This window comes from Nicotiana tabacum, chromosome 1 (genome assembly GCF_000715075.1).
Source record: "Nicotiana tabacum cultivar K326 chromosome 1, ASM71507v2, whole genome shotgun sequence".
Lineage (NCBI taxonomy): Eukaryota > Viridiplantae > Streptophyta > Magnoliopsida > Solanales > Solanaceae > Nicotiana > Nicotiana tabacum.
The window spans coordinates 105,365,564-105,437,652 of record NC_134080.1 but is presented as its reverse complement, the minus strand read 5'-3'; the positions used below and the strand labels follow the sequence as shown (position 1 = coordinate 105,437,652).

General features: G+C 35.4%; 1 protein-coding gene and 1 pseudogene across 5 annotated transcripts; both read right to left on the bottom strand.

Moving 5' to 3' along the window:
* Positions 1-16,437: 16,437 nt before the first annotated feature.
* LOC107815760 (myb family transcription factor PHL11-like) lies at positions 16,438-41,925 on the bottom strand (annotated as a pseudogene).
* Positions 41,926-57,035: 15,110 nt separating this feature from the next.
* Positions 57,036-69,299, bottom strand: LOC107808501 (uncharacterized). Of its 5 annotated transcripts, none has more exons than XM_075252637.1 (10): positions 68,891-69,298; positions 68,326-68,391; positions 67,327-67,507; positions 66,158-66,354; positions 65,944-65,994; positions 65,349-65,440; positions 65,180-65,241; positions 64,838-64,929; positions 64,410-64,538; positions 57,036-57,229 (listed from the first exon to the last, which is right to left on the bottom strand). In XM_075252637.1, exons 1-10 carry the CDS (start codon positions 69,161-69,163, stop codon positions 57,200-57,202), a joined length of 1,173 nt encoding a protein of 390 aa, XP_075108738.1. In that variant the 5' UTR covers positions 69,164-69,298; the 3' UTR covers positions 57,036-57,199. The 5 variants fall into 5 exon arrangements, with proteins under 5 accessions (XP_075108738.1, XP_075108739.1, XP_075108741.1 ...); XM_075252638.1 differs by having other exon boundaries at positions 64,434-64,538; XM_075252640.1 differs by lacking the exon at positions 57,036-57,229 and adding an exon at positions 57,404-58,270.
* Positions 69,300-72,089: the final 2,790 nt, after the last annotated feature.

Below are 72,089 nucleotides of genomic sequence, written 5' to 3'. Positions count from 1 at the left end.
TGTTTTACTGTTGCCCTTGGCTTGTGAGATTCTGACTGAGTAAGGTCGAGGGCTAGTGCTGTGAGGATACTATGGGATCGGGTTACGTGCCGCAGCAGTGTTATACTGACTCATGATCATGAGACCGAGGGCCTGAGTTGTTACGCCACAAGGTGGCTTGATATGAGGCCGAGAGCCTGTTTGATTATGCCACCAGATGACTTGTTATTGCGCTTGGGTCGTAAGGGGCCCCTCCCGAAGTCTGTACACCCCCAATGAGCGCGAGTACCCAGTATGAGATGTGAAATAGCCCGAGGGGCTGATGTTGTTCCATGTTATTGCCTGAAGGGCTGATACGAGTAATTGTGAGATAGCCCGTGGGGCTAGTTCTGTTGGTATTTTGCCCGAGGGGCCGATTTATGTTTTCTATCTTTTTTCCCTATTTTCATTCACTCGTTGAACTGCTAAAAGATGTTTTAAAAAGGTTTTTACTGAACTAAGGTGTTTCTAGGAAATTTTACTGTCTTATTGCATTATTTTGATTTTATACTGCCTCGTTGTAGAATTTTGCTGTGTTTTACATGTTTTCTTATCACTCAGCTGTATTTATTTTATTACTTACTGAGTTGGCATACTCACATTACTCCTTGCACCATGTGTGTAGATTCAGGAGTCTCGGATCACATTAGCGAGGGGTGATTTGCTTCCATCGCAAGCTTATTTAGAGTTGACTAGGTAGTTGCTCGGTGTTCGCAGCCCAGCGCTTCTCCCTCCTACCTTTACTTTCCTTTGTACTAGCTCTGCAATAGATTGTGTAGTCCTTTTTCATACTCTTAGACGGGTGTTTAGATGCTCATGACTGGTGACGCCCAATGTCGGGCTGTGTTGTTTCCGCAATTGTTCTATTTCACTTTTTATTTTGGGATTTATAGCATATTAATGACTTAAATTAAATTACTATAACTATTTAATTGATATTGGGGCTTTGTGTCGGATGGCCTTATTTCATGATAGGCGCCATCATGACAGGGTTCGGTTTAGGGTCGTGACACAAAATAAATGAGCAAACATTATAGCAAGCAGTAGAATAATTAGAAACCCTAGGGCATAAAGATATAGGGATGAAAATCAGTCGAAAAGTAAAGAAAGAAAACTAGAGTTAAACACTTAAACGTTTTAAAACATTTTTGCAGAAACTTCTTTAAAAAATAGAAACCCTAGCTTTGAGGGAAAAAACAAAAATCGGTTAACAATAATAGGGAAAACAGCAGAATCTTAAAGGAAAAGTAACAAACAAACTCAAATAGTTTCAGATCTAAAGAGATCTGAACGAATTTAGCCAGAAATGGTTAGGTTATAACAATACACAGAGGTGAGAAAAATCTGGTTTGAACCACAGATTTGAAGCCATAAACACGAAAATATTAGTACCCACAAACATAGGAATGAACACAGATGGATTCATCGAGAACATGAGGAATTTGAACCAAATCTGGTTCGAATCTCTTTGAGATTCTATCAAACAATACGAAAATCATAACACCAGTAGAGATAGGAGGCCAGATAAGGCCTAGAATCGAAAAAGAAACCAATGGATTGAAGCAATTTTGGTGACGGCGGGCTATGGTTAGGAAACGGGTGAGAGAGAAGAGAGGAGGAAGGGTTTCAGTGATGGTGGATCTAAAAAATGAATAGGGTTTGGGGGTTGTTTGGTTAATTAAAATGGAAGGTAAATCCTGGACCATTGATCTTTTGAGATCGACGGACAAGATTGAACCTAGGTTGGAGCGGGTATGGATCAGGGTTATGGGTTGATGGGCTAATTTAATTGGGCTGGGGTGGAAATTAGGCTAAGGTCCGAAAATCAAATTAAAAGAGGCTATATGTTAAATACACAATTAATTTGATAAAATAATTTATAACAATAGCTAATAAATGATAAAAATATCATTTGTGCATGAAAATACTTTAAAATAATTACTTAATATTATAACAATATAAAAAATCATTTTCCATGTAAATAATGTAATTATGCAAATATGGGCTATTATTCCAAAGTTATTGCAATTATAGCCTAAAGATACAAATATAATTATGCATAAAATGATTAAAGCTTAACATAAATATAAATGATAAAAATCAAGTAATAAATCATTATAAAATTATTTATGATGCAATTAGTAATAATTTAGATAATAAAATATTGGAATAAATTAACTAAAATCCTTTTAAAAATTATAGAAAATTATGGAAAAATACTGGTTGATGTTTATGCACTATTTTGAAAGTATATATGCATTTAAAAAATATATGAGGGAAAAATTGGGTATCAACAGAGGATATGAAAATAGAGTCATCCGAGCCAACTGAGGGGTCAAGGAATGAGGAACAAGGTGGCTACAGTCTGGAATTCTTCTTGCCAGAAAGTCAGGATTACACACCTCGTGTCAAGGCCAAGAAGTGTAGAATACTACATTATTTCCTTGGGCCAGTTAGATTTGTTCCACCACTTTTGGAGCATAGTAGAAAACTTGAAGCAAAATTGGGGGTCCAATTCATAAGCTCGAGGTGGAGGCAAAAAGTGATTCATATCATGATGCGACGTTAAATTAGGTGCTTGTTGGGAGGCAACCCAACTTTACTGCTTTTTTTTTTATTTTTAGTTTTTTTTTTTATATTTTTTATTTGTATTATTTTTGTAGTGTCATTTTTTTAATTTTGTAGGAGCATGGAAAGCAAAGCCATTGGTAGGAAGCAAAATCAAGCGAGATGGTTAGAACTAAGTGTGGGGTGTCCGCACAAAGAACCAAGTCTGGGAGAAGTCTGAGTACCCCATGAGCTGCCAATGCTTCAACTTTTGGCCTACCAGGGAATTTTTTTACGCTCTTGTATTTATGGGTGTGCATTGAGGACAATGCACGATTTTAAGTATGGGGTGAATAGATTGTTTGGGTGATTTCTTATGCTATTTTAGTTGTATTATTTTATGTGTGTTGAAAAACAAATCAAAAATTAAGAAAAAATTAGGTAGAAATAATCCCTCTTGTTTTTCTTATAGCCACAGTACTTTTCCAAGGGATGACTCTTTGAACCGCGCAGTAATTATTTTTTGTAAGTAAAATTTTCAAAATTTTTGGACTTTCCCTGACGATGAATTTCCTAGACAGTTTTCTTGAGGGATAAAAGTTTAAAGAAAAAATACAAAAAGATTTCTTTTTCTTTTTTTTCAACTGATAATGGAATGGGGAGAACTTGAGTATCTATGTTTTTTGACATGTTTTATATCGGGGCTTAGAGATGGAGCATTTGTACTGAGTACTTTCTTTTTGATTATTGTGACTATATTCCTTGAGAATATATGTGACTTTCTTTTGACGCTTGGGCTCGTCTATTGACCTCTGTTGTTACTTCTTATTATTTGAATTTTATGATGACTGTGCTAGTTGCTTTAACTTGAGAGTCGGGTCTGAGCCATCCTGAGTAACTCACGTGAATTGCGTGAGGTGAGATTTTGGTTGTACTCTATACCATCCCTTGTTAGTCTAGAACTTGCCCCATGTGTGAGTCGAAGCGAAATGATTAAGTTTTGTGAGTCTAGAACATTATATAGGCATTTCTTTGATTGACCATTAAGCCTATTTACCTATTAGTGATAACATTATACGTAGTCAGCCCTTTTGAGTGTCGACCTTTTTCTTTTGCACCCACATTATGAGCCAACCCCTATTTTGTTCTAAATCGTATCTTGTTCACCCTTTACCTCCGAAAGCACTTAAGCCGCTGAAAGAGTAAAGAAAGAGATTGGGTAACTTTTGAGTTAAACCATAAAAAGGCCGTCAAGGTGCATTTGTGGGCAAAAGTCTTACTAGCCGGAAATACCAAATTAAGGAGAGTGTGAAAAACAAAACACAAAAGAAAAATAATGATGAATTGACACCTCCCACATCTTTGTATGGGCTAGTGAATATCTATATTTTGATGTGCTTAATGAAGAAGGGCTTAATTGTGTATGGTTTCATGGTAAAATAATGAATTGGTCATGACAAGAATGTGCTTGAAAGCGTAGTGCATTAAAGTGCTTAGGAGGGTTAGTCACTATTTTCCTCTATAAATATATATATATATATATATATATATATATATAACGTTACTGCCTATAACGTCCTACTTGATCCTAGAGTTTGCAAGCTTAAATTAGTCGAGTCTTACATTACGGGCAAACTTATAGTACGAACTTGGGAGACATAAGAGTTTCTTTGTGAGAGTGAGTGAATTCTTTCAATATTTGAGTCTTTAATGATACTTGAACTTATATTTGAATGTGTGTACTATTTTCTCTATATGGTTTGTTGGCGAAGGCACATGATTTATGAAGGATAGGTAAAGTCCTTGATTTTCGAGTTGACACAGGGAGTGAGTCATAGTTGGAATGCATTGGAGTCAATTTTTGGGGCGAGGATGTTAGAAAGAGTCACACGAATATTTTAAATAATCTTGGCATGAGGTGAAAACTTGAGGAAAAGTATGAAGAGTACATATGTTGGGTTCTAAGCATTGATATAAACCATTGTCATTGCTATGATGCTTGAGTATGTTTTGGAATTGTGTTACTTGCCGATGTGCTTAATTTTAAGCTGCTCAAGGACGAGCAAGATTTTAAGTGTGGGGTAGTGATAAATGATGAAAATTGCATATTTTTGAGTATGTTTGTATATTGTTTCTTATGTGAGTTGCGGGAGATTACATGTTTATAAACATATAATATGCTCATTACATATTTATTGTATGTAGGAATGAATTAAGATGGAATTTGGCAAGAATTGGACGATTTGATGCAAAAAGAGTAGAGATGCAAGACTTGGGAGCGTGCCACAATTGGTGCATTGCATGAAGGTAGGCGCAAAATGGCCTAGGAGATGAACAAAAAAACATCAAAGTTTGGAGGTTGGCGCGGGACCTGGCACGCAAAAGAACAAAGAAGAAGAAAAATAACTGCGAGCGTGCTAGAAGCCGCGCGTTGCACCAACTCTAGCACGCGACTCAGCGTGTCCTTTTCGAATTAGGAGAGATTAAGGACGCCCCCACATCAACCCTAATTGATATAAATACATCATAAAATGTCCTTTTGAAGGGAGAGACACTACTTTTGGGTAAGACAACACCCAAGAAGGCAAGAATATACTGGGAGCAAGGAGGATGCTTCAACCACGAGTATTTCCTTTCTTCTCCCTATTTTTTAATATTGGTTATGACTTTTAGTATTGTAGTTTTATATACTATTATGAGCAGCTAATTTATTATCCAGAGTTTTATGGAACCTCTTGGAGGATGAATTCATGTTTTGTTTTAATATAATTTAACCTTTGAATTTATCTACTTGTTCAACTACGTGCTTATTTCAGTTGATTGAATGGCCATCGATTGATTGCGCCTATTTAGTATGTGTTGCTTGAAAAAGAATATATATTTAGGTGGTTATTGAACAACGTCACTCCTAAAATATATGAGAGATCAATACGGCAGGTTTAAAAGCGGGACTAGAGATAACGGGGCTTTGACGTGGTTATAGTGAGCGGTTAGAAAAGTGCGAGCTAGCGTAGTTTGAGAGAATATGACTAATACATTATTGTAGTTGATCGAGAGAGAATTACGATAAGTCGAGTGCTCATGATCAGTAGAGAATAATTAGGCAAAATTATAGAAGACATAGCGGGAAGGATTCCGACAATAGGAGAAATCATAACTCTAGGCCTCCTTAATTTAGTCTCCAACCCTTAGTATCTTTAGTTGTTAATTTACTATTTTAATATGTAGTTAATTAGTTAGATATAAAAATGTTAATATTTATAACTTAGGAATTGTTTGAGCTTGCCTTATTGGTGATATTGAATAGTTATAGCGAAACCTTAGTTCTCCGTAGGATTCGACGCCGGACTTTTAGACCGAATTATATTTGTAGCGACCGCTTAACTTTTTTAGTACTAGAGTTGGGCATGATCAATTATATTAACATATCACTAAAAGCTCTCTAATTTGGGTACTTCACTATCCACATTATTGCATTAATTTCTTCTCAAGAAGGGACTCCCGTAATTGTAATCTTTTTATTTGTCAGACGCTCACTAATTTCAAATAGCAGCAAATCAATTACAACTGTTTGGATTTTAAAAATTGTAAATAATTTTCTCTGGATTTCTTGCTAGAACATTGTTTGATTGCTTGGGAAGTGAAGAAGAAGAGCTTGTATGGGCTAAAAATTATTGTAATTATATGTGGGCCAAGTCAACATTAAGAAAGCCTTCGAAGGCTTGTTACATACGGCACTTTTATACGTTGGATTTGTCGTAAAATAATTGACATAAATTCAAAGACAAGATTTTTTTTTGAGGTTATAAGTATTATGCTATTTCAAACAAGTGATAAGTAAGTGTCATGAAGGTCAAGGGGTAAACGAATTGAAGAAAATGAGTTTCATCGAAGTTTGACATTTTGGGATGAAATACGGTTCAAGCTATAGTACCACGTATTTATGGATTAGTGCTATACAACATACCACATGACCATGATAGTAAAGTATATTATAGTAAGGTATATGAAGTATAGTAGTATTTAAGTGAAATGAGACTTAGAAATTATTATTTGGCTAATTGGTTAAATATTGGATTTTAGTGGAAGATTAATAGATTAATTAGTAGAGAACTATTGTGTGGGCATCAATCCACGTGTAAGTGGCTAGAATGACTAAGCATTATAAGTTAGTAGGTGACCTCTTAGGTGTTAAAGTGCTTTATTAGGTGTATTCATGTTAGGGGGCCCACATTTTATTATGTGGAATCTAAACTCATTATCTTACTAACGTTAGTTATTCATATGTTAAAAAGAACTAGTGTTCATCAGCAAGACATGCATATTTGAGGAGTGATATATTCCACATTTGGGGACTGGGAGGAAATTTATCTTTAATGTATCACAAAGGTCTAGGATGGAGGCAAATGGAGGCAACAACGTGACTTTCACTTTTGTGTGTAGTAATCCATGATTTAATTGTGTAAAACAAAAATCTCTCCTCCATTTTTAAGGAGATTCCTTCTCAACAAAATGGGTACTAAGTTGTATGATTGAGGCAAACATGGAAAACGACATAGATGTTATACACATATCGGTTTCCTCCGGATAATAGCAAATTGGAGATTTCTTTGTAGTGAAGTAAGGTGGAAGAAGACTAGTTTTGGCATATAATATTGAGGCGTGGAGGAGATTGTTCATGGATACAAGTAGAAAGTTGGCATTAAAGGTATGTTAAGGTTATCCCTTCTTTCCTTTTGGCATGATCTATACGATACAACGAAACGAGCAAGCACGCAACTTTTACAGATGACTCTATTCTTAAAAGTACTAGGGTTGCCCATGTTCTTGATTCCCCATGTGTCCTCTTATTATATCATCTGTTCATGGGTCTCAGAAAATACGTAAGTTGATAAAGTTTATTTCATGATATTAATCGAAGGCATAATGATCTTATGTTATTTCGAGAGATCTTATTGACTTACTTCAGTATGCATTGCATTCATTTATATATGTACATTGACCCTTGACCAGATGGTGTTATATACTTATGTACTTATATGTATATGGGATATGGGAAAAGGTTACAATGTTATATATGCACCACTACCTGATCAGCTGGTACATGTTGATGATTTTGTCCATAGTGGACGAGATGATATGATGGGATGCCCTCAGAGGCTTGGTGATGTTATGAACGGATATACCTATGCATGGTATGATATTTATACACATATGCAAGACATTATAAATTTTTCATGATTCACAGAGCTATTCAGACTTACAAGTCGAGTTCTTTACTCCATGTTTCTTCCATGTCCTTTATATACTGATTTACATGCCTTACATACTCGGTACATTATTCATACTGACATTCTTTTTGCTGGGGATGCTGTATTCATGCCTGCAGTTATAGATAATCAGCTTGACGAGCCCTCATAGTATATGAGGTTAGCGTTCAGCGAAGGATCGGTAAGACCCTACTTCATTCGGAGTGCAGCCGAATCTATAAATCATCGTGTCAGAGTTTTGCTACAGACTTATGGGTAGGCCGGTACCAGGTCCCATTTGATGTCAAATACTCTTAGAGGCTTTATAGACACACAGGTTCATTATGTACAGCATGTCAGATGCCTTGATGGCCAATATGTATTCATGTTTTAAGTACGATGGTTTGCTAATACAGTGTTTGCCCACTTACAGTTATATATTATGAGTTGTGGCCATATTGGCCCATGATAGTTACAAAAGGAATGAGTTCAGTCAACTAGACCTATGTATGTTCTAGTTTTGGTCTAACGATCATGAGTTACAAAGTGGTTTGCTCGGGCCAGCACGGCACCGGGTGCCAACCACGCCTCCGCAGGTTTGGGGCATGACAAAGTGGTATCAGAGCAGGTCGTGTCCTAGAGAGTTTACAAAGTCGTGCCTAGTAGAGTCTCACTTATGGGTGCCACACTTATAATTGAGAGGCTATAGGGCATATAGGAAATATTACCCTTCTTTTGTTTCCAGATCGTGCCATAGAGTTGAGTTATAAGAAGTCGGTATCAAGTTTCCGTCAGATTTTGTATGTACCAGAGGTACAAGCATCATAGTAGAGCTTTAAGGTATGTATGTTATTCCCACCTATGTGGAAGGGAGGTTATGAAAGTGACAGAAGGTACGATGCGAGATTGAGAGGCAAGTAAGGTAAAGGTAAAGAAGATACGAGATACTCAAGTATAAAAGGTTATGAATAGTCGAGACTTCATATATAGTTTGGATTTTAGTTTAGTTTACAGAGGAGACCCTAGTGAAAATTTCGTAAATCTCTAAGAGTTAACATTCGAGGACGAATGTTTCTAAAAAGGTAAGTATGTTACATCCCGCACTTTTATACGTTGGATTTGTCGTAAAATAATTGACATAACTTCAAGGACAATTTTTTTTGAGGTTATAAGTATTATGCTATTTAAAACAAGTGATAAGTACGTGTCATGAAGGTCAGGGGGTAAACGAATTGAAGGAAATGAGTTTCGTCGAAGTTTAACATTTTAGTATGAAATACAGTTCAAGCTATAATACCCCATATTTATGGATTAGTGATATACAACATACCACATGACCATGATAATAAAGTATATTATAGTAAGGTATATGAAGTATACTAGTATTTAAGTGAAATGAGGCCTAGAAATTATTATGTGGCTAATTGGTTAAATATTGAATTTTAGTGGAAGATTAATAGATTAATTAGTAGATAATTATAGTGTGGGCATCGATCCACGTGTAAGTAGCTAGAATGACTAAGCATTATAAGTTAGTAGGTAGCATCTTAGGAGTTAAAGTGCTTTATTAGGTGTATTCATGTTAGGGGGCCCACACTTTATTATGTGGAGTCCAAATTCATTATCTTACTAAAGTTAGTTATTCATGTGTTAAAAAGAACTAGTGTTCATCACCAAGACATGCATATTTGAGGAGTGATATATTCCATATTTGGGGAGTGGGAGGAAATTTATCATTAATGTATCACAAAGGTCTAGGATGGAGGCAAATGGAGGCAACAACGTGACTTTCACTTTTGTGTGTAGTAATCCATGATTTAATTGTGTAAAACAAAAATCCCTCCTCCATTTTTAAGGAGATTCCTTCTCAACAAAATGGGTATATGATTGAGGCAAACATGGAAAACGACATAGATGTTATACACACATCGGTTTCCTCCGGATAATAGCAAATTGGAGATTTCTTCGTAATGAAGTAAGGTGGAATAAGACTAGTTTTTTGCATATAAGATTGAGGCGTGGAGGATATTGTTCATGGATACAAGTAGAAAGTTGGCATTAAAGGTATGTTAAGGCTATCCTTTTTTTCCTTTTGGCATGATCCATATGATACAACGAAACGAGCAAGCACGCAACATTTATAGATGACTCTATTCTTAGAAGTACTAGGGCTGTCTATGTTCTTGATTCCCCATGTGTCCTTTTATTATATTATCTGTTCATGGCTTTTAGAAAATACGTAAGTTGATAAAGTTTATTTCATGATATTAATCGAAGGCATAATGATCTTATGATATTCCGAGAGATCTTATTGACTTACTTCAGTATGCATTGCATTCATTTATATATATACATTGACCCTTAACCAGATGGAATTATATACACGCATATTAGATGTATATGGGGTATGGGAAAAGGTTATGGCGTTATATACGCACCACCATCTGATCAGCTAGTATACGTTGATGATTTTGCCCACAGTGGCCGAAATGATATGATGGGATGCCCTCAGAGGCTTAATGATATTATGAACGCATATACCTATGCATGGTATGACATTTATATACATATGCAAGACATTATAAATTTTCCATGATTCACAAAGCTATTCAGACTTACAGGTCGAGTTCTTTAATCTATGCTTCTTCCATGTCCTTTATATACTAATTTACATGCCTGACATACTCGGTACATTATTCGTACTAACGTCCTTTTTTTGGGGACGATGTATTCATGCTTACAGGTATAGATAATCAGCTTGATGAGCCCTCATAGTATATGAGGTTAGCGTTCAGCGAAGGATCGGTAAGACCCTACCTCATTCGGAGTGCGACCGAATCTATAAATCATCGTGTCAGAGTTTTGCTATAGACTTATGGGTAGGCCGGTACCCGGTCCCATTTGATGTCAAATACTCTTAGAGGCTTTGTAGACACACAGGTTCATTATGTACAGCATGTCAGAGGCCTTGATGGCCAATATGTATTCATGTTTTAAGTACGATGGTTCGCTAATACAGTGTTTGCCCACTAAGAGTTATACATTATGAGTTGTGGCCATGTTGGCCCATGATAGTGACAACAGGAATGAGTTCAGTCAACGAGACCTATGTATATTCTAGTTTTGGTCTAACGATCATGAGTTACAGAGTGGTTTGCTCGGGCCAGCACGGCCCCGGGTGCCAACCACGCCTCTGCAAGTTTGGGGCGAGACAAGGCTTCCAAGTGACATCAATTTGGTTTCAACAGAGGACGAAGGCGGCATCGAGTAGACTCGACAGAGGATAAGGACGAGGATGAGTACTCCCTTTAGTAGAGCAGTAACGGCTAGTTTTAGAAATACGATCTTACAAAGAATATTCTAGAGAATATTCCTCCCATCTATATTATTTGGATTTTTTGGCCCATGTGCCTTTATAAATAGAAAGAGAGAGGATTGTAGAATGGATTAGACACTCATTGTAAAAAATAACACATTGACATTCTCTGAAGATTCTTGCTTTATCTTTGACATACAAAATATATCTTTTCTTGAGATCCTTATCTATCTTTTCTCCCACGATCCAAGAAGGATCTGAATATTTTAAGTCTTATATCATCCATCTTTGTCGTAGGGAGTATCAAAGAATCTCATCATTTTCGGGTGACTCCTATACATTTATTTACATAAATATCATTTATTATTATTTATTACTATTTAATGCTATCATCTTTGTTCTTGGGTCATTGAATGTTGCTTTATTGTCACCATTTATTGCTACTCAAATTGTACCTGTAACATCTTACTACCAACTAGGTTAATCAATCTTATGGATATTAATATTGGTTAAGATTAACTCTATTCTATTATAAAATCTAATTGTTTAAACCTAGATCTAAATTTGGGGTCAAACAAAACTAAAACTCCATTGAAAGTCATTGAAGCTCGTTTAAGCTAGAAGTTAAAAATTCAAATTTTCAAAATTAGAATTTATTTCGAGTGAGTGTTGTTAGAATAAATTGGGTACATCTCAAGGTGTTTGAATCTCAATTTTAAAAAAAATTAGTGGAGATTTAAGGTAGTTTGAATTGAAATTTGAGCCAATTTTGAAGCAGAAGATGAACATGGAAGAAGATGGATGTGTATCCCATCTGTATCCTCTGAGTATTATTTATGAATTAAATGTGTATCCCCATGTGTATCTCCTGTATATCCATGCATACTCGTATGTGAGATACATGTGAGATAGATGCAAGTTACATACATGTATCGCAGAGTAATTTTTAAACTCGATTTCAACTATGAATTTTGACTTCAAACCAGTCAAAATCACCTTCAATCCTTCTCAAATTTTGTGTATTATCTCATATATATATTTTCAATGAATTTCATCCATGCCCATTAAAAAATAAATTTGCTTGGTTTTTTCAATGTTACATATTATTGATAACAAATTTTAACTCTAAACCAGTTCAAATTACCTTCAGTCTTCCTCAAATTTTATGTATTGCCTCAATATGTGTTTTTAATAAATTTTAATTATGCCCATTGAAAACAAATTTACCTAGATTTTTTGAATGTTGCATATCAATTGTAATTTTTTCTGGCTGTTTTTAGTACCATGACTTAATGGCTAATTGTTGGTAATTAATGTCTATTGTGGCTTATTACTGTAGTTCTCTCTAATTTCGATAAATATTAAGTTTTAACTTAAAGCTTCCAAATTGAGAATTATTCTTCCAAATCAACTCTAAACTTCTCGAAAATCAAAACCAACTATACGTACGAGTCATAATACATATAGTGAAACAAGGTCTCAAAAACGGTCGAACGATATGCTAGAACTCGAAACAATCGATCGGGTCATTACATATTGATATGGAATTGTAAGAGCATCAAACTTAAGTGACTTGGTCGCTCTTTGTCACGGCCCAATTCCCACCATAGGCCGCGATGGAGTCCAATACTGCCATTAGATAAGGCGACAATAAATCAACACAATGTTGGATAGTAGTTATTACACCTTTTAAAAACAAATGACGAAATAATTAAATGGAATTTGGTTTAGAAATCCTAATAAAATACCAAATCTTCGTCAAGATACGAAGATGAACAAAATATAAAGTTGAATATCATAACCGCGATTCAAGCACGAACAAATGTCTAAAATTCCCAAAATTCGATGTCACGAGTGCACGAACATCTACTAGATTATACGATACTACTACAACTACTTTTTGGATTGAAAAATAGACAGAATATAATAAAAAGGAAGGAGACTCCATGTGCTACGTGTCAAAACATAGAAGGTAACTCACCACTAAGTCTCCAGCAAATGCACCTACGCACCTGTGTGACCACTAGATGTACCTGTCTCAGTACCTGCACAATTAGTGCATAAGTGTAGTATGAGTATAAAAATCACCGCGTACCCAATAAGTATCTAGTCAAGCCTCGACTAAGAAGTAGCGATGGTCGGCATTGACACTTACTAGTAGTCCAATAATCAATGTACATAAAAAAAAGTAGACAGGCAAGAAGCATGTCAAGTAGCAACAAAGCAGATAAATATACACAATATATTTTTCAATAAAAGAAGCAGGTACAAATTTGTCAAGATACTCAGATAGGCACGGACTACCTATCGAGATATTTCACATAACACTGTCAAGGCGAACGACCCGATCCCATAAGAATAGTAGTGAGGTATTTCACAGTGTTGTTGAGGCATACATACCAATCCCATAAGAATATTGTGAGGCGAATAGCTCGATCCCATAAGAGTGGTGTTATATAATCCTGCCGAGACGAACGGCCGAATCCCATAAGATAGTGTTTCATAATACCTTTGAGGCAACGACTCGATCCCATAAGAGTAGTATTTCATAATATTGTCGAGGCCAATGACCCGATTTCATAAGAGTAGTATTTCATAATACCGCCAAGGCGAATGCTCGATTCCATAAGAGTAGTGAAACTTTTGATGGATCACTAGCCCAACTTGCAAAGATGTGTACGAGTTAAGTAGTCACGAAACTTTCGACAAATAAGTACAACACGAGGATACATACGTAAGAGAAGGCATAACTCTACGAATAATCAAGTATCTTGCCAAGTTTTTAAAGTAGCAAGGCTCAGTAAACTACGCAAGTTTAGTCTCAAGCTAAATCATGAATTGAAGCATTTAAACAGACAAGATTAGCTCATGTAGTATAATTGAAGCATGGTATAAGTCTAAGTCTACTCGGACATATCAAGGATCTAGCATACGCACGTACACTCGTCACCTCATGCGTACGTAGCTCCCATAACACGTAGCATATACCAAATAGAATACCTGCGGGGATAAGTTCCCTCTTACAAGATTAGGCAAGAGACTTACATTACTCCGAAATTCAATAATCGGCTCCAACACCTCTCTAACACCTCAAACCAATGCCAAACAATTCGAAACTAGCCAAAGAATGTGCAAACCAATCAAAACATACTCAAAAACCTAAAATTTAACACTTAGAAATAATTCTCAACTCCAACGAAAAGTCAATAAAAGTCAACTCCAGGCTCACGCGCCCAAATTTTGAAAATTCTCGAAAATAAAAATTATCCATAACATCACGAGCTCAAATATATAATTTATTCTCAATTTCGTGGTCAAATCATTTTTTTTACTAATTTTTAGGATTTTCAACAAAATCCCAAAATATCCAGCAATTCTACCAATTTCCATATTATATTTCATATATAATCCATGTATTTAGCTCCCAACAAGTTAGAATCACTTACCTTAAGTTAGATGATGAAAATAGCTCTTCCAAATCACCCCAAATCGCCCTTGGGGCCACTGACCCCCAGTCGCGTTTGCGAAGGCCACTGACACCCAACCCTTCTTTTTCGCGGACTCTCAGTCGCGTTTGCGAAGGCCAAGTCCTGCGAGCCCCCATTTCCTTCTACGCATTCACGAAGTCACCACCGCATTCGAGAAGAGGAGCCAGGTCCTCCATCGTGTTCGCAAGGCCTCCTTTGCATACGCGAAGAGCAATAACTGCCCCTCCAAAATTCCTTTTTCGCGATCGCGAAACCTTTTTCATGATCGCGAATCACACCAGCAAAAATCTGTCAACTTCAACATGCTCCGGGTAGTTCGAAACTCATATGAGTCACCCAAAACTCCGTCCAATCATACTAACAAGTCCATAAACATAACCCGGACCTACTCTATGTCTCAAAACACATAAAATAATATCACAATCAAGAATCGAATCCCAAACCAAACTGATCGACTTTCAAAACTTTCAACTTCTTTCAGCTAACTCTGTACACAACGACTCATACTTAGATAACTCGAAATGGAATTAAATTTCACACACTAGTCCAATATAACAACACGAACATGTCCCCATGCTCGAAATACTGAACAGGATCTGATATCACCAATGTTCCCTCCAAGTAATACTTAGCAAATTCAAAAACTTTTAAAATGTCAACTTTCAACAATAAGCGCTGAAACGCTTCCGGACCATCCGAAACTCGCCATGAACATACCCTCAAGTCCAAAATCACCATATGAACCTATTCGAACCTTCACATTCCGATTTCGATGTTGTTTACTAAAAGTGTTGACTTAAGTCATACTTGGCCGCCTTAGGCCACTACTATGGAACTAAATATGTTGTATTCAACCCAAACCCTTCGGAACCAAATTAACCGTCCCCGCAAGTTATAAAACAGAAAAAACACATATAGAAAGTCTTAAATAGGATAACAAAATTCTAAAAAGTAAAACGACCAATCGGGTCATTACGCTCTTACCATTCATAAATAACCTTGATAGCCGATTTCGCGAGAATATGTAGTTCTTCGCTTCGTGTTCAAGGAGTGCTACCTTAATGTGATAAGAACTTTCTACTTTACTCAGCATTATTTCACCGAAAAGCATAGGAATGTGTACTCCCATTAAAATTTTGCAGTATAAAAAGTTATAAAATTTTGCAGAACAAGAATACACACATTGAACTGTGAAGTACAAACCATCAAACTGAATATCGATTCAAGTAAATTCTAGATCTTCTTGTGATTATTTTATGGGATTAAAGAACTTAATTTACATCTCCTTTATGTCAAATACAGAAGATACATGGCAGCTCCTAAGCACAAGGCATAAAAAAGTTGAAAATGACAGCTTACATTAATGTTGGGGGTTTTAAGATAAATCAATTTAAATAAAATACTGATTAGCTTTAAAATGGCCACACAAAATATAAGCATAATATTTATATGCCCCATAACAGATCATTTAATTAATCTTAGACATTATACGAAAATTTTAAATTAGTAACAAAACTATTTACGATCAGCAAAACATTAAACGTATGATAAACAAACAAATACGTAAAAATCATGATTGCACCAGGACTTAAACAAAAATGAGTCATTATTTTAAATCCACAAGTTCTTCTAAAAAGATAGATAATTCTAACTAAAGCTGGCGTGATTGAGTAACTAAATTAAACAAGATTAAGATACATCTTTAAATATTAATTTTCTGTATGTTATATCTGATAGGTGCCCTGTTTCAATATATTATATATGTCAAATATAGAGCCTCACCATTTCCCTGTACCACAAAGGCACAAACTGTCTCTTCCTTACTACAAATGAAATCACTAATTACATAGACAAATGACAATATATCTTGAACAGGAGCTTAATGTAACAAGTTATACTCTTCTTACTAGGACTTTTTTGAGTAAAATATAATACCATTGTGATCCGGCTCTTCCTTGGACCCCGCTCATAGCGGGAGCTTAGCGCACCGGCAGCCTAATACAGAACTCTTGACCTTGTATGATTAGAAAAAACTAAGACATTATATTTCCAATCTTCCATTTGAAAGTGGTTTGGCTTCCAATGCAGCTGAATTCATGCCAATAAAGTCACAGCTACTTCTGGAGTTCAGATCAAAGCTAAGGGAAGCTTCTTCAAGCTTGATATTCATATTGTTCTTTTGTTCCTCCTCCCTTAAGTATGTTGACGTTGGTAGAGCTTTATTAGTATCATCCTGTGTCCTTTTACCCGCAACAGTTTCATCGCGGTTGTCTCCATGCATGCAATCCATTAAATTTGACAGAGCTAAATTGAAATTTGTAAGCTGAGCTTGCTTCTACAGCACTAGGAGAGTTCATATCAGTGGACAGACTCTTCTGAGCTTTATCCATTATTGCTTGCAAGTACTTGCCCTGTGCCTCTATTCTCATTTGTAATTTTTGTTGAACCTTTAGAGCAAACAATATTTAGGTCATTACAATAAGGTTAAGACATAACCAAATGGAGAATTTCCCTAGAAACTAAGTAAACAAAGGTCTAATAAATATTAAAAAAAAGTCGAACTCCCAATATACTTCGTGGTCTATGGAAGGGCCGGACTATGAGGGCTATCGCATGCAGCCGTACCTTGCATTTCTACAAAAGGCTGTTTCCACGGTTTGATCCCGTGACCTCCTGGTCACACGGTATCAAACGCCAAGGCCTCCCTTCCTTATAAGTATGATATCAGAAAAACTAAAGTTGAATGATAGGGTGGTGTAAGGGAAAAAGAAAAAAAAAAAAAGAACTTCACAAATCATGCTTCTAGCAGTTGAAGCTACAGGGCATGGTTTTTGCTCGTTAGGATTAGAAATACTGCTAGAGAAAAGGTCAAATGCATACCTCAAGCTGCTCATGTAATCTTTTCTGGACTTCAATCTGACACATCAGTGCCTGGCTGATTAGAACTTCTCTGTTCAGATATAAGCATCTGTTAGCAAGACTATGGTTTCTTTTAAATCAAATAAATTGTGTTTTAAATTACCAATGTAGGCAACTGCAGTTGAACCTATTTTTTAAGTTCAACTGACAAAATGCAGTTCACTTATAAATCTACAAACTACTGAAGTTTGAAAATATTATCGCTCTCATTGAAATATCTAGAGAGGCGAGCAATTAAGTTAGTCTCACGGAGAGATTTTAGATAAGTGCAAAGCCTAGTATAACCAACAGCCATATTCCATGCACCTACCCTTGCATACTGTTCATGCTTGATGATGTGCTACTCGGTCCTGAGGAATGCAAACTGAATTGTCCGCAGGACTCCCCTGGCACATTGAAATACATAAGGCATTCATGAGGATTTTTTCCTTAGAGACTGGAATGAAAGAGAAAATCTCAATACAAGAAAAGGATCATGTTAAACCTCTAGTTAACACCTATAGAAGAAGCAGTACAAAATATACTATTTCCAGCCTTTGTTAGGCCATTTAAATGTTAAATATAGCACTTTATACAATTGTCAAGCACTACAAATCTGGCCAGCAAATATGAATTTGTGAAAGGAGCTTTCAACTGAGTTTTCAAAATCGTCCAGAACTTACCAATATTCTCTCTGTTCTGCTCTGCTGCATTTTGTTTCTTGGCCTGCTGTCCAAGTCTATATTTCTGCACAATCAAAAGGGACAAAACTTCCTAATGTGTTTTCGATGGGGCAAAACAATTGATGAATAGAGATGCAGAAGCCTGAATCCTACCTGCAAATGACTCTTCAAAGTTCAAATGGTATAGTGTCAAGCCCTTCAAGCCCATTAATCTTAGTACTGATTTGGGAGTTGCTTCTGCAATTCCTAGCCTTTTATCAAATCATGTTGCAGACTCAAAAATTGAAACCGCAAATGCAAAATATTGATAATTCACTAGCACAAGCGCGAAATTCTATCGTTGTCACATATAGAAAGTTTTAAGTTTAACGTGTTCCTGGTATTAGAGGCATTGGTATTAGTTTGGGATTTGGACAATATAATTAGGGGTTGTCAAATATAGGAATATTTTAGTTTAACGTGTTCCTGGTATTAGGTTTAGGGACATGTGGATTGTATGTGTCCCACGGCTAATAGGATTAGAGGGTCGACGTTGGAATTTCGGTTATGGCCTTTCCTTGGGAGTTATTATAATTAATATTATAAGGTTATTTTAGTAAACCGACATTGTATTCATACTTTTATAATAACAAGTTTGGTTATAGCGGAGGTAATTAAGTGTTGTAACAAGTTTGGTTATAACGGAGGTAATTAGGTGTTGGAACAAGTTTGGTTATAGCTGAGGTAGTTAGGTGTCGGAATGAGGTTGGTTATAGCTGAGGTGGTTAGATATCGTAACAAGTTTGGTTATAGCTGCTTCTCCCTTGTCGGGACGTATTTACTTATGTTGTCGAATCCCTTGCCGGGATAGTGTAGACCTTATTGATCCCTTGTCGGGACTCTCGTTATAATTGTAAATATTATATATGAATCGGGTTGCACGCCGCAACAATATTATATATGGATCGGGTTGCACGCCGCAACAATATTATATATAGATCGGGTTGCACATCGTAACAAAGATATGATGAAATGGGAGCGGGTGGTACGCCTACCACAAGATATGATGAAATGGGAGCGGGTGGTACGCCTACCACAAGATATGATGAAATGGGAGAGGGTGATACGCCTACCACGAGATATAATAAAATGGGAGCGGGTGGCACGCTTGCCACGAGATACAGGAAATGGGATCGAGTTGCACGCCTGCAACAAGATGTGAAAAGAAAGTGAAATCTGCCTTTGTTTTCCCTATTCTTGTTAGTGGTTGGATTTTGATTCCTTTATAGTTCTCTTAATATTCTATTTTTACCTGTTATTCCCCGAAGCATGTTTCCCCCTTTCATCTTTACTTGTTTATTTCCGTATTTCTTTTCCGCTGTATATATTTGAACTGCACAGGTTTATTTGGTAGTCTGATCCTAGCCTCGTCACTACTTCGCCGAAGTTAGGCTAGGCACTTACCAGCACATGGGGTCGGTTGTGCTGATACTATACTCTGCACTCTTTTGTGCAGACCCCAGTGTTGTGGACTTCGGACCACAGTGAGATTGCTGATTCTTGATCATCAAGCGATCTGAGGTAGTCCGCAGGCCTTGGCGTCTCTGTCTATCTACTATTCATGTTTCTTTCATGCATTTCTAGAGATAGTATTGTATTTATTTCTTCCAGACCCTTTATTTGTAGTATTCTTAGACCGTCTGTAAAACGGTGACACCAGTTCTGGATAGTCGAGACTCAAACAGTTGTATTAGATATTCATGTCCAGATAGCTTATTGTTTCTTTCTTCCGCTTATATTAAATTCTGCTGTTTAAATGTTATTATTTCGAAATTGTTAATGAATATGAAATGGGTAAAAAGGTAAATTGTGCAATTAATTGGCTTGCCTAGCTTGTATTAGTAGGCATCATCACGACTCCCGAGGGTGGGAATCCGAGTCGTGACAAATCTATTCAGCATATCTAAGTTTTTTCAGTAGCATGACGGGCATATTCTTTCTTCAAAATTAACCTATATACAATGGAAGATCAATTTTAACTTAGTATATATATACGGTGACATTAACATACGTAAGAAATGAGAAACTGGACAACAAACATGTATGATAGAAGTTCATTTGGTATTAAAGTATTTAAATATTCTTCTTGGTAGTAATTATTGGTATCATTTTCTACTGAGTCAAATATTGAAAGATATTTTATTTTTACTATAAAAATTTTCAACCAACCTTTTATTTAGTTGATCAACATATTCATTTGTGCTAGTTAAGGTATCTTTTTAATTCTATCATGCGATTTGCACAAAATCTAATGATAAAAATATTTCTCTTATTAAATGCACTACTATTACCATTGAGATTGATAACCAAGTGTTCAGGAAGAACCAAATCATATTTTATTGGATGCTCTTCTTCGTTTCCGACACGAAGCAAGAAGACAGTAAATACTGGATCTGTTCTTACTTTATATTTCTTGTCAGTTGAATCTTTTTCGTTTGAGGCCAAAAGTATAATTTTGGCAAGCTAGCTTTTACAGTCTCAGCTTTTGTTGATTTTGGAACTACTGGTATTACTTGACAGAAATCACCTCCCAAACCATTAATTTTTCACCAAATGGTTCATTAATATCCAATATATCTCTAGAACTCCTGGCAATTATTTCGATCGTTTGACACTTAGCTATAAGTGTTTCATCCCATATTATCGATTTTGCTTTCCTTATAAATTTAGCGCCATTGCTTTGCTTTGATATATTTGTGATGGTTATTTAAGTTGTTTGAAGAGGTATATCAAATCTAAAGTGGGTAGCCTCACAATAAAATTGTTGTTGGTACACCACTTGCTATTACTGCTAATAGTGTCATGTCTCTTTATATGATTTTTGCAAGCAATTCATGATATTAAAATATTATATTTCGATTCTAGAGTCATCTCTTTATAATATAGTCTTGAAAACTTGTTCTTGTTTAGGATTTAGCTTTGATTGTGCTTCCTCAGACACTTGTATAACATTTTGATTCTTAATAATATACTAACCTTTTTACTTTGTGTTCTAACGCTCTTTATATGGAATAAATTTATACACCTTGAGATTTTTTTTAACTTGAATAAGAATTTTACTCATATGATGAATTTAAAAAATAATTGAATTGGATTCTTTTGCTAAATAATTAATTAAAAGATTTAATTATTGGTCTTAACATAAAAAATAATTTATTCTAAGTTGATTCAAATCTTAATATTAGTTTATCTCTTGTTTTAAATATTTAATATTAATTATAATTTTATCCACCATAACTTTTATTTTCAAAGAGTAAAATATTGATATAACATTTCACTTTTAGATCTTTATGTTTGTAGAATTAGTGGTATTGATTCTTACCAACCATTTTTTTTCTTTCTCGCACATTTATATTCTTAAATATTTTCTTAGTTGTTGTTTAATAATTGGGTATAATATTACACGAAAAATTGATTAAAAATATTATTTGAGTAGAAAAATAGTTCAAATACAAAATATAGATATATTATCGTGGGGGCATTTTTTATTTTCAATTTCAACTCTTTATGCAGTCCATTTAATATTACTTTTATTTTTTCTTCGTATTGGAAATTATGTAATGGTAATGTATTGCTAATACAAAGGATTCTTATGAAATTGATTTTATTAAACCTTCCTACATATTTTTAATGAGAATTTAATAGATAAAATTTTATTAATTTAAAATTTTAAATATTAAAAATTAGCATAGAAGATATTGTAGTCCAAAAATAGGTTATTGCAGTTATGTCCTTTCCCTATGAGTTCTTCCGTTTAATATTTTAGGGCTATTGTGATATATTAATATTGTATTTATGATTTTATAATAATATAAGCTCTCATTTTCTAAATGGATTTGGACAATATAATAATTCTCAAATTAAATTAGTAAAAGGACATTATAATACGTTTTCAAAATAAATTGACAATATGAATTTTTAAGAAGTATATCCTAAAAGTAATAGGATTATATGACTAAAGATATTTACTTGTTCAATTTTATATGAGTTAGACAGCACCAGAGTAATTATACTAATAGGATTCCTAACATGTAGTATTATTTCCTAAAACTCATATGATTATAAGGCTAATTATCTAGAATTTCGGTTATATCCTTTTATTATGAGTTATTATACTTAATATTATAAGATTATTTTTGTAAACCGATATTGTATTTATTCTTTTATAATAATATAGATATAGATATGAGTATACATATAGATATAGATAGATACATCGACACATCCGCATCAAAATGACCTATTGGTTGTATTTGGGAGGACGTGGCACGTGAATGTACGAATATTCCCTTTTCCTCATTCGTCGGCGAATATTCGACGCTTACGTGTCAGTGACTTGTCATAACCGGGCCCACTTCCAAGCTTCCTATTTTGTCCATCACCGTTAGTGACTGTTGAGTAATTCGTACACCTGCGCAACACAGAATCGATCTCCTACATCCTCTTTAAAAAATACATGTGTTTTCGGCGCGCATATGTTTGCTTCAGATTCGTCGCCGATCTTTCCTCTCCGTGTTGTTTTTATTTTATCAAAATAGATTCCCTTTTCCTGCAAGTTTAAATTTTATCACGTCTCCATGTACGGATTTATTATACACCCATTTCAAAAGAAAAGACTTCTTCTGCAAAAGAAAACTCCATTTTGACTCTCTCCTTATCACCAAAAATGTTTGCATTATGTCTGATCATTTGCTTCCTCTTGGGAAATTTTAAGAACTGTTTTTGTACTTGATAAGTAACTTTCTTGGGTCCTTTCGTATTAAAAAAGGCTTGTAGGTGCTTAAGTAATTTTTACTCACTTGTGGAGGAGTATTTGTTTGAGGGATTGGTGGAATACATTATATAATATATATGGATAGGATGTATAGTGGTGAAGGAGGAGGAGGAGGGGAGAGGGGGTATGGGTATGAAAATGGTGGGGTGGTGATGACGAGGGACACAAAGCCAAGATTAAGGTGGACTCCTGATCTTCATGATCGTTTTGTTGATGCCGTCACTAAGCTTGGTGGACCTATGTTTGAGTTTTTGTTTAAGATGAAATAGTCTTAAAATTAGAGTGAATGGGAAATGGGATTTGGATTTGGATTTGGATTTGGATTCGGATTTGGTCAAATGATCGATCGATTGATTAATTTTTTGGACCAAATTTATTTGTTAATAATGAATATTAATGTGATATAATCCGTGTTTGTAACGGATGTTTTCCAATCTGTGTATTGTGTTACAACACTAAGCAATAAGCAGTCTAGTGCGCCTCCCACAATGGTGCAAGTGCTCCTCCTACCAAGCAAGTGTACATTCCACCATGTAAGTGCTTCCTCCATGATAGCCTAGTGCTTGTTGCACCATGGAGGGGGCGGATTTCTCTCAAATAACTGCTATAAATAGAGCATAAGTTGGAGAGAAAGAAGAACACATCGGAAAAAACACTCGAAACACTCTGTATACACTTAATATACACTCTGTATACACTGGATATATACTCTGTATATACTGGATATACACTTTGTATACACTGCGTATACACTGGAAAAACGAATTGCAATCTGATATTCTCTTCAGTAAGAATTCAACATTGGCTATACTTTGCATTCCTTCCTCTCAGAATTTCCATTCGACTTCTGAGTTGTCCTCCTTATTCTGCATTGTTTTTAACTATAAACAAAGCATCCATAAGTGTGATTTGCTGTCGAACTTTGTGTTCGCTGAAACACTGGGGTTTGAAGTACCGCTACACCAGTGTGTAATTCGTTCTATCCAGGGAGGAAATAATCTATAACCTTGGGTACTAGGAGGGGATTAAATTCCTTAAGGAAACACTGTGAATTCAGTGGGCTCGAATTAATTTCTGTTTTATTTATATTTACGTTTATAAGCTAACGTTCTAATTTTCATCAGAATCATTACATATATTCAGGCAGGAAAATAACAAGCTTAAGGAATTTAATAATTTTAATTTATGTATTTGTGTTACTTTTATTATTCTGGAAACTTAAAACCTTTGTGGTTTTGTGTACTCCCATTTGGAGAGTAAAGCCTTCGTGGCGTTTTGTTGGAGATTAAAATCTACGTGATTTTTCACTCCAGTTTTAAATGTTTATTAAACGTTTGTTTGTGTCATTTTTTCAGTAAAAATGGCGAATGACGGAAATCAAGCTGTTCCGATGATGACTGCCAACGCATCGACAAGTCGAACTCCGGCGTTGGCACCGGCAGAGAAACCCGGAAAATTTTCCGGGATGAATTTCAAGCGCTGGCAGCAAAAGATGTTCTTCTACTTGACTACGTTATGTCTACAGAAGTTCATCAAGGAAGATGTTCCTGATCTTCCAGATGAAACTCCAGAGAATGATAGCTTTCTCGTGATTGAGGCGTGGAAGCATTCTGACTTCTTGTGCAGGAATTATATTCTTAGCGGACTGGAGGATAATCTGTATAATGTATACAGTGGCGTGGAGACGTCAAAAGAATTGTGGAATGCGCTTGAAAAGAAATACAAAACTGAAGATGCCGGGATGAAGAAATTCGTCGCTGCAAAATTTTTGGACTACAAAATGGTAGATAGCAAGTCTGTTATTACCCAAGTCCAGGAGTTATAAGTGATTATTCATGATCTACTTGCTGAAGGTATATGTCAAATAAATGCTAATGTTGAAAGTAAAATTTTTAGTAATTTTACTAACGGAATTTCCATTGAAGGTCTTGTCATCAATGAGGCATTCCAAGTAGCAACAATAATTGAGAAGTTGCCTCCATTGTGGAAGGACTTTAAAAATTATTTGAAACACAAACGAAAGGAGATGTCCCTTGAAGATCTCATTGTTCGATTGAGAATCGAAGAGGACAATAAAGCTGCTGAAAGGAGAGGCCGTGGAAATTCAACAATAATGGGAGCAAATATTGTTGAAGATAACAAAAGGAGAAAGAAGGCTTCTGGTCCGAAATACAACCCAAGCAAGAAGCGGTTCAGTGGAAACTGCTACAACTGTGGGAAAACCGGACACAAATCTACGGAGTGTCGTGCTCGGAAGAAAGACAAGCAAAGGGGTCAAGCAAACATGGTAGAAAAGCATGATGATGTTGATGACTTGTGCGTCATGCTTTCTGAATGCAACCTAGTAGGAAACCCAAAGGAGTGGTGGATTGATTCTGGAGCCACTCGCCATGTTTGTGCTGTGAGGGAAGCATTTTCTACATATGCTTCTGCTGGACCCGAAGAGACGCTCTCTATGGGAAATGCTGCTACAACAAAAATTGAAGGATACGGTAAGATATTTCTCAAGATGACTTCTGGCAAGGTCATGACTTTGAACAACGTCCTTCATGAGATTAGGAAGAACTTAGTCTCTACTGGACTTCTTGTAAAGCACGGTTTCAAGTGCGTTTTTGTATCTGACAAGGTAGTGATTAGTAAGAATGAAATGTTTGTAGGAAAAGGTTACCTTACTGAGGGCCTTTTCAAGCTGAATGTAATAGTTGTTGAAACTAATAATAAAACTTCAGCTTCTTCTTACTTACTTGAGTCAAATGATTTATGGCATGTACGTTTGGGTCATGTCAATTATAAAACCTTGCGAAAAATGATTAACTTGGAAGTATTGCCTAAGTTTGAATGCGAAAAATCAAAATGTCAAATATGTGTGGAATCTAAGTATGTTAAACATTCTTATAAGTCGGTTGAAAGGAATTCAAATCCTTTAGACTTAATTCACACAGATATTTGTGACATGAAGTCAATACCATCTCGCGGTGGAAAGAAGTATTTCATAACTTTTATTGACGATAGTACTCGATATTGCTATGTTTACTTACTTAATAGTAAAGATGAAGCAATAGACGCATTCAAGCAATACAAAAATGAAGTTGAAACGCAACTTAACAAGAAAATCAAAATGATAAGAAGTGATAGGGGTGGTGAATATTAATCTCCTTTTGAGCAATGTTTAGAATATGGAATTAATCATCAAACAACAGCCCCTTACACGCCCCAATCCAATGGGATTGGGAAAAGAAAGAATCGTTCATTAAAGGAGATGATGAACGCATTGTTGATAAGTTCTGGTTTGCCACAGAACTTGTGGGGGAAGCCATTCTTACGGCTAATCGAATATTAAATCGAGTGCCCCATAGCAAAACACAATCCATTCCATATGAAAAATGAAAAGGAAGGAAGCCCAACTTGAATTATTTTAAAGTGTGGGGGTGTTTGGCAAAAGTGCAAGTTCCTAAACCCAAAAGGGTAAAGATAGGACCGAAAACCGTTGATTGTGTTTTCATAGGATATGCGACTAATAGTAAAGCATATCGATTTTTGGTTCATAAATCAGAAAATCCCGACATTCATAATAATACGGTTATAGAATCAGATAATGCTGAGTTCTTTAAAAATATATATCCGTATAAAAAGGAATGTGAGTCGATTGGTGAAGGATCTAAATGACCTCGGGAAGAAACAAAAGAAAGTACATTTAATCAGGGGGATCCAAGACATAGTAAACGTCAAAGAACGTCTACTTCGTTTGGACCAGATTTTTTGACTTTCTTATTGGAAAATGAGTCTCGAACATTTAAAGAAGCTATGTCTTCTTCGGATTCATTGGTCTGGAAAGAGGCAGTCAATAGTGAAATATTGAACAACCATACATGGGGATTGGTTGATCTTCCTCCTGGAAATAAACCTTTGGGTTCTAAATGGATTTTTAAGAGAAAAATGAAAGATGATGGCACTATTGATAAATTTAAGGCAAGACTTGTTGTCAAAGGGTATAGACAACAAGAAGGTCTTGACTACTTTGATACATACTCCCCAGTTACAAGGATTACGTCCATACGGATGTTAGTAGCATTAGCTGCAGTGTATGGTCTTGAAATTCATCAAATGAATGTTAAAACGACCTTCTTAAATGGAGAGTTGGAGGAAGAAATTTACATGGAACAACCTGAAGGGTTTGTGGTTCCAGGTAAAGAAAATAAGGTATGTAGACTTGTTAAGTCCCTTTACGGACTAAAACAAGCACCCAAACAATGGCATGCGAAATTTGACCAAACAATGTTGTCAAATGGTTTTAAGATAAATGAATGCGATAAATGTGTGTACATTAAAAATGTTCCAAATCACATAGTCATTGTTTGCCTATATGTGGATGATATGCTGATAATGAGTAATAACATTGCCAACATAAATGCTACTAAGCGTATGCTAACTAGCAAGTTTGATATGAAGGACTTGGGAATTGCGGATTTAATTCTGGGGATTAAGATCCAAAAGACTCCTCAAGGTCTGGCATTGTCACAATCTCATTATATTAAGACAGTACTTGAAAAATTCAAGCACTTAGGCTTTAAAGTTGCAAAGACTCCAATTGACGTGAATCTTGCACGTCACAATTGGATTATGCTTGTGTGTTGGGATGCTTAATGTACATCATGAATTGTACACGACCAGATATAGCTTGTGCTATAAGTAAACTAAGTCGATACACGAGCAATCCAGGCCAATCTCACTGGATGACAATGAAACGAGTTTTGGGATATTTAGAACATACCCAAAACTTTGATTTGCACTACAGTAAATATCCTGCGGCGATTGAATGATATTGTGATGCAAATTGGATCACCGGTTCAATTGATTCGAAGTCCACAAGTGGATATGTATTCACTATTGGTGGAGGAGCGGTATCTTGAAAGTCGTCCAAACAAACATGTATTGCCCGCTCTACAATGGAGGCTGAGTTCATAGCCTTAGATAAAGCCGGTGAAGAAGAAGCTGAATGGCTCCAGAATTTCTTGGAAGACATTCCATTTTGGCCCAAACCATTGGCACCAATATGCATACACTGTGATAGCCAAGCGGCAATTGGAAGGGCTGAGAGCGTTATGTATAATGGTAAATCTCGTCATATACGACGAAGACATAAAACCGTTAGACAACTTCTCTCTAGAGGAATTATCACGATTGACTATGTAAAGTCAAGTGATAATGTGTCGGATCCACTTACAAAAGGCCTAACTAGAGAGGTAGTTGAGAAATCATCGAGGGGAATAGGACTATGGCCGAGAACAAGTCATTGTGGCGGTAACTCTACCTAGAAGACTGGAGATCCCAAGATCTAGGTTCAAGGAGATCAAACAAAGTCATTAATGACGGTTCAACATTGTCAACAAAATTTTTTTAGTCCATTCTCGTGATGAGACAATGTTCAGTACCAAGGATAAAGCATTAAGGCTTTTTAATGATTTCTAAATTTGATACAGGGTATATCAAATAGTGTATCTACGGGATGACACGTTTAGGAATCACCTATGTAAGTGTGAAGTGTTAGCCGCTTCAAGGAGAATTTTGCAAGGCTAATTCTCTACGCACTTATGAAACCAGGCAGTGTTCATGGCTGAAACGAACACAACAATGAGAACCAAAGACGGTTAAGGGATTGATTGTGTGACTTATGGTTGTCTAGGTATACACTAAAGTTCGACGGTTCAAAGATATCAAATCTACCGATTGACCGAGTATATCCGACATAAGTTCACTACGGAAAGTTCAAAGGGAAACCTACTTATCCAGATGCAATTAATCCTTGCTTGCAAATCACACAAGTTTTTCATGCATACTTCCGTGATATAGCCATTCCCCATTCATGTGGGGGATTGTTGAGTTTTTGTTTAAGATGAAATAGTCTTAAAATTAGAGTGAATGGGAAATGGGATTTGGATTTGGATTTGGATTCGGATTTGGTCAAATGATCGATCGATTGATTAATTTTTTGGACCAAATTTATTTGTTAATAGTGAATATTAACGTTATATAATCCGTGTTTGTAACGGATGTTTTCCAATCCGTGTATTGTGTTGCAACACTAAGCAATAAGCAGCCTAGTGCACCTCCCACAATGGTGCAAGTGCTCCTCCCACCAAGCAAGTGTACATTCCACCATGTAAGTGCTTCCTCCATGATAGCCTAGTGCTTGTTGCACCATGAAGGAGACGGATTTCTCTCAAATAACTGCTATAAATTGAGCATAAGTTGGAGATAAAGAAGAACACATCGGAAAAAACACTCGAAACACTCTGTATACACTTAATATACACTCTGTATATACTGGATATACACTCTGTATACACTGCGTATACACTAGAAAAACGAATTGCAATCTGATATTCTCTTCAGTAAGAATTCAACATTGGCTATACTTTGCATTCCTTCCTCTGAGAATTTCCATTCGACTTCTGAGTTGTCCTCCTTATTCTGCATTGTTTTTAACTACAAACAAAGCATACATAAGTGTGATTTGCTGCCGAACTTTGTGTTCGCTGAAACACTGGGGTTTGAAGTACCGCTGCACCAGTGTAATCCTGGGAGGAAATAATCTATAACCTTGAGTACTAGGAGGGGATTAAATTCCTTAAGGAAACACTGTGAATTCAGTGAGCTCGAATTAATTTCTATTTTATTTATATTTACGTTTATAAGCTAACGTTCTAATTTCCAGAATCATTACATACAAATACAGGCAGGAAAATAACACCTGATAGTCGGTCTCACCTCTCTCTCTCTTTGCATTTAATTTGTGTTATTATTAGAATGAAATAAGCTCATATAGCGCGGAATGAATAGTGATGTGATTGATATATTGATCCCAATTAACTAGCTTGGGGTTGAACTGCAGTAGTGGAGTATTTGTTTTTAAAATTTTGTGGGTAATAAAAGTTATACTCCCTCCGTTCCAATTTATGTAAGATGGGGCACGGAGTTTAAGAATAAATGAAGACTTTTGAAATTGTGATTCTAAACCAATCAAAAAGGGGCAAGAGTATTTGTATGGTTATAAAAGTTTTTCATTAAGGGTAGAATTGTAAGTTTAAGATAAATTATTACCAAATTTAGAAATGGATCATTCTTTTTGGAACGAATCAAAAAGGAAATAGGCGAGAGGGAGTAACTTTTACATTGTGAGATATTGTCTATTACAAGTTTTAGTTGCACGCACGTGTTTGTCAATGTCATTGATTTCTTTTGTTCTTCCTTTTTCTACGCATGTTATGATTGACCTGTTGATCCCAACTAGCTTGAACTTGAAGTATAGTAGCAATTGTTGTTGTTGTTGTCCTTTGAATTATGTGGTTATTTACTACTCTAATATCTAATAAAGGGGGTAAATGGGTGGTGTCATTTACATAGTGCGGTGTCCTTATAAGTTTTAGTTGCATGTGGTTGTCAATGACATTGATTTCTATGCATATGTGTTTCTATTTGTTGGGAATTCTTAACTTCTTTTTCTGATGCGTTTTCGGTTGAATTATCAATTTGTATGCTGCTTTCTTTGATAGAAAGCATTTGCAACAAATGAGCCAAACACTATGACCATACTCAGGGTTCGATCGGATTCTCTATAACTTAAATGAAACCAAAATTTTGTGGGACTACCAATGTCCTAAATGGAGTGTATTTACATAGTTTTTGCAAACGTTTCCAAAATTTTACCTTAAGTAGCTCAGGATTATGAATTTTCCATTTCTGTTCACTTCTTGATATAATATTTACATGATCATGCATTGAAAATAAGTTGATTGTTACAGTGTCATGGCTGATTACGTCTTTTGTCTCCTCCTTATGTAATTGATTTCAATTTTCAAGTATATCTTACATCTTAAATGAAGTATGTCTTCACCTTGAGTCTGGCAGGCTTTTGCAGTCTTCACTGGTTCTTAGATAATACTAGTCTGATAACTATGTAAGTACAACTTAGAAATGAGGTCAATGCTAAAGTGCAGATGCTTAAAGTATGTCCTCACCTTGAGTTTCACAGGCCCTAATTATATTGTCCAAATCCTAAACTAATAAGCATGAATACAATGTCGGTTTACTAAAATAGCCTTATAATATTAATTATAATAACTCCCAAATAAAGGCCATAACCGGAATTCCAACGTCGGCCCTTTAATCCTATTAGCCGTAGGACACATGCAATCAACATATCCCTAAACCTAATACTAGGAACACGTTAAACTAAAATATTCCTATATTTGACAAACCCTAATTATATTGTCCAAATCTCAAACTAATATCAATGCCTCTAATCAGAGGCGGATCCAGGATTCTAAGTTTATGGGTTCCTGTCGCAATTTCAAATTAATATACAATAATAACTGGGTTCACAAATAGATATTTATAGATATTAAATTTTTTAACAAAAATACAGAGTCTACACAAAAGTTACTGGGTTCCCGGAAACCCGTATACTACACGCTAGATCCGCCCCTGCCTCTAATACCAGGAACACGTTAAACTTAAAACTTTCTATATGTGACAACCCCTAATTATATTGTCCAAATCAGAAACTAATATCTATATATCTATATCTATATCTATATCTATATCTATATCTATCTATATCTATATTATTATAAAAGCACGAATATAATGTTAGTTTACAAAAATAACCTTATAACATTAAGTATAATAACTTATTATAAAAAGGACATAATCAGAATTCTAGATATTAGCCTTATAATCCTATTAATTTTAGGACTAAGAACATGAATACAATGTCGGTTTACAAAAATAACCTTATAATATTAAGCATAATAACTTATAATAAAAATGACATAATCGGAATTCTAGATATTAGCCTTATAATCCTATTAGTTTTAGGACATAATACTACACATTAGGAATCCCACATGATTACCTTTAGGAATCTTATTTGTATAATTACTTTCAGGCGGTCTAATTCATATAAAATTGAACAAATAAATATCTTTAGTCATGCAATCATGTTACTTTTAGGATATACTTCTTAAAAATTTCTATTACTAATTTAATTCGAAAACGTATTATAATGTCCTATTACTAATTTAATTTGAGAATGTATTATATTGTCCAAATCCATTTAGAAAAAAGAGAGCCTATTTTATTATAAAAGCATAAATACAATATTAATATACCAAAATAGCCGTAAAATATTAACCGGAAGAACTCATAGGGAAAGGACATAACTGCAATAACCTATTTCTTAGACTACGATACCTTCTTTGCTAATTTTTAATATTTAATATTATAAAATCAATAAAATTTTATCTATTAAATTCTTATTAAAAATATGTAGGAAGGTTTAATAAAATCACTTTCATAAGAATCCTCCGTATTGACAATACATTACCACTCCATAATGTCCAATACCAAAAAATATATTGAATGGACTGCATACAACATACAACAACAACAACAACGACCCAGTATAATCCCACAAGTGGGGTCTGGGGAGGGTAATATGTACGCAGACCTTACCCCTACCCCGAAGGGTAGAGAGGCTGTTTCCAGGAGACCCTCGGCTCAAAAAAGCAACAGGAGATGATATATTAGTACCATAAAAATGCATAATAAAATAACAGCAATATAAGAGATATGAAATACAGAATACGAAATACGAAATAGATGGCTGATATAGTAAAACTAGCAGGTAAAGCCCTGCATCAATAGACGACCAATGACATTCTTAGTAACTCCTAACTAGCTAGTCTCACTCTATTGTGCTGTAGAAATATTCACAACTTTCCCCTAACCTACAACCTTAATGCTCGACCTCCATAATTCCCTGTCAAGGGCCATGTCCTCAGTAATCCTAAGTTGCGTCATGTCCTGTCTGATCACCTCTCCCCAATACTTCTTAGGTCGCCCTCTACCTCTCCGCGTGCCCACTACAGCCGCTCACACCTCCTCACCGGTGCATCAGTGCTCCTCCTCTGAATGTGCCTGAACCATCTGAGTCTTACTTCCCGCATCTTGTCCTCCATGGGGGCCACGCCCACCTTCTCTCGAATATCTTCATTCCTAATCTTATCCATCCTTGTATACCCGCACATCCACCTCAACATCCTCATCTCTGCTACTTTCATCTTCTGGATGTGTGAGTTCTTTGCCGGCCAACATTCAGTTCCATATAACATTGCAGGCCTAACCACTGCTCTATAAAACTTACCTTTTAGTAACGGTGGCACTTTCTTGTCACACAAGACTCCCGACGCTAACCTCCACTTCATCCACCCCACCCTTATACGGTGTGTGACATCCTCGTCAATCTCCCTGATCCCCTGAATAACCGATCCAAGGTACTTGAAACTACCCCTCTTGGGAATGACTTGAGAGTCAAGCCTCACTTCAACTCCCGCTTCCGTTGGCTCAACTCCAAATTTGCACTCGAGGTATTCCGTCTTCGTCCTACTCAACTTAAAACCTTTAGACTCAAGAGCATGTCTCCAAATCTCTAGCCTCTCGTTGACGCCGCCTCGTGTCTCATCAATTAGAATAATGTCATCAGCGAATAGCATGCACCATGGCACCTCCCCTTGAATATGATGAGTCAGTGCATCCATCACCAGGGCAAATAGGAATGGGCTGAGCGCCGACCCTTGGTGCAACCCCGTAATAACTGGAAAGTGTTCAGAGTCGCCTCCTACTGTCCTAACCCGAGTCTTAGCTCCATCATACATGTATTTAATCACCCTAATATAGTCAACCGGGACCCCTTTATCCTCTAAGCAGTTCCATAAGACCTCCCTAGGAATCCTATCGTACGCTTTCTCCAGATCAATAAAAACCATGTGGAGATCCTTCTTCCTATCCCTGTACTGTTCCACCATCCTCCTAATAAGGTGGATAGCTTCTATGGTAGATCGCCCCGGCATGAACCCGAACTGGTTGTCTGAAATAGACACCGTCCTTCGCACTCTCATTTCTACCACTCTCTCCCAAACTTTCATGGTATGACTTAGTAATTTGATGCCCCTAGAGTTGTTACAGCTCTGGACATCACCTTTGTTCTTATACAACGGGACCATTGTACTCCACCTCCACTCTTCAGTCATCCTATTAGTCTTGAATATAACACTAAACAATGCAGTAAGCCATTCCAAGCCTGCTCTACCCACACACCTCCACAGTTCAACCGGAATTTTGTCTGGCCTGGTAGCTCTACCCCTTCTCATCTTATGCATTGCCTCCATGACTTCATCGCTCTCAATGTCCCTACAATTACTTAATTCATGGTGACTGTCGGCATTCCTCGATTCCCCAAGTATAATATCCTGATCCCCTTCTTCACTTAGAAGTTTATGAAAGTAGGTCTGCCACCTCCTCTTAATTTGGTTATCTCCCATCAAAACTTTGTTGTCATCATCTTTTATGCACCTCACTTGGTCCAAATCCCGAGTTGTCCTCTCTCTCGCCTTAGCGAGTCGGAATAACTTCTTCTCCCCACATTTGTTCCTTAGTTCCTCATACAGACGAGCAAAAGCTGTCGTCTTAGCCCCTGTCCCTGCCATCTTCGCCTCCTTCCTAGCTACCTTATACCTTTGACTGTTCTCTCTCTTCTCCTCCTCGTCAATGCTCCCTACTAACCGCAGGTAAGCCGCCTTCTTTGCTTCCACTTTACCTTAGACAACTGCATTCCACCATCAATATCCTTTGTGGACACCATTGTGGCCCGTAGATATCCCTAACACCTCTCTCGCCGCCTTTCTTATACAGTCCGCCGTCGTCGACCATATTGTGTTTGCGTCCCCACTACTTCTCCAAGCTCCCATTGCCGATAAACTTCCTTCCAACTCTTTAGCTTTATCCTTAGTTAAGGCGCCCCACCTAATCCTGGGGCATCCTTGTACTGACCTCTTCTTCCTCCTTATCCTAATACAAATGTCCATCACCAAAAGCCTATGCTGCGTTGAGAGGGTCTCACCTGGGATAACCTTGCAGTCCTCGCACAACCTCCTGTCGCATCTCCTGAGGAGGAGATAGTCAATCTGAGTCTTCGCCACCGAACTTTGGTAAGTAACCAAATGTTCATCCCGCTTCGTAAAACTCGAGTTCGCAATGACTAGATCGAAAGCCTTGGCAAAGTCCAACAGCGAAATGCCCCCTCCGTTCCGCTCCCCGAAACCAAAGCCGCCATGCACCTCAGTGTACCCACCTGCAGATAACCCAATATGACCATTGAAATCTCCTCCTATGAATAACCTCTCAGAAGGCGGTATACTACGAACAATCTCATGCAACCCCTCCCAAAAGCGCCTCTTAATATCCTCATCCAAGCCTGCTTGCGGTGCATACGCGCTAACGACATTTAAAGTACCCTCACCCACCACCAACTTAATAGTCATTAGTCTATCATTCACCCACCGGACCTCTACAACGGACTCTCTAAGATGGCTATCTACCAAGATACCCACTCCATTCTTACCCCTCAGGACACCAGAGTACCACAACTTATACCCATCCACGTTTTTCGCCCTCGATCCGACCCACCTAGTCTCCTGGACACACGCTATATTAATCTTCCTCTTCTGCAGGATTTTGCCAACTCTATGGATTTACTCGTTAGTGAACCTATGTTCCATGACCCGATTCTCAACCTATAGGCTCCCTTGCCCCCTCTACCTCCCCTGCTACCCGACCCACCCCCTAACCTCAGCCCTACACTCTGCCCCACCCGAGGACATGCCCTTATTCTATCATCCTAGACTGCAGCCACTACACCTACAACAATCTAGAGAAGACTCGCTAGTGCACAACGTACACAAATCAAACTAGAAGGAAACAAGTGGTAACTAGTATCGTAGTTGAAAGGTTTAACTATTGCGAAGTAAAGTAACAGTAATTTAGCTAACACCAAAAGGGAAGCGGTAAAACAGGAGGTACCAGCTCCCGATAACAAAACTTGTGGCTGATTTGCTGTACTCGATGTAGTTGTACGCTCACGCACCACTTCCTACCACCCTTTGCTGACACTCGCCCAGGTTGCTCTCCTTTGCTAGTGCTCGTGCGCCCAACTTGTCTCCAATACTCCGAGAATTCCTGAAAACACAGAAAATACCACGACCCAAAAACCAGAAGGAGCTATCACCGCTACCACTGGTATAGCCCCAATAATATAAAATGTACCAAGAAAGGAGAAGAAGAAAACGAGAATATAAGGGAATCCTCCTGTTTTATTTATTTTTGGCTAAGAGCAGGAAGGGAATCCTCAAATTTAGAAAGTAGAGCAGCTCCCAAAACCCTAACGAATCTGAACTGAAATCTACCTTAGAAAATGAAGAAACAGTAAATAAAAATGGAATACACTTACCTTATACTAGGATGAACAAATTAGGGATTTCTAGCTTCTCTACTTCTCGGTGTTCTTGCTGAAATAAAATGGAATACACTTACCTTATACTGCGGATTGAGAGAAACAAACAGAAATCAAACGAAGCGTTTGCGATGGATGAGTGATGAGATCGACGGCGTAGATGTGTTCAGCCCAGAAAGCTAAACCTAACTGTATCTTTTTGAAGATGAAGCTAAATGAATCTGGCGTAGATGAAGCTACCCAGAAAGTTAAACCAGAAAGCTAGTGAGAGAAAATAATTTCTTAAATGGACTGCATAAAGAGTTTAAATTGAGGGGAAAAAAATACCCCCACGATAATATATTTTTATATAATATTTGAACTATTTTCATACTCAGATAATATTTTTTTAATCAATTTTATGTGTAATATTGAAAAATACCCAATTACTAAACAACAACTAAAAAAATATTTAAGAATATAAATGTGTGAGAAAGAGGAAAAAAATGGTTGGTAAGAGTCAATACTACTAATGATTCTACAAACATAAAGATCTAAAACTGAAATGTCATATCAATCTTTTACTTTTTGAAAATAAAATTTATAGTGGACAAAATTATAATTAAGATTAAATATTCAAAATAAGAGATGAGCTAATATTAAGATCTGAATCAACATAGAATAAATTATTTTTTATGTTAAAATCAAATAATTAAATCTTTTAATTAATTGTTTAGAAAGAGAATCCAATTCAATTTTTTTAATTCATCTTTCATCATATGAGTAAAATTCTTATTCAAGTTAAAAAAATCTTAGGATACATACATTTATTCCATAAAAAGAGTGTTATAACACAAAGTAAAAAGGTTAGTATATTATCAAGAATCAAAGTACTATACAAGTGAATGAGGAAGCACAATCAAAGCTAAATCCTAATCAAGAACAAGCTTTCAAGACTATATTATAAAGAGTCAACTTTGGTATAACAAGAATATTCTTTGTAGATGCCTCCGACAGAATCGAAATAATATTTGTATGTTATGCATTATTTGCAAATAACATATCAACAGGCATGACGTTGTTAGCAATAATAGCAAGTGGTGTACCAACAATAATTTTTTGTAAGGCCGCCCACTTTAGATTTGATATACCTCTTCAAATAGATTAAATAACCATCACAAATATATCAAAGAAAAATAATGGTGCTAAACTTATAAGGAAACCAAAATTGATAATATGGGATGAAGCTCTTATGGCAAAATATAGGACGATCGAAATAATTGTCCAGAGTTCTTATTAATGAATCGTTTGGTGAAAATTAATGGTGTGTGAGGTGATTTCTGTTAAGTACTACCAGTAGTTCCAAAATCGGCAAAAACAAAGACTGTAAAAGCTAGCTTGCCAAAATTATACTTCTGCCTCAACTAGCATAAATGAATATGTTGATCAACTAAATAAAAGATTGATTGTAAAATTTTATAATAAAAATAAATATTTTTCGATTTTTGAGTCAGTAGAAAATGACACCAATAATTACCACCAAGAAGAATACTTAAATACTTTAATACCAAATGACATTCTACCGTACATGTTTGTTGTCAAGTTTATTATTTCTTACGTATGTTAGTGTCACCGTATATATAATAGACTTAGTTAAAATTGATCTTCCATTGTATATAGTTTAATTTTGAAAAAAATATGTTCGGCGTGCTACTAAAAATTTAAATATACCGAATAGCTTATGTAATAGCACAGATGGTATAAAGAAGTTTTGACAATAACATCATACATGCAAAAATTATGATACTAGTCAATGTGCTTCTCTGTATGTTCTTATACCTGAATTCAACTTTCGTCTTCCGAAACTAAGGAGTATCCTATTAAATTTGTGTGAAAATAATTTTTAGTATGTTTATGTTTTGCAAATATAACAAATAAAGCACAAGGACAAACATTCTAAATATTGAACTATTTTTACCGTTATATGTTTTCTTGCACGAACAACTGTATTGCACTTTCAAGAGGAATATTGAGATCGACAACAAGAGTTTTGGTTAAGGCAGAGCAACCAAAGCATTAGGAAGAATCATATGCAAAAAAATATTGTCCACAAAGAAGTGTTCGTTAAGATACTATCACATTAAATACTTTTAAGCTATAATACATAATTATCTAACTAACATGACAAAATTGATCATTTTGTGTAAGTTTTGATGATGTCCTTTTATTTTAAATTCATGTATTATGCTAATGTAATAATATTTTTGGCAATTAAATGATTGTTGTATTATTATATATGAAAATTTTCTCATTAATTAAATTTTTTTGTTCCTTCACATAAATAAATGTTTAAATCATCACATATATACTTTTATTATGTAATCATAATCTATATCTATACTATATTAAAAGCACGAAGTCCTTTAGCAAAATATACTTCACCTTTTTTTACCCTTTAAAATATAGAGTTCACATTAGATAAAATAGTAATTTGAGTATTTCATTAATATTTAGAAATAATTATTTAACTAATTCTCCTATAATTTAGGAATAGCTATTTAATTATTCTCCTGCTATTAACAGTCTAGGAATGTTAATAAAATTTTGCCTAAATTTTTTCCTATTCGTTCTACTCCCCACGTAAGTTAGAGTAGTTAATAGCTTTAAGGTTTTGGAGACCTATTTTATAGTTAAAAAATTCGGCCTAGCCTAAATTTTCGCCCCTATGTTGAAGTATTAAATTTGTTTATTTTGTAGTTAATATCTTTTAGGTTTAGGAGATCTTTTTGGTTAAATTTTTTTGCTTAAACCGCACACACAATTTTCTTTTTGGTTAGGAGTCTGTATTATTTGGTAAAATTCACAGTACGCGCGTTGCGTGTATACCTAATCTCAATATGTAAGTATACTTACTAAAGGTTATATTTGAGTATAAAATAAAAACTTTAAATTTTTGAAATTGATGTATATTCAAATTCTATATATTCAACTTTTTAGTTTTAGCAAGAATACATAACTTTTGAAGATCTAAGAGCTTTTCTAAAAAAAAATTGAAAAGCTATTTTCAAGTTCATTTAAATAGACAGAATGCAATTTTTTTCTTTCTTGCGAGCAAAATACATGTTGTTATATTTCTTTAATTAATAAAAAAAATATATATATCAACTATTATAAAAGCACAAAGTCTCAGAACGAAATATTAATAAACCTTTTTACACTTAAAAATAAATTTCAAATAGGATAACATTGACATTTAATTATTTTTCCTAATAACTATAATTTTGAAATCAATTATGATATTATGATAAAATTATCAACTTAATTGTCCATTTTTATTGATTACTACATAACGAATCAAAATATACATGGTTATTAAGACAAAAGCAATATTCATAAGATATTCTAATTTTAAATTACTAATAAATGTTTTTGTATATGTTAACTTAATTTGTTACTTAAACAAATATTATTAGAAAAGGTGATGAATAAATGAATAAAACTCTTTTTATGTGTGTCAATTTCATGATCAATATTTATCATTTTTAAGAACTCAAACTTTTACTTAATGTTATTTTTGTGACTAAAACCATGTTTTGAATGTTATTTATATATTTTAAAAAAATAATTCTCATCAATATAGGGTACATGCGCAATGCGCGTACCCATAGACTAGTTTATTTCAAAAGACGAGAAGAAAATGTTTAGCTAATTAGTTGAAATAGTTTGGTTAAGTACTATTTTCCTGTACAAAATTAAGTTTGTAATTTGTTTTTGTGGAGTATCTTGGAACCTCCCTCTTTAATCATAAAAACTGATAACGTGTTAAGAATTGTAGCTCAAAAATAACAATATAGAACAAGGAAAAACAAGTTAAGAGATATAGAGAGAAAGAGAGAAGGAAGAGATTTTCTTCTTCAATTGTGTGTCTTTTTCTATCTATTACAAGGCCTTTATATAGGCATAAAAAGTGAAGAAAATATGTCATGGAATATGTCATTGAACATACAAAATATGTCATTGAATATGTCATTAAGCATTTGAGATGAAGATCATGGAAGAAGAGTAGACATCCACCATAATGTGTCCTAGTGAAGGAAAAAGAGTACACATGTTTAGAAATACACCTTTTGGTTGCCTCGTTAAAAACCTTGCAAGAAAAACCCAGTGGGACAAAACCTTGTAAGGAAAAAAGAGTACAATGCGTATTAACTCCCCCTAATGAGAGTATCAATTCACATCCTTGAGCCTTCGCATCCCAATCTTGTACACTAGTTTCTTGAAGGTTGATGTCGGTAGAGATTTGATGAACAAATCAATCATATTATCACTTAAACGAATCCGTTGCACATTTATATCACCATTCTTTTGAAGATCATGTGTAAAAAATAACTTTGGGGAAATGTGCTTTGTCATATCTCCTTTTATGAATACTCCCTTCAATTGGGCTATGCATGATGCATTGTCTTCATACAAAATTGTGGGTAGTTTGTCACACTTCAAACCACATTTGTCTCGGATAAGATGTATTATAGACCTCAACCAAATGCATTCTCGACTTGCTTCATGAATAAGAATTATTTCAGCATGATTAGAAGAAGTAGCCACGATTGATTGCTTAGTCGATCGCCAAGATATGATAGTGTCGCCACATGTAAACATATAACCTGTTTGAGATCGAGCCTTATGCGGGTCAGATAAATACCCAGCATCGGCATAACCAACAAGATCGGGATTACAATCATTGTCATAAAATAAGCCCATATCGGTAGTCCCTTTTAGATATCGCAATATGTGTTTGATCCCATTCCAGTGTCTCCTTGTAAGAGCAGAGCTATATCTTGCTAAGACATTAACCGAAAAAGTTATGCCAGGACTTGTAGTGTTAGTAAGATATATTAGTGCACCAATTGCACTAAGATATGGTACTTCAAGACCAAGAAGCTCTTCATTCTTTTCTTGAGGTCGGAACGGATCCTTATTCACATCAAGTGATCGAACAACCATCGGAGTACTTAATGGATGTGCTCCATCCGTATAAAACCATTTCAATACCTTTTCTATGTAGGCATATTGATGAACAAAAATCCCATTTGCCAAATGTTCAATTTGCAAATCGAGACATAATTTTGTCTTTCTGAGATCTTTCATCTCGAATTCCTTCTTTAAACATTCTGCGGCCTTGGGAAGATCTTTAGAAGTACCAATGATATTCAAGTCATCAACATACACAACTATGATGACAAATTTAGATCCAAACCTCTTAATAAAGACACAAGGGCAAATAGGGTCATTTTTGTACCCTTGGGTTAGGAAATACTCGCTAAGGCGATTGTACCACATCCTCCCTGATTGCTTCCATCCGTATAAGGATTTCTGAAGGTTTATTGAACAAGTTTCCCTTAAACTTTTATGTGCTTCAGGAACTTTAAATCCTTCAAGGATTTTCATAAAAATTTCATTGTCTAGTGAGCCATATAAGTAGGTTGTGACAACGTCCATCAACCTCATATCAAGTTTTTCATGAACTGCCAAATTTATTAAATACCTGAAGGTAATTGTATCTACCACAGGAGAATATGTCTCCATATAATCAATGCGAGGCCTTTGTGAAAACCCTTGTGCCACAAGTCGTGCTTTATATCTTATGATTTTACCTTTTTCATTTTGTTTTCGCACAAAAACTCATTTGTACCCCACTGGCTTGACACCTTCAGGTGTTTGGACTATTGGTCCAAAAACTTCATATTTTTCGAGTGAAGCCAATTCCGCTTGAATTGCATTTTTCCATTTTGGCCAGTCACTTCTCTGCTACATTCATCGACAGATTTTAGCTCAAGATCCCCATCTTGTTGCATTACTTCAACTGCAATATTATATACAAAATTGTTGTCAACAATAACGTTATTTCGGTTCCACATTTTTTCCGTAGAGACATAGAGATCTCTTCATTTTCATCATTTTCAGGTACTAGAACCTCCTGTGAGGTCTTATCAATTATTATGTCTTTATGCTCCTCTTTAGCAATTGCCTCTATGTTATGATCAACTTGATCATTTGCTCCTTTCCTATTTCGGGGGTTCTTATCCTTGGAACCGATTGGTCTACCACGTTTAAGGCGTGGCCTAGACGCTTTTGCATTATTATACTATCCAGCTGAGACATCAACTCGAATTGGAGCATTTACAACTGGAATATGCGATTCAGTAACCCGTGGAAGGTTAGTAAATGCATCTGACAATTGATTTGCAACATTTTGCATATAAATGATCTTTTGAACTTCTCGTTCACATTGATTTGTACGAGGATCCAAATAAGATAAAGATAATACGTTCCAATCTATCCCTTTTTTCACCTGTTTATTTTCTCCCCTAATGTTGGAAAAACTAATTCATCAACATTACAATCAACAAATCTGGCTGTAAACAAATCTCCTGTCATAGGCTCCAGATATTTAATAATAGAAGGAGATTCATAACCTACATATACTCCCAACCTTCTTTGGAGACCCATCTTTGTGCGTTGTGGTGGAGCAATTGGAACATATACTGCACAACCAAAAATTCTTAGATGGGAAATATTTGGCTCCTGACCAAAAGCCAACTGCAATGGGGAGTCTTCATGATAACTGGTTGGCCTTATGCGCACAAGTGCTGCTGCATGCAAAATAGCATGTCCTCATACTGAAAGGGGAAGTTTTGTCCTCATTAGTAATGGTCTAGTTATTAATTGGAGGTGTGTAATCAATGATTCTGCTAGACCATTTTGAGTATAAACATGAGCAACCGGATGCTCAACTTTTATTCCAGTGTCCATACAATAATCAGTAAAGACCTGAGATGTAAATTCACCAGCATTATCAAGACGAATTGTCTTAATTGCATAATCTGAAAATTGTGCTCTTAATCTTATTATTTGGGCCAACAATCTCGCAAATGCCATATACGAGTTGACAATAAGCACACATGTGACCATCTTGTAGATGCGTCTATCAAGACCATAAAATACTTGAATGGTCCACATGGAGGGTGTATAGGCCCACATATATCACCCTGTATACGTTCTAGAAATGCAGGGGATTCAATCCCAACTTTAGCTGCTGATGGTTTAATAACCAATTTTCCTTGAGAACAAGCAGCACAGGAGAATTCCTTAAATTGAAGAATCTTCTTGTTCTTCAATGTGTGCCCATGTGATTTCTCTATTATTCTAAGCATCATGTTAGAACCTGGATGGTCCAACCGGTCATGCCAAATGATAAAATTATTAGAAGTAGTAAACTTTTTGTTTATTATGGCATGTGATTCAACCACACCAATGTTTGTGTGGTACAACCTAGAAGAAAATACGGGTAATTTTTCATGCACATATCTTTTATCCGCTTTTATTATAGTAATATAAAGGTATTCATCCTTTCCTTCGTTTGATGTCTCAACATGGTAGCCATTTTGGTGAATAGCTTTGAAACTCAACAAGTTTCTTTGAGACTTACTACAATACAATGCATTATCGATAGTTAATATCATTCCTTCGGGTAATAATAACGCCGCTCTTCCGGAGCCCTCAATCAACTTTGTACTACCGGATATTGTATTAACATAGGCCTTTTTCATAATCAAATAAGAGAAAAATTTCTTTTCTCTTAATATTGTGTGAGTTGTGGCACTATCCAAAAGACATAAATCTTCATTACTCATCTTGGATCCAATTGAAGACTGGGGAATTTTAATTTCTTTCAGATGAAGAATTGCATTTAACTTTCGACAAGGCTAGAGTCGTGCTGATAACGTGTTAAGAATTGTAGCTCAAAAATAATAATATAGAACAAGGAAAAACAAGTTAAGAGATATAGAGAGAAAGAGAGAAGGAAGAGATTTTCTTCTTCAATTGTGTGTCTTTTCCTATCTATTACAAGGCCTTTATATAGGCATAAAAAGTGAAGAAAATATGTCATGGGATATGTCATTGAACATACAAAATATGTCATTGAATATGTCATTAAGCATTTGAGATGAAGATCATGGAAGAAGAGTAGACATCCACCATAGTGCGATATTTATCATAACATTAGCGTATTTTTACAATTGTCTTGTGATGACAACTTAGCAAAATTGTTATCAAAGAAGAAAATTAAAAAAATAGAAACATGGAAACAATAAGATTAATCGAACCTCGTTAAATTTTTTATTCTTTAGCGTTTTATTTTCTGTAGTACAAAAAATAAATAAAAGTATTCCTGATTTTGGTAATGCTAAAATAAATAAAAGTTGTCCTAATTTTTCTTTCTTATTTCCCGTTAAATTTTACGTAAGTCAACAACTATAGAAGACTAATGGAACAATACGGCCACTTCTTTGTTTCTTAACGACACTCCGTGACAAGAAAGTCACATCCTCCCCCCTCGTTTGTTCGATTAATCTTTCCTCTACGGGTGTTCGTCGGTCGGTACGGTACAGTATTTAGATATTTCGGTTCGGTATTTTCGATATTCGATTTTTTAAAATACTATACCAATACCGTACCTAATTAAATTCGGTATGGTTCGATTTTTCTCCTTTCGGTTTCGGTTTATTCGATTCCGTAATTTCGGTTTATTCGGTCTGAATACTAACTAATATTCTAAAGTACTCAAAAGTACAAAACTAAAAATATTTGTTGACAAAAGTTTTGTCCAAAACCAGCAAATATCAACCTAGAGAGAAAATATTGCAAAAAAAAAAGGAATAAATTTGATCATACGAAATGTCTTATTACTTGCTAAGACTTAATTGATGAACTTAGAGAATAAAGAAAAGTAAAATTTTAGATTTTTTATATTTATGTTATAATTAATAATATGTGTTTTGTGTAATATAATATTTCGGTACGGTATCGGTATTTTATTTTAAAATATCAAATATTAATATCAATATTTTTTTAAAACTTAAACCAAATACCATATCGCAAATACCAAAATATATAATACCAAATATCAAAATATTCGATTTTGGTACGATAATTCGATATTTATCAAATTATGCACAGCCCCTACTTTCCTCCACTATCATATGAGAAGGTTACACTTAAATATACCACCACTCCACGATAGATTTATCTACTACATAAGTTTGTCTTTATATGATGTATCTTTTGGCATGTAATGAGTTAAAGAACTGAAGTATGATTTAATTACATTTTTATATATTTCAACTAACCCGCACATGATCTCCCCAAAACAGAGTAAAGAAAAAAAAAAGGGGGAACTGTTATGAAATTAAAGCAATTTAATAAAACATGAACAAGAAATAAAGATAATTTAGTAAAATATGAACAAGAAATAGAGATAGAGAGAAAGGAAGAGATTTTCTTCTTAAATTGTGTGTATTTTCTTATCTATTACAAAGCCTTTATATAGGCATGAAAAGTGAAGAAAATATGTCATGGAATATGTCATTGAACATAGAAAATATGTCATTGAATATGTCATTAACCATTTGAGAGAAAGATCATGGAGGAAGAGTAGACATCCACCATATTTTGATTTTTATCATAACACTCCCCCTTGGATGTTCATAAATAATGTGCCTCGTTAAAACCTTATTAGGAAAAAAACCCTGTGGGAAAAAATTCCTAATGAAGGAAAAAGAGTACACATATTTAGAAATACGCCTTTTGGTTGTCTCGTTAAAAACCTTGTAAGGAAAACCCAATGGGACAAAACCTTGTAAGGGAAAAAGAGTACAACGCGTATTAACTCCCCCTGATGAGATCATCAGTTCACATCGTTGGGCCTTCGTATCCCAATCTTGTACACTAGTTTCTTGAAGGTTGACGCCGGTAGATATTTGGCGAACAAATCAGCCATATTATCACTTGAACAGATCCGTTGCACATTAATATCACCATTCTTTTGAAGATCATGTGTGAACAATAATTTAGGTGAAATGTGTTTTGTCCTAACTCCTTTATGAATCCTCCCTTTAATGGGGCTATGCATGTTGTATTTTCTTCATACAAAACTGTAGGTAGTTTATCACACTTCAAACCACATTTGTCTCGAATAAGATGTATAGTAGACCTCAACCATATACATTCTCGACTTGCTTCATGAATAGCAATTATCTCAGCATGATTAGAAGAAGTACCCACGATTGATTGCTTAGTCGATCGCCAAGATATGACAGTGCCACACATGTAAACACATAATATGTTTGAGATCAAGCCTTGTGTTTGTCAGATAAATACTCCACATCGACATAACCAACAAGATCGGTATTGCAATCATTGCCATAAAATAAGTCCACATTGGTAATCCTCCTTAGATAACGCAATATGTGCTTGATTTTATTCCAATTTCTCCTTGAGCGGAGCTATATCTTGCTAAGACATTAACTGAAAAAAGTTATGTCATGCCTTGTAGTGTTAGCAAGATATATTAGCACACCAATTGCATTAAGATATGGTACTTTAGGACCAAGAAGCTCTTCATTATTTTCATGAGGTCGGAGTGGATCTTTATTTATATCGAGTAATCTCACAACCATCAGGGTACTTAATGGATGTGCTTTATCCACATAGAAGCTCTTTAAAATCTTTTTAGTGTATGCTGATTGAAGGACAAATATTCTATCTTTCATATATTCAATTTGTAGACCAAGACAAAATTTTGTCTTTCCAAGTTCTTTCATTTCAAATTCTTTCTTTAAACAGTCTACTGCTTTAGGAAGCTCTCCGGGAGTTCTAATGATATTTGAATCATCAACATACATGGCGATTATAACAAATTCAAATCCATATCCTTTTATAAGGACACAAGGACAAATTGAATTATTCTTATACCCTTCTTTCAACAAGTACTCTCTCGGGCGATTATACCACATGCGCCCTGATTGTTTCAATCCGTATAAGGATTTTTGAAGCTTTATTTAATAAATTTCTTGGAAACCTTAATATGCTCTAAGACAATTTAAATATTTCAATGATATCTACTATACGCATATCAAGTTTTTCATATATTGTCAGATTAAAACCTGAAGTGACTATATCCACTATAAGAGAACATGTCTCCATATATTCAATGTGAGGATATTTACTAATTTTCTTGTGCCACAAGTCGTCTTTATGTCTATCGACTTGAACCTTTCGCACAATAACATATTTATACCTCAATTGACTTTATACTTTCAGGTGTTGGACTATCCGTCCAACTTCACATTTTCAAGTGAAGTCAATTTCATTGCGTATTTTTTATTTGGCCAATCTTTTATCTGTCCAAATTTCATGACAGATTTAATCTCAAGATCCTCGTCAATATTAATCATATTGAGCGCTACATTATATTAACAATATTGTCGACAATCATTTTATGTCAGTTCCATTATTACCCAATAACGACATAACTTATTGAGATCTCTTTATTTCATTATTTTCAGGTACCTGAGCCTCTCCCATGAGGTCTTATGAAGTGTTATGTCGTGGTGCTCTTCTAGGGCACTTGCCTCCTTATTATGACCATTTTGAATATTTGCCCCTCTCCTTCTTCAAGGAGTTTTATCTTTGGAACCGATTGGTCTGTTACACTTCATGCGTGCCATAGACTCTGTCCCTCATGGACTTTATTCTATTTGGAGCATTAGCAGCTGAAATATGACTTTTAGCTTTGGGTCAGCAAATGCGTCTGGCAATAATTTGTAAATGAATATCACTTGAACTTCAAGTTTATATTTTCTTGTACGAGGATCTATATGTATTCATAATAATTCATTTCACGTATCACTTTCTCAGCTGCCCATTTTCTCCCCCTAATGTTGGAATCACCAACACATTTCCCAACCATCTTTGGGAATTCATCTTTGTGCATTTTGGTGGCATAATTAAATCATATAGCACATCCATATTTCTATATAGTAGAAATTATTTGGTTCCTGACCCTGAACCGATTGTGATAGGGAGGCTAGATGCGTACAAGTGCTGCTGTATATTAAATAATAAATCTCAAACCAAATTTCATTTTTGGGAGTTTTGTTCTCATAACCAATGATTTAGCTATAATTGGAGGCATACAATTTCTGCTAAACCAACTTGGATTTAAACCAATATTATTAAGATAAATCATCATAATTTATATTCTAGAATTGTGCTCTAATAATTTGAGCAAGCAATCTTGCAAAAACCAAACTGCAAGTTGATAACAAAATGCACATGTGACCATAAAATAGATGCATCTATTAAAATTATATAATAGTAAACGGTCCACATGGTAGATGACTGGGCCCATATATTTATCACCTTTTATTCGTTCCAGAAATCAAGGGATTCAATCCCAACCTTAATGGTATATCATGAGAATAAGCAGCACAAGAGAATTCTTGAAGAATCTTCTATTCTTCAATATATGTCAATATAATTCTTAATTAATTTTTCGCATCATAATTGAACCGAGATGGTCAACCGGTCATGCCAATTAATATTTGTTTTAATAAACCTCTAGTTTACTTGTGGCATATGATTCCAGCATCATGCTTATATTTGTGTAGTACAAATAGAAAGAAGATCGGGTAGTCTTTCATATTTACCCGGTATGATTATAGAAATATGAAGATATTCAATCTTCCTTTCATTTATAGTCTCAATATGCCAATCACTTTGACTTATATATTTGAAACTCAAAAAGTTTCTTTTGAGACTTTACAATATCAATGTCATGAATAACTTTATTCATCCGGGTAGTAACAAATTAGTTTTTCCGGAGTTCTTAACAACTTTTGTACAACAAGATCTTTTATCATACCAGTCATATGGTAAATGTCTCCTTCACGGAGAAAATTATATCATAATAAATTATCATGATCAAAATCATCACAAGCAAAATCATTTCTTGCTTTAATTTTGCCTTTAATAACTTTTATAAGGCATGACAAAATAATATTTGGCATATCACATGTACGCGACCAATGACATATTCATGTAACCACACAATAATATTTATTCTCTTTATTTTACTCAAACCTCCCTTAGAGGTGAGTTGTGTGGTATTCATATAATCATGAATTGCATGTGTTTATTCATTGCTTTTATCACATATTGTCACATTCAACTTTAGGAATGGATTTGCATTCTTAATGCTTATCACAAGTCACATTCTCTTCAAGGAATGGATCATAATCAGCGACGTGCTTTATTATTTTCATACCAATTTGATGGTAAGCATTACCTTCACATTTTGAAGGACTATTTTGAGAACCCTTATTGTTCTCCTTTTATAATCATAGTGATGATTATTATTATTTTGATATTTGGAACGCCCACGTTCATTGTTCAACTACTTGTCTTCATTGAAACTTATTATGCACTGTTATCACATTCACTTCAAGAATGGAGCAAATCAAGTGGGACAATTTTTATGCCTTTTCATGAAAAATATATTATTTTTCTTTAGTCATCATTATATCATCAATATGGTACATTGGGACCCAAACCCAATGTCTTACCAATATAAAGGCATGTTAGGCCATAATAAATTGGGACTCAAACCCAACTCTTATCATTATGGAGCATCAGGACTTGATCCCGATGTCGTATCCTCAATTAATGGCGTAATAGGCTAAACAATATTGAGATTCATTCTCAAGGCTTAATTTCAATCACATGCCAAAAAAGTTATACACAACTAATTTGCAACTTAGCAAATCAAATTTGCTTTCTTAAATAAGTGTACAAATCTCAAATCAGCGTAAAGCTTTATTAATTATTTGTAGCATCTATATGAAATACAATTGTTTGTAGTCAGAATATTTCTTCTAAATTCTATTAGAGTTTAAAAGGATCATAAAACCATTGTCATAATATTTATTGAGTCTCTCTAAAAAATATTGTTGTTTTCGGGGTATACCCTACCTATTGGATTTGATTTAACGCCATGACTTTCCTTCACTCAATTCAACCAAGCAATTAGTGAATAAATTTATCAAAAGTACACCATATAGGTAACAACACATATATAGTACTAATACATAAATTCAGCATTTATATTACCTGAAAAGTGACATTATAGGTAACAACTTACCAGTTGTAGCTTGTGCATCATTCATATAAAATACTTAAAAATGGTAAGTCAGTAGCAAACATCAAGTAGGTCATGGATACTCAAAAATACCTCTTCTAGTAGTCATACTAATCATTGTTTGCTTTCAAATGATACGACCATAAATTATGAAGTATACTTTCTCAATAGCTGGTTTGTTTTCCAAACTTCAAAGAAGTAATTAATCAACCTAGATAAAGATGTGAAGTATTTCTTGTTTTTTTCAAGATGATTTATGCTTTTAATCAGTATGACCAATTTTATTTTATTTTTTATTCCTTTTTTTTTGTATTATATGCAAGTGTAAAAATCTAAAAGGAAAAAAAAATATTCATTCAAGTAAAAGAAAATGTTAAAAGCGGCAGGACAGATTGAAGATAGTTAACACATAAATATGCATAAGATAATTTATATAAAATATCCTTGGTTACCATGACATGCATCATATCAACAATTAACTGCTACTATGATTTTAACATACAGAACTTCGAAAATTTTATTCAATTCATGTGATATAAAAAATGTAATATTAATATGTGCTTATGCAATACAGGTGTAGTACAAAGTTGTGTGCATATGAGATTTTAAAGGAATGACAAGTATAAGATAATCATACCTTCTTACATTTCATTACTTACCATATGTAGTTTCTCTTTACATTTAACCATGTGATGATATGTATGGCTTCTAATTGTAATCTTTCTGGATGTAGGAAAATTTTTGTAGATATATATATATACAATTGGTTAGAGACTCGTGCTGATAACGTGTTATGAAATAAAAGCAATTTAGTAAAACATGAACAAGAAATAAAGATAATTTAGTAAAATATGAACAAGAAATAGAGATAGAGAGAAAGGAAGAGATTTTTCTTCTTAAATTGTGTGTATTTTCTTATCTATTACAAAGCCTTTATATAGGCATGAAAAGTGAAGAAAATATGTCATGGAATATGTCATTGAACATAGAAAATATGTCATTGAATATGTCATTAACTATTTGAGAGAAAGATCATGGAGGAAGAGTAGACATCCACCATATTTTGATTTTTATCATAACAAGAACTTTATTTTTCCAAGGGTCCCTATTTTTAATTACTGTACCTGGAACTTTGTTAGGGCAAAGAATGTGAGCAGTCTGTGATCATGATTCAGAAATAATACTGTCTTGTCCCAAATTGAATATCACTTTTAAAATTAAAATTGTTATAAAATAAAAGTAACGCAGTAAAATGTAAATAAGAAGAGATAGAAAGAAGAGAGAAGTGTTTTCTTCTTTCACTTTGGTGTATTTTTCCATTGCAATTACATGGCCTTTTATAGGCATAAAAAGTAAAGATGATGGACATAAAGTAGGAAATTTAATCTTTAAGTTATTCACAATATGACCATCCAATGTAGTATCCAAAGTAGTATCCAATGTACAAACTATTCATAACACTCCCTCTTGGATGTCCATGTAAGATAATGTGCCTCATTAAAAACTTACAAAAAAAATATTGGGATGTACATAGTTATTTATAATATGCATTGCTTGCTGCCTTATTAAAACCTTACCAGGAAAACCCAGTGGGACAAAATCTTGGTTAAGGAAAAGAGTGCAGCGTGTAGTTACTCCCCCTGATGAAAAATCACTTAATGTCTCGAAGACGACGCATTCCAATCTTATATATCAGCTTTTCAAATATTGAGGTTGGTAACGCCTTAGTGAACAGATCAGCCAAATTATCACTTGAACGAACTTGTTGTACATCTATTTCACCATTCTTCTGAAGTTCATGAGTGAAAAAGAATTTCGGTGAAATGTGTTTTGTTCTATCTCCTTTGATATATCCTCCTTTCAATTGAGCTATGCATGCAGCATTGTCTTCATACAATATTGTTGGAATATTCTCTTTCGAAGAAAGACCACATGTTTGCTGAATGTGTTGAGTTATAGATCTTAACCAAACGCATTCTCGACTTGCTTCGTGAATGGCTATTATCTCTGCATGATTTGAAGAAGTAGCAATCATTGTTTGTTTTGTCGAACGCCATGATATGGTTGTACCTCCACTTGTAAATAAATAGCCTGTTTGAGATCGACCTTTGTGTGGATCAGACGAATATCTTGCATCTGCATAACCAATCAATGATGGCTTGGATTCATTTGAATAAAATAAACTCATATCAATGGTCCCTTTGAGGTATCTGAATATATGTTTAATACCATTCCAGTGTCTTTGTGTTGGCGAAGTACTAAATCTTGCCAATAAGCTTACTGAGAAAGTTATATCTGGTCGGGAATTATTGGCAAAATACATTAATGCCCCAATTGCACTAAGATATGGTACTTCGGCACCAAGAAGCTCTTCATCATTTTCATGAGGTCGGAATGGATCTTTCTTTATATCAAGTGATCTCACAACCATCGGGGTACTCAATGGATGTGCTTTATCCATATAGAATCGCTTTAAAATCTTTTCGGTGTATGTTGATTGATGGACAAATATTCCATCTTTCATATACTCAATTTGTAGACCAAGACAATTGTCTTTCCAAGATCTTTCATTTCAAATTCTTTCTTCAAATAGTCTACTGTTTTTGGAAGCTCCCTAGGAGTTCCAATGATATTTAAATCATCAACATACACGGCGATTATAACAAATTCAGATCCAGACCTTTTTATAAAGACACAAGGACAAATTGGATCATTCTTGTACCCTTCTTTCAACAGGTATTCACTCAGGCGATTGTACCACATACGACCTGATTGTTTCAATCCGTATAAAGATTTCTGAAGCTTTATTGAACAAGTTTCTCGAAAACTTTTATATGCTTCTGGCACTTTAAATCCCTCAGGTACTTTCATAAAAATTTCGTTGTCTAATGATCCATACAAATAGGCTGTAACAACATCTATTAGATGCATATCAAGTTTTTCTTGCACTGCCATATTTATGAGATACCTGAAGGTGATAGCATCCACTACAAGAGAATATGTCTCCATATAATCAATTCCAGACCTTTGGGAAAACCCTTGTGCCACAAGTCGCGCTTTATATCTAACGACTTCATTTTTATCATTTCGTTTTCGCACAAAAACCCATTTATACCCTACTAGCTTTATGCCTTCAGGTGTTCGAACTATGGGTCCGAAGACTTCACGTTTTCCAAGTGAAGTTAACTCTGCCTGGATAGCGTCTTTCCATTTTGGCCAATCATTTCTCTATCTACATTCATTGACAGATTTTGGTTCAAGATCCTCATCTTGTTGCATTATTTCAACAACAACATTATAAGCAAAAATGTTATCGATAACAATATTATTTCGGTTCCATCTCTTCCCGGTTGAGACATAACTTATTGATATCTCTTCATTTTCATTATTTTCAGGTACCTGGATCTCTCCTAAGGTCTTATCATTTGTTACGTCTTGGGGCTCTTCTTGAGCCACTACCTTTGTGTTATGTTCACTTTGATCACTTGCTCCTTTTCTTCTTTGAGGATTTTTATCTTTAGAACCGATTGGTCTACCATGTTTCAAGCATGGCTTAGACTCATTTGCTTTAATTAATTGTCCTGTCGGGATATCAACTCGAATTGGAGCATTAGCAGCTGGAATATGTGACTTAGTCACCCTTAGTAGGTCAGTGAATGCATCTGGCAATCGATTTGCAATATTTTGTAAATGAATAATCTTTTGAACCTCTTGTTCATATTGATTTGTTCGAGGATCTAAATGAGACAGTGATAATGCATTCCAATCTATCTTCTTTTTCAGCTGCTTATTTTCTCCCCCTAATGTTGGATATACTGATTCATCAAAATGGAAATCAAAAAATCTTGCCATAAATAAATCTCCAGTCATCGGCTCTAAATATTTTATAATAGAAGGAGATTCATATCCAGCATATATCCCCAACCTCCTTTGAGGACCCATCTTTGTGCGTTGTGGTGGAGCAATTGGAACATATATCGCACAACCAAAGATCCTAAGATGGAAAATATTTGGCTCCTGACCAAAAGCCAAATGCAATGGGGAGATTTTATGATAACTTGTGGGCCTTATCCGCACAAGTGCTGCTGCGTGCAAAATAGCATGACCCCATACTGAAATGGGAAGTTTTGTTCTCATAAGCATTGGTCTAGTAATTAATTGGAGGCGTTTGATCAATGATTCTGCTAGACCATTTTGTGTATGAACATGAGCAACCGGATGCTTAATTGTTATCCCAGTTGAAATACAATAATCATTAAAGGCTTGTGATGTAAACTCACCAGCATTATCAAGACGAATTGTCTTAATTGCATAATCTGGAAATTGTGCTCTTAGCTTTATTATTTGAGCCAACAATCTCGCAAATGTCATATTGCGAGTTGATAGTAAGCACACATGTGACCATCTTGTAGATGCATCTACCAAAACCATATAATATTTGAATGGTCCACATGGAGGGTGAATGAGCCCACATATATCACCCTGTATATGTTCCAGAAATGCAGGGGATTCCATCCTAACTTTAATAGTTGATGGTCTAATAATTAATTTTCCTTGAGAACATGCAGCACAAGAGAATTCCTTAAATTGAAGAATCTTCTGATTCTTCATTGCATGTTCATGTGAATTCTCAATTATTTTACGCATCATATTAGAACCAGGATGGCCCAACCGGTCATGCCAAATAATAAAATTATCTTGATTAGTAAACTTCTCGTTTACTATGGCATGTGTTTCAATCCTGCTAATACTTGTGTAGTATAAGCCGGAGGAAAGAGCAGGTAACATTTCAAGCACATATTTCTTACCGGACATTATTGTAGTAATATAAAGATATTCAATCTTTTCATCATTTGTAGTCTCAATATGATAGTCATTTTGGCGAATATCTTTGAAACTTAATAAGTTTCTTTGAGATTTACTACAATATAGTGCTTCATCAATAGCCAAATTTGTTCCTCCTGGTAGTAATAAATTGGCTCTTCCAGAACCTTCAATTAATCTTGTACTATCGGATATTATATTAATATTTGCTTCTTTCATTACCAAATAAGAGAAATATCTCTTATCTTTTAAAATAGTGTGTGTTGTAGCACATCCAGAAGACATATATCATCTTTATTAATCTTGAGTCCAACTGAAGACTGAGAATTTTTATATTCTTCATAAAAAAAACAAATAATACATCATAAGAAATATGAAAGACAACCGGAAAAAAACATTAAGAAATACATTAGGAATGTAGAAACTAGCAACACATGATGCATTAGGAAAATACACTCAAGAAAAATAAACTAGTTGCAAACATAAAAATAACAACTTTTATAGCTTCATTCCCCAGTAAGATGATTAGTTCTTCAGTCAATATCCTCAAAGAAGTCTCCAACTTCTAAATGAGTAATATTTGTTAGGCCTTCAAAATCATCATCTTTATATGCAAGATGTGCCTTAGAATCATATTTATTTGAGGGACCTGCTTCATCATCATTATTTTGAAAGGTCAAGTGTGCCTCCACATTATTTTCTTTTTTCTTGAGGGAGGCTTGATAAAGTTTGACAAAATGTTCTGGCGTACGACAAATGCGTGCCCAATGACCTCTCATACCACATCGGTGACACATACTAGTTTTACCTTTTGAATGATTAATTTGAGAACCCTTATTGTTCTCCAATTTATTTCCACCATAATGACGATAATTGTTTCGCCCCCTGCCACGTCCACGTTTACGACCATGCTCACGACCACGGTAATTATTTTGTTTTCTTTCAAACTTTTCATATGTTGCTACAGCATTAACTTCCGAAAATGGAGCTGACCCAGTGGGACGAGCTTCATGATTTTTCATTAATAAAGTATTATTCTGCTCAGCCACAAGTAGGCATGTGATTAACTCAGAATATTTCTTAAAACCTTTTTCACGGTATTGTTGTTGTAGCACCACATTTGAAGCGTGAAAAGTAGAAAATATTTTTTCCAATAAGTCCTCATCTGTGATAGTGTCTCCACATAATTTTAATAGAGAACTTACTTTAAAGATAGCAGAATTATACTCACTTACGGTTTTAAAGTCTTGCAACCTTAAATGTATCCACTCATACCGAGCTTTCGGTAATACCGTAAGTTTTAGGTGGTCATATCGATCATTCAAATTAATCCATAATTCAAGTGGATCTTTTACGGTTAAATATTCAGTTTTTAACCCTTCATGTAGATGATGACGAAAGAAAATCATGGCCTTCGCTTTATCCTGATTTGATGCTTCATTTCCTTGTATAATAGTATTTCCAAAACCTTTAGCGTCAAGGTAAATTTCAGCATCAAGAACCCATGATAAATAGTTCCTTCCGGTGATGTCAAGTGCCACAAATTCAAGTTTTGATAAATTTGACATAGTGAAAACTATCATAAAAGATGAATAAGTTAGAGAAATAATTATAATAATAAACAATTAATGAAAACAAAACGATTAAGGTAAAAGAAATGAAAATAGAGCTATATCATGTTAACAATCTACTATTTCATTTTATTCTTGCCATAAAGTAGAAATTACATACTTGTTTCATTTCACTTTATATTATTGATATATATGTGTTAATAGAATTGAACGTGACTAACATTATTTATATGTTCCAATAAATATAAAGTAATTAAAAAATTATTGTTTGTCAATTCATTTCTCACAGTTCTTCAAAATGCCTTAAAGATATGTTTTGATCCAGGGAGTCCATGACATTAGTGCATAGCTAGTTTGATGACTTTGAGGTCCTCTAAGAGTTGAGCACGGAAGGAAGTAGTTATTTAATCACTGCAATGTACTTAAACTATTTAAGATGCCCAAACGCACAAGTAATCTGCAAACAGTGAGCATATGATATGTATTGTCATAAATAAGATGATTATAATGATGCATACCTTAATAAAATATGGATCAACTTAGCGGGAGTTAAGAATCAAAATTAGAGTTTCGTGCTGATAACGTGTTATAAAATAAAAGTAATGCAGTAAAATGTAAATAAGAAGAGATAGAAAGAAGGGAGAAGTGTTTTCTTCTTTCACTTTGGTGTATTTTTCCATTGCAATTACATGGCCTTTTATAGGCATAAAAAGTAAAGATGATGGACATAAAGTAAGAAATTTAATCTTTAAGTTATTCACAACATGGACATCCAATGTAGTATACAATATATAGTATCCAAAGTAGTATCCAATGTACAAACTATTCATAACAAAAATAATATTTTCAAGAACGATGGAGTAGCTAATTGTGCAGAGAGTCAAAATTCAAAACAAAATAAGTTAAAAGAGTGTCAACACGACGTTCTCTTTATCCTACTCCAGAAAGAATCTCAACCTTATTACACTACTCCAGTCCAATTCAAGTGAGTTTTTAATTCTTTTCGCACATATTAAAGAATTCACCTTTTAGCATTAATTAACAATAAAATTGATATTAACCTTAATTTGTTCATTGGAAAATAACAAACTACTCCTAAGTTCTTTACTCCAAGGGCAACTTTGGAAAGAAGAAGTTAATTCCTTCTTGATATATGAAAAATCAAATATTGTGACCACCAAAAAAGACCAAAAAATCACTTAAAGTAGACAGGAGGAAATATCTTCCTAGAGAAAAACAAAAAAATGCAAAGGTCAGAAACCAGACTGAAAACGGGACTTTTCATCAGAATTACCAAGACAGAAGGGAAGTGAACCGCGACAGAAGTAGAAGGGCGACAGCAGAATATTCTTGCAAGAAAAAAAGAATACAAGACAACTACAAGAAATGTCTTGTTAGCATATTCTTGACAGCAATGAGCCAGCTATAATGCTTTTTGACCTTTTGCCCTTGATCTTCCCATTTCCTTTTTCGCTGCTAGTACCTCTTTTTCTTTTTACTGCATTGATAACATCAGTGGCATCCCAAATTGGATGTTTATCTATGCTATAAAGTCAATTCCTGGTAATCTAAGATGACATTTTTATGTCATAGTCGAGTTGAACCAAAGGCATTATCCAGGTCCAAAATAACACCCTTTTTCTAACTTGCTAACAAATGTTGAACTACCATGTTCAGACCCATGTGTTAGGGGAAACACATGTATAACACAAACAGAAGATGATAGAGAAAGCATGAAAGGACGAATAACTTAACTTGAATGTACATTTCAAATGAGATAATACATCATTCATCATAATATGTTTTTACATGAGACAAGTCCCCAAAGGGGGAGGGGGAGAAGGTGTTGGGAATAAACCTCTTACCAAAATAATATTCACGGTAATAAAGCGGAATAATAATGTAGCACCGAGATACGGTAATTAACAAGAATAAAAGAGTAACAATGACACCAAGATTTTTACGTGGAAAACCTTTCTGAATAAGGGAAAAAACCACGACCCCGAGAGGAGCAACTGATATCACTATAGTAAGGAATTTTACACTTTGTAGGTCGGAGATAAATACTCCAAAGACCACTATAACACTCAAAAGAAATAACCCTCTTTTGATATTCCCACCTCACTACAATATCGCTCACCCTCTATTTTCCTCGCAGACTAATTTCTTATACCTTGTCTGTGAAACCTCACTCTTTCTTTCTCTCTTTGTTGGTGTGAAGAAATGAGAGTTGAAGCTCTCCTTTTATAGCCAAAGCTTCACCCTCTAAAGCCTACAATATTTGACAATTTACACACACTTTTCACAATTCAACAAAGTTGGCTACCAAACCAAAGAAATTCAACAAGGTTGGCTACCAAACCAAACTAATTCAACAAGGTTGGTTACCAACCAAACCAAGTCAACAAGGTTGGCTACCAAACCAAAGAAAACTTTTATTAGGCACATGCCTAATACTTCTTCAATGAGATGGACATCATCAATCTCCCCCTCCAGTCTCATTCATCCAGAGGAGGTAGCACTGTCTTCTAGTTTGAGTGCATGCCGACAAGTTCTTTGCATAGCTCGAACTTGTTCCTTGGTACCACCTTGGTCAGCATATCTACGGGATTCTCACTTGTAGAAATCTTCAAGACTTTTAGAGATTCATTATCTACCGTTTCTCGAATCCAATGATATCTCACATCAATGTGTTTGGTCCTTGCATGGTACATAGAGTTCTTGCTAAGGTCTATTGCACTTTGACTGTCACAATAGACGACATACTCCTTCTGATGCAATCCAAGCTCTCGAAGGAACCGTTTGAGCCATACCATCTCTTTGCCAGTTTCTGTAGCGGCAATGTACTCTGCTTCAGTTGTTGAAAGTGCAACACACTTCTGCAACTTAGACTGCCATGATATAACTCCCCCTGAAAATGTAAACAAATATCCAGTAGTAGATTTTCTGTTGTCAATGTCACCTGCCATATCAGCATCTGTATAGCCCTTCAAGATTGGATCAGATCCTCCAAAGCACAAACAATCTCTCGTGGTACCTCTCAGGTACCTGAGTATCCACTTGACTGCTTCCCAATGTTCCTTTCCAGGATTTTCAAGAAACCTGCTGACAACACCAACTGCGTGAGCAATATCAGGTCTAGTACATACCATTGCATACATCAAGCTTCCGACTGCTGAAGAATAAGGAACTTTAGCCATGTTCCCTTTCTCCTCCACTATTGTAGGACACATCTTCTTACTCAACTTTAGATGACCAGCAAGAGGTGTGCTGACTGGCTTAGCATTCTTCATGTTGAAGCGTTCTAGTACACGTTCAATGTACTTCTCCTGAGATAGCCACAACTTTCTACTTGTTCTCTCTCGAACTATCTTCATCCCTAGAATTTGTTGTGCTGGGCCCAAGTCCTTCATATCAAATGACTTGGACAGATCTCCTTTCAACTTTGCTATCAACCCCTTGTCTTTTCCTACAATTAACATGTCATCCACATACAACAACAATATAATAAAGTTATTCTCAGAAAATCTTTTGAAGTATACACATGGATCAGAATAGGTCTTTAGGTATGTTTGACTTTTCATGAATGAGTCAAACTTCATGTACCACTGCCTTGGTGCCTGCTTCAATCCATAAAGACTCTTATTCAATTTGCACACCATGTGTTTCTTTCCAGCTACTTCAAATCCTTCTGGCTGCTCCATATAAATCTCCTCTTCCAAATCTCCATGAAGAAATGCAGTTTTCACATCCAACTGCTCCACTTCAAGATCTAGGCTAGCTGTTAAGCTCAAAATTGTTCGAATAGAAGTCATTTTGACAACAGGTGAGAAAATTTCGTCAAAATCAATACCTTTCTTTTGTTCGAAGCCTTTAACCACCAATCGAGCTTTGTATCTAACCAGCTTGCCATTTCCATCTTTCTTGAGTTTAAAGACCCATTTGCATTTGAGTGGTCTTTTACCCTTTGGAAGTTCAACCAGCTTGTATGTGCCATTTTTCTGTAGAGATTCCATCTCTTCTTGCATAGCTTTCATCCACTGGTTCTTTTCTGAATGGGACAACACCTCCTTAAGACTTTCTGGCTCCCCCTCATCACTGATGAGGACATACTCTGTGGAAGGGTACCTGCATGACTCTACCCTTGGCCTCTCTGATCTCCTCAGAGGTTGAGGTTGTTCTTCTCCCTGAGTGGGGTGCTCCACTTCCTCGACACCTTCATCAAGTTGCTCCCCCTGCTCAATAACCTCACCAGGTTGCTCCACCTGCTCGGCAACCTCGTCGGTTGTACTTTCTGCACTTGTGGGATTGTTAGAAGTAGAAGGAATAGTAACAAAGTTAGGAATTATACCATTCTTCGCCTTTTCTAACATATCAGCAGCAGTTCCAACTTCACTTTCTCGGAAGACTACATCTCTGCTTCTGATGACCTTCTTCTTTACAGGATCCCACAGTCTGTACCCGAACTCTTCATCTCCATATCCGATAAATATGCAGGGAACAGATTTATCATCCAGCTTTGTTCTCTGCTCTTTTGGTACATGTGCAAAAGCTCTGCAACCGAACACCTTCAGATGCGAGTAAGACACCTCCTTGTTGGTCCAAACTCTCTCTGGGATTTCAAACGCCAACGGAACTGATGGACTCCTATTGATCAGGTAACAGGCTGTCTGAACTGCTTCACCCAGAATGACTTAGGCATTTTAGCCATTCTGAGCATGCTTCTCACCTTCTCCACAATGGTGCGGTTCATCCTCTCGGCTACGCCATTGTGCTGTGGGGTTCCACGAACTGTCTTTTCATGTCTGATCCCATGACTTGAACAATACTCTTAAAATTCCCTTGAAGTGTACTCACCTCCATTGTCACTACGGAGGCGCTTTAGCTTTCGACCCGTCTCCCTTTCTACTAGAGCATGAAATTTCTGGAAAACTTGAAACACCTGATCTTTGGTTTTCAAAATATAAACTCATAATTTTCGTGAAGCATCATCAATAAAAGTAACAAAATATTTGTTACCGCCCATTGATTCAATTTCCATTGGGCCGCAAACATCAGAATATACTAAATCAAGTATATTCAATTTTCTTTCAGACGATGTCTGAAATGAGACTCTATGCTGCTTACCAAATAAACAGTAGTCACAAGGTTTTACAGTTGTACCTTTGGCATAAGAAATGAGTGATTTCTTGGCAAGAATCTGCAATCCCTTCTCGCTCATATGACCCATTCTTTTGTGCCACAAATCTACAGAAATCTCATCTTGTGCCGCGTTCAATTCACCTTGGCATATTTCTGCATTTGTCCTGTACAACGTGCCACGAGCAACTCCCTTTGCAATCACCAATGATCCCTTAGTGAGTCTCCACTTTTGATTTGCAAAATAACTCTCGTATCCATCTCGGTCTAAAGCAATTCCCGAGATCAAGTTCATCCGCAAATCAGGTACATGCCGCACATCCTTTAGAACCAATGTGCATCCGACATTTGTCTTGATACAAATGTCACCAATCCCCACAATCTTTGAGTAACTTGTGTTACCCATTTTCACTGTGCCGAAATCACCTGCTACATATCTGCAAAAAAGATCTCTTACCGGTGTGGCATGGTGAGATGCCGCTGTGTCAACCACCCATTCCGACTCTGGACCTGACAGGTGCATGCATTCATCTTCCTCATTTATAAAGAGGACAACATTATCATTATTTTGCACCATGACGGCTGTGTTGTCGTTATTCTTCTGGCCACTGGTTTCACCTTTGCCCTTCCTTGGATTTGGGCAATCTCTTTTGAAGTGACCTGGTTGATTACAGTTGTAGCAATTTTTGACTCTTGATTTGGATCGGTTCTTTGACTTCCCACGAGCTCCGGATCTACCATAGTTGTTCGAACTCCTTTGATAACTCCTGCCTCTACCTTCTGTGATGAGAGCCTGTCCTTGATTTTCAGGCTTCTTTCTCATCTTCTCATTGAGTAGAAGAGCCGATGTGACATCTTTCAACTCAATAGTAGTCTTACCGTGCAGGATGGTTGTTGCCAAATTATCGTACGAAGATGGCAACGAGTTCAATAGCAAGATGGCTTTATCTTTTTCCTCGATTTTCACTCCGAGGTTGGCAAGCTGTGTGATTAGTCCGTTAAACACATTTAAATGTGACAAAAAATTCGTACCTTCACTCATATGTAGGGCGTATAACTGCTTCTTCAGGTACAATTTATTTGTCAGCGTTTTGGACATGTATAGGCTTTCCAACCTTGTCCAAATTCCACGTGCAGTGTCTTCATCAATGATGTTATTTACCACATCATCTGATAAGTGCAACCTAATTGCACTAGCAGCTCTTTCATCCAAGTCAGCCCAATCCTCAGCTTTCATGGTATCAGGCTTTTTGGAATCAACATCTAGAACCTTGTGTAATCCTTGTTGGATGAGCAGATCTCTCATCCTTCTTTGCCATGTTGAGAAACCTTTATCTCCGTTGAATTTTGCTACCTCGTACTTTACTCCGGACATTTTTATTTTTCACCAAGTATAGTACTACCGACAGTGAATAGTATTTCAGTGAACGAGAAGAACCTGTACTCTGATACCAGTTGTTGGGAATAAACCCCTTACCAAATAATATTCACGGTAATAAAGCGGAATAATAATGTAGCACCGAGATACGGTAATTAACAAGAATAAAAGAGTAACAATGACACAAAGATTTTTACGTGGAAAACCCTTCTGAATAAGGGAAAAAATCACGACCCCGAGAGGAGCAACTGATATCACTATAGTAAGGAATTTTACACTTTGTAGGTCGGAGATAAATACTCCAAAGACCACTACAACACTCAAAAGAAATAATCCTCTTTTGATATTCCCACCTCACTACAATATCGCTCACTCTCTATTTTCCTCACAGACTAATTTCTTATACCTTGTCTGTGAAACCTCACTCTTTCTTTCTCTCTTTGTTGGTGTGAAGAAATGAGAGTTGAAGCTCTCCTTTTATAGCCAAAGCTTCACCCTCTAAAGCCTACAATATTTGACAATTTACACACACTTTTCACAATTCAACAAAGTTGGCTACCAAACCAAAGAAATTCAACAAGGTTGGCTACCAAACCAAACTAATTCAACAAGGTTGGCTACCAACCAAACCAAGTCAACAAGGTTGGCTACCAAACCAAAGAAAACTTTTATTAGGCACATGCCTAATACTTCTTCAATGAGATGGACATCATCAGAAGGGGGCCATAAAAAGAAATTGAGAAAGAGAGAGAACAAGGATACAAGAGGACAGTGCCACATGAGATCATATCCTAGATCACAGAATTGAACTCTCAACTTCTTGGGGGTCACCCTACGGCTATCAGTATATGCAAGTTATGCTCGATCTCAATCATAGCTTACCGGTGGATAACATACGCCCATTCCTCATACTAAGCAGCCTTTGAAACCTTTTCTTAATGTTGTTTCATCTAGGTTTTTCCCTATGAATACTAACTTGTTTATTCTCTTCTCATTTGGTTCCCATGTCTTGCCTGGGCTTCCATCTAAAATGGAATGTACCCCCTTTGAAAAATTTAAAGAAAAGCGAAAAAAACCAAAATCAGTATCAAGAATGACAGATCATCAAGATGGAACATACCACACTGAAAAAATTGATGAGAACCTGGAAAACATAGCGCTCTTCAGAATCGCTCACAGATAAAACCCCTTTCATCCTGTACAGGTCATCCCCTTGCTCTTCAATCAGTCTTTCAAGCCAATCATCAACCTGGACCAAATACCCCCACAAAAAGGTTGTCCATCCACAATGAGTTAATTTTAGACAAAAGAATGGCCAAGGAAGAATTTCAATCATACAGTTCCTGTTTATCTCTGGCACCTTTTCTTTTCTTTACTTTTTTTTTTCTTTTGATTGTTAAGTATATCAGGGGAGAAAAAACACTGAGCAATTACATATGGGCAGAGCAGCAAGACTTTTACACATGCAGTGGTATGCGAACTTGGCAACTCAACAATAATCAGGATAATCGTTAGGAAAAAAAAAGGTTAGCTAGAAAAAGATTATACCTCATCTAAATCTAAGGTTCCCTCAGACACAATACTAACACTGGATACAGCAGAATCATGTACATGATCATGATGGTGGCCTTTGTGATGTCCTGTAAACAATAAGGCATTCTATTACTGAGGCGTTCTGTTAAGAAAAAAGAAGTAAGAAGAAACTGGTAAGAGCATCCTGTCTATCAACTGATAAGATGAGAAGTCATATCAGTAATAACAAGGAATCTAACATATCAAACAACAAATATGTACATAAATTTTTTCCTCAAAAAAGGGAAGACAGGAAGACATTGGAAAGAACAGGGAGAACAAAGAAGAAAAGTTTCAAAAAGTTACAGTAATCACTACCATGCCCATCTTCATGATGGTGCCCACAGTGTGAGCCCTCTGATTGAACTTCAGAATCAACTCTGCAAAAGCAAGACGATCTTAAAAAATCAGTAAAAATAACTCAAGATACCATTCTGACCCATGGAATAGGAAATTTTTTAAGAAGCAAGTTCTGTTACAGAATCACCTATCAAGATCATAACCACCAACTCCCAGAACAAAGTCCATATCAACCACCCCATATTTTGCTCTCTTTATTTGTGCCATCCCATTGATATGCTGGAAAGTTATAGCAATCAACACTTTGTATGTAAAAGAGGAGTCATAATCAAACAGGAGAAGAGTATAACTAAATGCAGACCCAAGAAGTACATTTATCCACCAGAAATGGCAATACAGATTTAAACCTAATTGTCAGAGCTGTTAGATACACGGAACACCACAGAAATAAGAAAAACAGAGGGAGTTCAAGGTGGTAACAGCTCAAAATGCATTACCAAGTCATATTGAGACAAGCATTATGGAAGAAATTAAGGTAATACAGTAAGAAAGTAGCGAGAATAACCTCGAAAATAAATTTTATCTTCTTTCACATTAAGCAGATTAGTTAACACTACATGCGCAAGAGAGGATGTCCAAGCTTAACCCCATTGAATGATTCATATGCATCTCATATTGCAACACCCTCAGTGCATGTCATGTTTTTATAATATATTCGAGAAACTCCAGGCACCGCAATACCAGAAGATAGACAAATAATCTTAAAAAAGAAGAGACTCTACCTTGATTTTCTTTGTCAACACTTCTAGCTCAGCTTCAGCAACCAAGTCTATCTGTCAACATAATCAGAAGAACATAAACTGAATTATAGGCTTCCCAAGATTGCTTGAACCTACTGCAGGCTATAAACTGAAGTATAGGCTTCCCAAGATTGCTTGAACCTACTGCAGGCTAGGAAAGGCAAGCGACCAATTGCAAAGCTAGAAGCTGCCTTACCTTGTTCAAGATAATACGATCTGCATAAGCCACTTGTTCAACAGCCTCATTCACCACAAATCTGGGTTTTACCACGTTTAAATGCTGCAAGGCATGCTTGCAGTCAACCAGTGTAACGACTCCATCAAGTTTGACATGTCTTGAAACCAACTCATCGGAACAAAATGTTTCAATAACTGGACCAGGCTTTGCAAGACCTGCAAAACAAGTAGCAACTCAGAGGAACGGTTCGGGAGATGATAAACACTCACTAAACCATGGGTTCCAAATTTCAGTTTCTGAAGAACAAGCTCAGACCAAGATGCATATTGAGTATTTAGCCAGCATTCTACAGGGGCCTCATAGTGGGCTAAATTACGGACCCCACCTTTCGTGGTTTTCTTTTTTTCTTTGCCCTGTTTCAACCCCTGAAGAAGGGGTCTACTTAGGATATTCCATTGCAAAAAGCTAGTAAGCGACATTCAGCAAAATTGAAAAACTTTTCTGTCAGAAATGCCAGTGGACATTAACCTTCCCGTACAGCGCAATTGAAGTTACCCAGGAGGTCACAACAGACATAAACGACTAAGGCTTTATGCAAGACAGTGAAAGAACCAGAGGGATAACAGAAATATATAAAACTGCAGTAGTCATTGGCAAATTAAATGAAGTTACATGCTCCTAAGCGTTGGAATTTTATTTGAATCAACATCACAAAAGATAATTACCAAAACATAAAAAAAAAAATGGCACATATGCATAAGTTCCCCATTTTTTGCTGTTCGTATCATCACTGCATCAACATCATTTAAAGGAGGGAGGAATTCATATCAAGCTGCAGATTGGATTAACGTAAATCTATTTCTATGTGGATGTTGTTTTAAGGCAAATAAATTTAATCCATCCCGTCAATAAAGAGATAAGAAACCCCTCTGCTAAATGTTTTCATATACTTTATAGAAGAACATTAGCTATTGCTCATAACATGACCTGCATATATCAAGCAAAGTTATCCATTGAAGTATTTAAGTGATTTGCAAGTGCCAAACTACATAATCAGATTTTTTTTCTTTTTGATAAGTACTTCATAATCAGATGTTCTTGAGGTCTTACTAACAAAATCAAGTTTCACTGCACTGAGCACGTTTGACCACAACAGTTAGTTACATTTACTAAATAGTTTCACATACCTGTTGTCTCTATAACTATGTGGTCAAATTTGTCTCTCCTCTTCTTAACGAGCTCCAAAAGCATCTTAACAAGGTCACCACGTACAGTGCAACATAGACAACCATTATTAACCATGACAATGTCCTCATTAGATGAAGAATGACTAGCAACCAATGAGCCATCAATGTCCACCTCACCAAACTGCAATTGCATTTAGTCAATAAAAATCTAAGTAAATGTAGATAGTCCAAATGTTACTAGCCAAATCATACTTTGTGAAAGGCAATTCAAGAACTTGATGATGATGATAAGCACGCAAGGTGCATGTGCAATACACATTGTCCACAAAAAATAACAAACAATGACGCATATCATTTAAGAATGGAAGAAACTGATTGGTGCATCAGTACCTAATCTTTATTAAAAAAAATTAAATCAGGAAAGAACCATGCAAAAGCAAACTCAAATTATAAAAAGAAGCGCTGCAATTTGTAAAACAATGAGAAACCTGGCTCATTGTTCTGCAAAAGTTTTCCTACAGGTATGATGTTTGTAACTATAGGACAGAAAAAAGATTGGCAAACTTATGTTGCCACAGTATGTAATAACCACATCAATTAACAAGCTCTAGTGGTAGATTCACATCCTTGTTACTTTTGCTCAAATGGTTACTAAGTTTGATAATAGTATTTTGTTTTACAGCATAAAAATGAAAGTTAATGACTTAAACAATCAAGCTAGATCGTCATTCTAAGACAGGTGCTTGTAGAAATTGTGAGCTAAACTGCAAATTTGGGTGAGCCGACTCATGAAGGTTTGGTTTATTTTTTACTTTATTTAAGAAGGGACTAAGTTGGGAAACATAGATAAGTTGGGAAACATAGTTATATCTAACTCAATAGATGTAAACCACACAATCAAATGCAAAATGGGAAGTCAAAGGGCATCCACTTGAAAAACATCTTAGGATATAGAAGTTAACAACAATAGCTGGAGAAGACAAGAAAACCCCATAATACCTCATTTTCGATCACAGCAATCAGCTTCCCATGCTGAGATGTCAGTATATGATTCAACAAAGTAGTCTGCCAAAGCATCCATGAAACAAAGGCATGAGATTCTTATAAGCATAATAATCCCAACGTCTTATATGTGCAAAGTAATTCAGATAATTCAACTCAACATAAAGAAGCACTATATTCCTGGTTCGTATAAATTAAAACACAAAAAAAAAAGTAAACAGGGTTTTGATATTAACAAAATCAATCATTTAGTTCAAATTTTGCAGTGGACATAATTTTCATTATACGAAAAAAACTATAGTAATATAAAGCACAAATATTTTTGATATGTTTCATCTAATGTTTCGTAACGTTCTATCAACAACAACTATGCTTGATCCCAAGCTAGATGAGCTCAGCTATATGAATCCACACTCTTAAGATTGCTTCATAAATCTCCTGTTTCGTTTTAATATTCAATAACTTAAGTAGTTACAGATAAAAATATTTACAAAAATGTGAGAATTTGTAAACAAATTTATATAAAAATAAAAATTAAAAACAACTGTTTGATTCCTCTAACCTTTCCAGAGCCAAGAAAACCAGTAATAACAGTGGCGGGAACGCGACTGTCAAAATTCAAAGCGGCAGCAAAGGAAGAATCAGAGTCTTTGGGGAGGTATTCAGGAGAAGTGGAGAAACTTCTAGAATTAGGTGAACAGAAATGGAATTCTCTAGAAACGAACGAGTGAAGAGTTCTCAGGAAATGGGAAATGAGTGGGAAGTTGTGAAAAGGACGAGGATTAGCGAGTTTTAGGGACGTTGATGATTTGGAGAGTAACCTGAGAGTAGCCATTGTTGGGTAAAGCAGAGAAATGTGGGAGATTGTAATTAAACAAAGCTTAAAACCTTAAACCCTAGTTGGGGTTTTTGATGAAAATTTGAGTTGAAAGCTGATATATACCAACTTGGAGCTGAAAGAGAGAGGCACAGCTTCGGCTATCGTTATATAATTTTCGGTTTTCGGAAAAGGGTTCAAGATGCCCTAAGCTATTGGAAAATGTTTAAAAATACGCTTTATCCACCTATTAGGCTAAAAATACCTCTTCATCCACCTATTAGGTCAATGCTGAATTAAAAATAATTATTTAAAAAAAATATTTTGCAAAATATTTTCGCTTTTTTAAACTAATGCACCAGTAGTCCATTAATTTAGTAAAGTTTTTTTCTTATTTTTCAATTTTTACAAAAAATATTTTAGTTTTTACAAAAAAAAATATTTTTCAGTTTTTTAAAGTATTTTTTTGCAAAAACTTGAAAAAAAATTGTAAAAACAGAAAAAATTTGTTTTTAACAAAAATATTTTCGTTTTATTTTTTTTTCAGTTTTTAAAAAACAAAAATATTTTGTTAAAAAACGAAAATAATTTTTTTAGTTTTTACCAAAAAAACTAGTTTTGACAAATATATTTTTCCAGTTTTTACCGAAAAAAATGCTTTAAAAAAATGAAAAAAAAATATTTTTAAAAAATGAAAATATTTTGTTGAAAATATTTTTTTCAGTTTTTAAAAAAACAAAAATATTTTATTAAAAATAATTTATTTTATGTTTTTACAATTCCCCCCCCCCCCCCCTGTTTTTTACAAAAAAAAATGCTTTAAAAAACTACAAAAAAAATAATATTTTTTTGTAAAAACTGAATTATTTTTTGTAAAAAGTAAAAAAATAAGAAGAAGAAGAAGACTTTACTAAATTAGTGGACTTTTGGTGCATTAGTTTAAAAAAATAAAAATATTTTACAAAATACTTTTTTAAGTAATTATTTTTAATTCATCATTGACCTAACGGTCAAAGGGTATAAGTGAACCAAAAAGGTAGGTGGAGGGGTATATTTAGCCCAATAGGTGGATGAAGGGTATTTTTAAACCTTTTCCAATAGTTTAGGGGCATTTTGAACCCTTTTCCGTATAATTTTTAACTTGGAAAGATATAATAATAACAATTTTTAACTTTGGAAAAAAGAATTGGAAAAGTTATTTAGAGAAAAAATTTATGGAAAAATCACTAATGTGCTGGATAATGGAGTAATAGTTTTATTAATGATTTGTACGTTAAGTGGAAGAAGAGTTGTTTTTTCAAATGGAAGTTGTTTGACCAAAAAGTATAACTTTCGGTTAAAACAATTGAATTTATATAATAATGGGTTAAACCTAGTTAATAATAATATCTCAAGACGTTACTTCTGAAAAGGTGAATAATGTTGAACGGATCTAATGAAAGGTCGGCAACAATATGCATTAACTATTCCAAAAAGCATGAGCAATAATGTAGCACTAGCTGACAATAAATAACAACAAATGACATTTAAGTAAATATGAGAAGTGATTCACCCAATAAAGTATGAAGTAGGTGATTCCCCTCATGACAATGATAAGTGACACACAAATCCCAAAATGTTTGAATTATTCTTGGATGTGGTGGAAAGACGTAGAATAATATGAACAAAAATCTAATGAAAAGGTAGTGCTTATATCTTTGTAAGAGAAAGAGAGAGAATCTTTTATCAAAAGTTTGTTCTTGTCAAATGAATGTCACATGCCCTACACCATTGTCCTCTTTTCTATTTATATGAAACACATTCTTAACAAACCTTAATAGCACAAGTGCAGAGAATATCCACAACTAGCCGTTACAACTTTGCCAACGGTGCTCGACCTCGACTCTTGTTGACATCTCGACCATGAATCTCGCTACTTCCTGGTCGACCTCGACTGATGACGGCTTGAAGACTCTTCCTTTAGCGTTATCTTGTCTTAAATACTTTAAGGTAGATTTTGACCTATACAGTTAGTCCCTACACTTATTGAGGTCGGCCTCAAACGGCCTTGATGAGCGGATTCTATTTGTCATGGTCGAGAAGATTGGACGTGTGGGTCGGGTCGTGATGTTTGAGACGAGCTGGCAACGTGGCCTTTCGTGAGCCGCAACTTTTGGGATTACATCGTTTCTAGATCAAAGTGATGTCATGACGTCATGAGTCATTATGGCGCGTTTTCCCGATGCGTTGCATCGTTTCTCGTGCGTCTGTTGGTTGGATCTATCACTTCGATACTGGTGCTAAGTAATGATGGTATAGTTTCTTGGTTTCGATGCTCGAATTCTTATAAATAGGGATGTGAGGGCACACACTCGTGTTTTACAGATTTCCCATATCGAAACCTTGTGCCATCTTCTTCTTATTCCATATCTTCTTTTCCTACTCTAGCGATGCCTGTTGCTTTTAACTCTTCGTTACTTGAATACCTTCTCTTTTGTCAGAACTATGGCTAACGTATCTTCTGGTCCCAGCGAGGAAAATAACCGGGTTCCCTTGGCGATGGTTTTGCCTCATCACGTGGAGGGCATCTCTGTTGCCGTTGAGGATGAGAACTTCCCTACAGTGGAGGAGATAATTCCTCGTGGTGAGAAAGTCAGATCTGATTTTACAAAGGCGCCTGAAGCTGAGCCCGAGATCTCCGAGTCGGCGATGAAAAATGCCGATTAGAGCTTAGGGCTAAATTCGACATTCCCGCTCGCATCGAGTTGGTCCCTGCAGGGCAGGATGTGGTACAAGTCCACTACCCCGGGTATTGTGCGTTCTATGCCTACCCTTTTCATGTCGGCTATACTCTGCCTATTCTCCCATTAGCGGAGGAGTTTTTCCATTTCTATGGCGTTTGCCCAGCTTAGCCCGCACTGTATATCTACAAGCTCATTAGGATGCTTACTAAGTTTGCGGAATT

Coding starts and splice junctions, on each gene's coding strand:
- LOC107808501 (XM_016633030.2), bottom strand. CDS start 69,163: ATGGCTACTCTCAGGTTACTCTCCAAATCATCAACGTCCCTAAAACTC. Junction 65,242..65,348: donor GGTGGTTATGATCTTGATAG/GTGATTCTGTAA, acceptor TTGCTTTTGCAG/AGTTGATTCTGAAGTTCAAT. Junction 64,539..64,837: donor GAACCTTAGATTTAGATGAG/GTATAATCTTTT, acceptor TATTTGGTCCAG/GTTGATGATTGGCTTGAAAG.